Source organism: Nelumbo nucifera, chromosome 3 (genome assembly GCF_055504915.1).
Source record: "Nelumbo nucifera cultivar China Antique chromosome 3, China Antique-T2T, whole genome shotgun sequence".
NCBI lineage: Eukaryota > Viridiplantae > Streptophyta > Magnoliopsida > Proteales > Nelumbonaceae > Nelumbo > Nelumbo nucifera.
Window position 1 is genome coordinate 31,818,896 of NC_142651.1, and position 66,806 is coordinate 31,885,701.

The following is a 66,806-nucleotide window of genomic DNA, read 5'->3' on the forward strand; positions in this document are numbered from 1 at the left end:
TAGGGCTTCTCTTTCTCATAGTATCTTTATATATCCTGTTTAAAACGTGTAACTTAGATACATTAAAATGTAAATCATTAAAAACATAGGTAGACTAGTTTCACATTTTTACTAAAACCTATCCTATAGTTTGCATTTTATTAAAACACCTCTATTGTTTGCAATCGCTTGAAAATTTCAAATTTTCCTTACCCCATTACAATCACAGGGACTCAAGATGTAGACCTAGACCCTCTATAATTAGTGTTGGATCAACTTGGTTTTTTCAAGTTAAGTCGAGTCTAGTGCATGGTCGAATGTTAGAATTTCGGGCTTACAAGTGTGACAATGCGAGGGTTCGAGTGTGAAGTTACCACTTTAATGGGATTTGGGTTCCCACTCACTAAGATACCCATGCTATCTTTTCAGATTTGTGTGGGGTTCAGTATCACTTACCTAGGAAAGTGATGCCCATCTCCCAGGTGGATAAATAACTTTTTCACTTGGGAGAAAAGTTGAAGATACTTGGATGGAACAAAATTGTCCTTTTTAATGATTTTTTATGACTAAAATGGTAATTGTCTTATTTACATGGGAAACAAAAGAATATGGATAAATGTAGTTAACTAGGTACAGTGGTGGAGCTAGGAGCAAGAACTCACTTTATTACATTTTTTACCCTGCCTTCACTTAATAACTATATAAATGGTGGTTTTAACAAAAAGTTTGGGGGGGAAGACCCCACCAATATACTTTGTTTTCAGATAAATGCATTTACCCAGATAAGTAACTTCATAAAAAGCGAATAGGGCCTAAAAAAGAAACATTGTATAAAATCTCCATTGACTTTATTTACAATGATTCTTTCTCTTACCCCTCGTCCCCTTTTTAGCTTCATGAGGCTACACAACAGGGGTAACCCATCCCCTTTCCCTTAACCCCCCAACCCCCGGTGGCAGCGGGATCTCTAAAAAGAAACAAATACTATTATACTAGTACAGAAAATATTTATGTTTTGATGCCTTGAAGCAAATCATTAATGAAATAAATGAAGTAAAAGGTCTCGCTGGTCCATAGAGAGAAGCGTGTCTAGCCAACTTGTGGGCCACCGTATTGTTTTTTCTGTTAATGTGTGTCACTCAGCATGTCTATGTGAAAGGATCATTAACTAATACCACTTGATTTATTATTGTTGATTAGTTTATTCAAAGTCATACTCATACATATGTTATGAGAATAAGAAATTAATGAAAGAGATTGACTTGGATGCCCTTTCAAAAAACAAAAAAAAAAAGAGATTGAATTTTGGAGCCAAAAATCAAATATTAAACAGGGTTGTTTGAAAGTTGTTGTTTGGTTCGTGGGAATAGGGGTCTAGAATCAGTTTAACTATTTGGTTAAAGAATTTTAGCACCCCACAGAGTTTGCCCCACAACCCATTGCAGCCGTGTGATGGGTTCTGCTCCTCACAAATGGGTGCCTTACATGCACATTCACTGTGCACTAGTAATATCTCCCGTGGATAATAACTAATAAGTACGGGAGATGTTTCCAATGCATGATAGGATGTGCGTATGAGGCGCCTATGGGGCACCAGGTGTGAGGAGCAGATCCGGTCTCTGGAGCCATGTATTGGAAACATTTTTCATGACAAGGGAGATGCTTTCAATGCACGTTGAGATGTGCATGTGGGGTGCCTGTATGGCGTGCTCTGTGGGACACCAATATGATCCCTTGGTTGGATCCTTCCTTCTTCATTGGGAAGGAAAATCTATTCCAATTGATTCTATTCAGATTCCCATTTGAACCAAATAGGCAGGAGGAATAGATCATTCGGATTCTGATTTTAATAGCATATGTTTAGAACCGTTGCTGTTGCTCCAGAAACGGTGCCACATCAGCGTCATGTAGGAAAAAATGGTGCTCCAGGAAACAGTCTTCTGTTTGGAATCGTTTTTTTATAGAAAACGGTGCTCCAAGCCACGCCTTAGAAATCGGGAAGGCATGGCTTGGAGCAATGCCAAATTTGGCGTTTATGGAGTTGCAGCTCGTTGCTGCCAAAAGGGCAATGATGTGGTAGTGGATAATGGGTAGAAGTGCAGAAAACATTTCCTGGAACATTGGTACCAAACAGAAAAAGTTGTTGTTGCTCTAGGAAACGTCCTACCTGACAACAACGATTCCAAACAAAAAAGTGCTCCAAACCACACATCAGCAGCACCGTTTTATGAGAAAACGGTGCTATAACTGCAGCATCAATGCCAAAACATATACATAGAGTTTGATTTTGATTCCAATTCAAAACTGTAAATCAAATGGACCTTAAATCTTAATCCTATAGGATTTTTAATTAGCTTAACTAAAATCAACCTGATTATTAGTTGGGTTAATTTGGTCTGATCTAATAAGACCCGATTATAATTAAGAGGTTTTTAGCTGAGTAATTCGGTGAAAAACCTACTAGTAATTCCCATTGTCATTAGATGAGACCATTTACATGTTAATGGGTTAATTCCCATTCTCTGCATGTTAAACAATTCAAAACACTCTAAAAGAAAACCAAAAGGAGAAACCAAATAAAATGGCTTAAAAAACAAATTAAGGATTCTTTTTCTCAAAGTATCTTATATATCCTGCATAAAGTGACAAGTTTGGACACGTTTAAATGTAAATCATTAGAAAATTAGACGGTATAGATTTATATAATTGCTTTGGGTGTTAATTAGTTTGGAATAGGCAAAGGTTTCTTAAACCCTATTGATGTACATTAATGGGACTCAAAATGCAGACTATGCAGACTTAGACCTTCTATAATTAGGACCTGTTTGTAAGGGATTTAGTTTTATTTGAATTGCTTTCACTGAGTCCTTCTGAAGAAATTACTAAAGCATGCTAATTTTTTTGGGTGAACCAAAATATATTTAGGACTTGTTCCCTTTTGTGGTTGAAAAATGTGTGATTCATCTCAGACACACCAGGCAAGAAAATAACACACTATGCCTTTTGTAAGCTGTAGTGTAGTATGTTCTACACTGTGGTAGGAAGCAGGGAATCAGAGATAAATATAGAAGTGGAGTGTGGCGTTTGACAGCACTAGAAATTACCATGGTTGGACTGGCATGAGATTTTGTATTTTAGAACATGCCACACCTCTAAAAGAATCATGGTTTTAAAGAATGACCTGGAAATGGAATTGTTCTAGCCATCAGTTTCTTGGTTGAGGGTTTGACTTTTCGGTTTGAACAGATGGCCCATTTTGACAATAAAAATAATAAAATATAAAAAATGGCCACAACCATTGAATGGGTCAATGGGTCGATGGTTCGACCGTCCAGGTCAATGGGTCATTGACCAATTAAACGATTTTTGGTCAAGGACTGGATTTGGAATAAAACCGAACCAGTTGTTTGGATGATTCCCCGATTGAATGGTCCGATTGTCCGAATCAATAACAATTCGAAAACCATGAAAAGAACATGTTTTTCCATGGCTTATTTCATCTAGGAGTATTCCAAACACCACCTTAGGCTCTCTAGGTTTTTCATCTAGGAGTGCAAATCGGGCTGATTGGGCTGGGTTGAACCTCAACTCAGGCCCTAACCCTAAGAATTGAGCATAAAGCTCAAGCCTAAGGTCAAGCTCGAACTGTCCAACCCAGGCCCGACCTGAATTGAAATTTAATGTATTCGGATTGGGGTTGAGCCCGGGCTAGGATCAAATTGGTCAATTAAAATTAATCTACATTAAAATTTAATATACCTATATATATATATATATAAAGCATATATGTATGTGGATAGGTGCATCTGGCTTAGGTTAGGATAAAGTAGGGCCGGACTGGGGCTGGGCTTGAATTATCTAAGAATTAGGCTTGGGTCCCAACTCGAAAAATAAAAAAGCCCTAACCTAACTTTTGGACTCACCTGAGGCCCTAAAATTCAAGTTCAACCATGCAAAATAGCAGGCTGGGTTGGTTTGGATTCGGGTTGGGCCCGCCCAAGTTGCACCCAACCCATGCAAAGTAATGCTTGATCCAATGGTAAAATTTCGGGCTTATGAGTAAATGCCAGAGTTCAAGCGGCCAACTTATAAAGAAGAAAGGGAAATTATCTGAAATTTCCCATGACTTCAATGACAATGACTCTATCTCTTCTCCACCTTACAAAAAAAGGAAAAGAAAAACAGATGGAGAGAGAGAAGGATGAACAAACAAATATTATAAGACACTCTTTCTCAAGGGTTATTAGCTAATACTATTTGATTTATTTTTGTTTTTAGTTTATTCAAAGTCATATATTATAAGAAAAGCAATCGAAGCAGATTGATTTGGATGTTCGTTAGTATGCCAAAACTGGGTTGTCTGATAGTTGCAAAGATCCAAAACTGGGTTGTTTGAAGAAAATGCTCTGTAACTTATAATGTATAGGATAAAAATTTTGCATTCTAATGAAATATCTCTTACACGGGGTCTTTGGAATTGGAGGAATGTATGCATGTGGGGAAGTTGATGATTGAAAGAAAAGAAAATTAAAAAAAAAAAGGCGAAGGTTGAACTATTCCTCCCAGGACCCCGGATTGCAGGGAGCATTATAGAGTAGTAGAATTTAAAATAAAAATTAAAAAGCATATTTTGTCAACTGTCACTGAGATGGGTCGAGTGGCGACACTCGAGTTTCGGTATCACTTCTCTAACAACAGCTAACCGTCACCGAGAGGGAAGGTGAGTGACGTTTTAGCTGAGCGCCTGAGCCTTAGATCGTTAGGAGAATAATATATTACGACTGACAGATGTAGAGAGGATTTGGTAAGCATATACCCTTTAATGGTGGGTCCCGTTGATCCTCTGAAAGTCTAAATATCGCCAAAATTATTATTTTTTGTTTTTATAATTAATGGCGCAAATCATCTTCTTCTAAGTTTTCTATCTATCCTCTACTCCTCCTTCACAACAGTTTTTCAGAGCAGATAAGGGTACTACGCTGCAACTCTTCTTGGAGTTTCTCTTTCCTTGCAGAGTAAGTGGTTGTTAATTGTTCTCTGAATTTGAGATCTCATGATTTAAGCTCTCAGTTATCTGGGTTCTCTGCCATAATTCTCCCTCACTTATTCTTTGTGAGATTTTCCTTTATTGTGTGTAGCTAGTGTTCTTCATGTAAAAGTTTCTTTTGGGGGGATTTGTAAGATTTGGAACACTCTGATGTTTGCAAGCTTTCTAGTATTCTTGTTTTTATTGATATTCAGTAGGCTCAGGGTCAAAAGTTGATAACTTTGTCAAATCTGTAAAATTCGGTGTTTTTCTGCGTAATTTATTCGTAGAAGATTTGATGCTGTTCTTTTATTTTCTGTAATTTGAAATTTCATATTTGATTGTACCTGAATCTTCTGTGAAAAGCCATCAGTTTGACACGGTTGTCTTTGCTTCAACTCGATTTCTGAATTTCCATACAAGATCTTGCGTTCTCTAACTTTCAATCTTACAGATTTTCTTAGCTTCGAGCAATGGCGAATATCGATTTCGAGGGGATCCTGAAGGACATCCCAGACGATGGCCGGGTCCCCAAGACAAAGATCGTGTGCACTCTGGGTCCAGCATCACGATCTGTGCCTATGGTTGAGAAGCTGCTGAGAGCGGGAATGAATGTTGCTAGGTTCAATTTCTCGCACGGAACCCATGAATATCATCAGGAGACCTTGAACAATCTCAGGGAAGCTATGCAGAATACTCAGATCTTGTGTGCTGTCATGCTTGACACTAAGGTTAATTTACTTTCTATGATAAAAACGGGGTTCTAATGAATCTCATTGTGTAAACTCTCTAGTGAGGATTATTTAAAGAAAAGGTTATAGGGGAAGAAATGCCATGATTGGGTGACTGATGAAGAAAAAATGCTATAACTGAAACTTAACTCAGGATTTTAGTTTATTCATTAGACATTGTATGCTTTTAGTTAAGTTTTCACAGAGTAATCTACTTGCCTTGTTAGGGAATGAATTGTTAGTTGGATGTTATACATGGTATTTTTCCTGTTGTTTGTTGTTGCATTTTTTTTTCCATTTAAGAACATCACACTTTTCAAGACCAAAATACAGTGTCATTCCAAAACTATAAGTCAGACCATAATGTAGTGTCATTCCAAAACTTTAAATCAGACCAAAATGAAATGCTATTCCAATTGCCAAGAACATACTGAATAGAAGGAATAAAGGATGTCCCATCCATTATGCTAATTTCTATACTTTCTGCAGATTCCTGTGGCTCATAATGAAAGTGGTTATTGTTGAAATTTAAAACCTCCATAATTATTTTCCAAAGCCAAATTTCTCTAGGACATTTGTCCCAACCCCAGGATTTCTTCATTTTTTGGTTTGCACACCTTTTGGCAATTAACCAATTAACCCCTCCTCTTAGTCCCTCCCTCCTTGTTGGCTAAGAATACTTTGGACTTAAATGTTTCTCTTAAATAGGCAAAACGTATAATTTAAGCCGAGTTCCATTTAAAGATCTGTTCATCTAAGCCCAGTTCCATTTCAGCTCATGTACCATCATGCATGCACCTTCCCCAATATATGGTGCTTCTTACTTTCTTTAGTTCACTATAAACTAGGGGTATGAGTGGCATCTTTTTATTGAATAAAAGGAGCCTACCTGTCTACTTGTTACTATTGGACTGAAACTTGTTGCATGTCAAAATTGTATAGAAACTATGGACAGTGCATATAAGATATTTTGCCTAGTTTTTCTTTAGCCAAATTAAAAGACAACATAGCAAACTGGAACTAAAAATCTTTAACACGTGAGGTTACACTTTGGGACAATTGATGAAAGTATGTTCCATTCTAAGCTTTCTTTTTAACTGTAACTTTAATAGAAGAAATGATATTTTATTTTTTTATTAAAAAAATATATTCCTTTTGAATAGTGAAAATACAATTAATATTCAATGTCATGTTTTATGTGCATCAGTTAATACTTTGTTTATTCAACTAGTTCCTATTTTTCCAATGGATGTTTATAGAGAATTATGGATTACAAGTGTAAAACACCTACTTTGTTTGTCATTTACTAAAATATAAATTCATATATATGTTTCACAATATTACCATGACTTCATTTGGTTTCTGAATTTCTTATTCCAAACCAAAATGTCTCCATAGGCCCATAGATTTCCACTGTAGATTTACTTCTCCCTGGCTATTAGTTCTGACTGTGGCTGACTCAGCAATAAATTGAATCTGAATTATGTATTTTCCTGTGTGTAGTATGAGTTTCATTGAAGAACTGCTTATCCTTTTGCTTTGCACCTCATCTACTTATTTCACTTTGCAGGGACCTGAAATCCGAACTGGCTTCCTAAAGGATGGGAAACCTATTCAACTCAAGGAGGGTCAAGAAATTACTGTAAGTACTGACTACACTGTCAAGGGAGACACAGAGATGATCTCTATGAGTTACAAGAAGCTTGCTGTGGACTTGAAGCCTGGCAACACCATCCTCTGTGCAGATGGGACTATCACCCTTAGTGTCCTGTCTTGTGATCCTGAAGCTGGAACTGTGAGATGCCGCTGTGAAAACACTGCTATGTTAGGCGAGAGAAAGAATGTCAATCTCCCTGGTGTTGTGGTGGATCTTCCTACACTTACTGAGAAGGATAAGGAAGACATACTGGGATGGGGTGTTCCCAACAACATAGATATGATTGCTCTATCATTTGTGCGCAAGGGATCAGATCTTGTCAATGTCCGGGAGGTTCTTGGACCCCATGCCAAGCGCATAAAGTTAATGTCAAAGGTCAGCACAGTTATTTAAATGAAAAATTGTCCTGGGTGGATTTACATGAAGAAAGTTTTGGTACTCTTACATTTGATATAACAAAAGGAAATGGACATATAATTGATGTGTGATTGGTCTTGGATGTAGAAGTGAAAACTCAATCTATTTAGATGATTCTAGATCTCCAATGAGTCTAATTCTTTTGGACAGAAGGAAATTTCTGTCAATAACTCAAAGAAAGGGCCATGTCCATAGTAGTTGTGATCATTTCTTTGGTTTACCTTTGACCTCGCAGTTCTCATAGGTGAGAGCTATGGACCCATTCAACATTGGGTTGTTCGTTTGAAGTTTAATTTCATTTTTTACCTAATGGCCCTGAAGGGCACCTCAGGTTTTCTCCATGAAGTATTATTTGTTAATAGTTCAGTTTCTCTTCTTTGTTATCCAATAACTGGTTTATTTTTGGAATTTGAAGGTTGAGAATCAGGAGGGAGTTGTCAACTTTGATGAGATATTGCGTGAAACAGATTCATTCATGGTTGCTCGTGGTGATCTTGGAATGGAAATCCCAGTTGAGAAGATTTTCCTTGCTCAGAAGATGATGATCTATAAGTGCAACCTTGTAGGCAAGCCTGTTGTCACTGCGACCCAAATGCTTGAATCCATGATCAAGTCTCCCCGTCCTACCCGTGCTGAGGCCACTGATGTTGCCAATGCTGTCCTCGATGGCACTGATTGTGTCATGCTTAGTGGTGAGAGTGCAGCTGGAGCCTACCCAGAGCTTGCTGTGAAGATCATGGCCCGTATCTGCATTGAGGCAGAGTCTTCCCTCGACTATGCTGCGATATTCAAGCAAATGATTAGGTCAGCCCCTCTCCCAATGAGCCCATTGGAGAGTCTTGCCTCATCAGCGGTCCGAGTAGCCAATAAAGCCAGAGCCACCCTTATTGTTGTGATGACCCGTGGTGGGACTACTGCCCGGTTGATAGCAAAATATAGGCCAGCAGTTCCAATTCTCTCTGTGGTGGTCCCAGTTCTGACAACAGATTCATTTGACTGGACCTGCAGTGATGAGGCCCCAGCAAGGCACAGCCTGGTCTACAGGGGTCTGATCCCATTACTGGGTGAAGGATCTGCCAAGGCTACAGATGCAGAGTCAACAGAGGTGATTCTGGAAGCTGCTCTCAAGTCAGCAACACAGAAGGGGCTTTGCAATCCGGGTGATGCAGTTGTAGCACTTCATCGTATAGGGGGAGCAGCAGTCATAAAGATCTGCATTGTTAAAGGAAGTGGAAATTAAAGATCATGTTACCTAGTTGTGGGGGTAAATGCATGCACTTCTTTTTTTTCATGCAAAGTTATTTTGAAGACTGCTATTATAGTCTATTCTGGGCCTAGTGAGCTGGAGGAGCTTGGTTCTATAGTTTCCTCAGTTTTCCCTTTATAGTAATATTATTGCTTCCTTTGGACCCAGGACGATAATAGATTTGTAATTCCTTCTATTGAAATGCACTTCCACTGAAATTCAATTGTGCCAGGTTGAAGAAAAGAAAAGGAAAGAAAAGAAATCATGCCTAGGTGATATTTAATTAGTAACATTTACAGGCACATCCCCGTAAATAAAAGGTAATAAAATAATAATGAAAAATTACCAAAGGCTGCATCAACTAAAAGTAATTTCCCTATTACGTTCTTAAAAGTTTATAAAGGGACCATAACTGCCTTGTTTTTGAATTCCTAATGTTAATTTAAGCACTGGTATATGCCTAAACAAATAGTGGTTAACACTTGAAACAAACACTCAAAAGCTTGCATAGCTGAAAATATTCCTGATTTAAATTACACCTGTAACCTAATACAGGAAACTCTAAATAACATTCATCAAATCACAGATAATACAAATATCTGTATTAAATCTCCAAAAGTCTCTAAATTTTCAATACACTTGAAGTAAAGCATATTTTTACAAATTGGCAGATTGTTGTGCGCTTGCTTGCATGAAAGTCTCTAAAATGTTTGAATGGATGAAGTAGAGAAGGTTGGATTTGACATTCCAAATATAGAACTATAGACACTGGAAGAAAAAAAAAATCCTATTATTTTTTTGGAAGTAGGAATGCTATTTGTGCTAATCAGTGATGTCTCCAAGGATGTTGGTAATGGTTTTGAACAGCATTTTGCTCCATAAATAAACATTGAGAAATTGATCTTCAAAAAAAAAGACAAAATGATGAAACTCATCCTAAAAGAAAAAAAGTTGAATGCAGCTTCTAAAATAACTTCTGATCAGTGAATTATATGTCAAATCCAGGGGCCATTGCTAAGTTATCTTTTTTTAGTTTCTAGGTAATTGATACTGTTATAGTTCTTTCTGAGTGTCAATATTATCATTTCATCCATAACAATAAATGTAATTTTCCTTTGATGGCAATATTTTTCTTGGTTCCAATTATGGTTGCATTGTTGAGACTCTGGATTTGCTAGAAACAAGATGTGTACAGCAGGCTACACGCCCCAATCACAAACAAAATCCACTAACCTCCTTGCAGAATGAAAGAGAAAGCTGTGCTTGATGGGAGTTATGGGACTTGGTTCCATGTGTTGACTGGGCTTCTTCATATATGAACCAGGCCTAGGCTTGGCCAAACCCTGGCCTGTTGGGCTGATATAGTTAAAAAGTTAACCCTAACAAAGAGTACTTCTTTGACAGTGCTGCAACATATAATATGAGATGTTTCAGATTACTCGAGATGATGTTGAGTGTTGACCTAGTTCAAAGAAGATTCTTCTAGGAGGCTAAGTAACGAGAAGTAAGTCGGCCTTAGTGGATGGGGCCAAGATTTGCAAACCTGCTGCTGCTGAAGGAGGTTTGGGCTTAAGATCAATTGAAGATGCAAATTCTGTCTATGTAGCAAAATAGGGATGGAAAATAGCATAACTACCCAATATATGTGGATTTAGGAAGAAGTATCTTAGGACTCAAACTTTTTTTCATGTCAGTGTGAGCGAGAATTTCTGAATGGTTCAACAATTCATTAACTGTGCTTTTGAGTATGTAAAGTTTTTTAACTGTTGTACACTGAGATTATAGTAGAATTTGGATTGAAAGGATAAGAATATTTAGTTGTGTAATGTATGAGGATTGAAGAGGTCTAATAATCATTCTGGGTTGAGGGTTTTGCAGGTTTTCTATGTGCTTGGTTTGGGAAGAGTCCTCAAAATCCCCTCATGAAGTTAGGTCAATGGATGTATTGCCATGATTGATTGCAAAGGCCACATGTGGCCTAAGCTTAAGTTATTAAAATTTACCTGCCACATGTAGCCTAACTAAGACTCTGTTTGTATAAGCTTTTGCTTTTATGCTTTGGTTTACAAGATCTAGTCAAAAAAGTGTTTTGAGCATTTGCTAAGAGTTGTTTTCAAAAACATTATATAATCTGAAGCCAAAACACTTTTAAACCCCCAAGTACAAAATCCTAAAATATGGCTTATCCCAACTATATGGGATCGGCTGCATGAAAACTGTTTTGCCATTCTGTTCTGTTGAATGCCATATATATTGTAAAATTATTATTGCTTAAATCATTTTTCTTATTTTAATATATTATTTATTAAGTTTATCAAAACAGGATTCACATAACTGATTCCATATAGTTGGGATAAGGCTTGGATGATGATGGTAATGATGACGATGATTAAGAGGGTCGATAAAAACTAGGCCAAGTTGCAATATAGTGCAAAAAAAAATTGTTTTGATAGATAAAAAAAAAACTATTAAATTATAATACTGGGAATGATACAAATTGTTCTACCCGCACAGGTGGAAAGTCCAAAAAAGGTGGAGAGTCCCACCCACACAAAAATCTATTTCTAATTTTATCTTCCCTAGCTAAAGCATTTTTTTGAAGTGAATAACTGCACAAATTCCTTCAATTCAAAGGGTGTTCTATAGCATGGCTGTGGCTCATTTCACTTGGGGGGTGTTCTTTTTTTGGATTTTGAGAGGGGGGAATGTTGGTCAATGGGATTTTGGTTTCCATTGACCAAGAATCCCATGTTCATTTTTCAGATTTATGTGGGGACCAGGGAAAATTTACTTTCCTGGGTATCACTTACCGGTATCACTTACCCGGGTAAGTGATATCCATTTCTTAGGTGGGTAAATAACTTTCCCACCTAGGGGGAAAGTTGCTAACACTTGAATGGAACAAAAATGCCCCTTTTAATAATGGATTTTATGGCTAAAATGGTCATTACCTTATTTACCTAGGAAATAAAAGAACATGGGTAAATGCACTTACCTGGTAAGTGTTTCCGAGGAAAAACTTACCCAGTCAATTGCATTTACCTAAATAAGTAACTTACCTAAAAAAGAAATGGGGATTTGATTCTACAGCACACCATAGAGAATGGTGTTCTTTTACGTTTTGGACCGACCTATGATGTGTTTTGGAATTAAATATAGTGCAATATTTTCACCACACCAAAATATCGTGTTCCAAAACCCATCACACCTTGAAACACTCATCAAACAATGATTTGTAAGATTTTAATAATAATTTGTGCATTCCAAATCTCAAGGCTTTGGAACACACCACATAGCCACAATATAGAACACTGACCACAATGCCCAGTGGCCTGGAACGTACTACAATTTTTTTGGGCCCTAGTACCAAACACCCCCTCAATTAATTGAACCGGAAGATACAAGGCTGTAGAGAATCTCTCAACAGATAGACTATTTACATGGTCTAATACAAGAAAGAGCATAATTAGCTATAGGAAATCCACAGCTTTCATCGCTGTTCTCTACTTCTCTTGACATTGACATTGTGTATCCGAGTAGAAAGGAAGGCAAGAAAGATAACTAGTGCAATCAGCAACGATGGCCTGGATGCTCCAGTCTTCACGGTTGCTTTAGTTATTTTTTTAGCAAAGAAAAGGAAGCAGTTTCAGTCATCGATAAACTGAACGTGATAGTTGAGTACAGAATTGTAGCTTATAGCCACTTTAAATTTAGAAGGTAAGGCTGCATTTGGATGTGTTGTAAATCAAGAACCGATGTAACTATTATAAACGTTTGGTTTTATAGCCATTTTACATTTACATCGGTTCGGTTTTATAAACGTTTGGAAAGAGAGTATAATTATTATCGACGTAAAATTCTACTCTGATTCAGTTTTGCGTGCATGTGGATGAAGTAGAGTTTTACGTCGATAATCGATGTAAAACCTCATTAGCTCTAAAATTTTACATCAATAATTAATGTAAAAACTATATTGATTTTATCGATGTAAAACTTTACACTCTTCTATCCATCGCTATTTTCAAAAAGCAACAGTCACTTTCATGGTTCAGTGTAATACGTCAGTTGAACAACTTGGTTTTACACCGATTCCAAATGCAGTTTAAATAAGCAAAAATTTGAACAACTTGGTTCTGCGTTAGTTGAACAAAAAATATAAATTGGAAATGCTTGATTAGATTGTTGATGTGAGACCAATGAAGTTGCTCCATGTCATAGGATTTTTCATACTAATCAAAAGGTTTATGAGTTTTTGAGAGTCAGAGTGAATAATCAAATTGGTAAGGTTAGTATTTAAAGTTGCTTCCAGGGCGCTTACTAAAGCTCTGGGTTCAGCATTCATAGCTGTCTCTACTGCCCAACATAGCTTTCCTTTAACAATGGTTAAATTGGTGGATGAAGGCGAGTCTTGCAAAACCTTTAAGAGGGTTTCACATATAAAGTCCACCACCTTCAATGATTACCCGATGAGAAGAGACATCTAAAGCAAAACAGATGCCATGACAAAAAGCAAGAATTTCAGCCTCCAAACTCGAAAATTTTGATAATGGAATCAATCTTGAAAAAAAAGATGATTTCCCATAAAATCCCCACTCCAACGGACAAGCCTCCATTTGAGCTAAGGGCCCATTTGCTTCGTAGGTATAGAATTGGAATCATAATGACCTATTCTGATTCCAACTGTTTGGTTGGGCAGAATTAGAATTCCATTCTTATTCTTGGTGGAATGGCATTCCCCCATTTGAGGGAATAGCCATTCCTTGCCCCTCACTTGGGAATGACATTCCATTCATCTGATTCGAAGGGTTCGTTTGGTTCATAGTCGAAATCGGAATCAGAGTGGTATATTCCCATAGTCTATTTGGTTCAGACAGGAATAAGAATGAGAATTAGAATCATCAAGAATGAGATTTCATTCCCAAGTGAGGGGCAGGTTGGGGTGGATTCGAGCCGAACTGAGCCAAATATTTGGCTATTTGAGCTTGGCTCGCTAAAACTATGTTAGGCTCGAGCTCGAGCTCGGCTCAATTCAAAGCTTGCAAGTTTGAGCTCGACTGCAAGCCAAGTTTTTTTCTAAAAAATAAGAAGTATACATATAAAAATAATTTTTTTTTTATTTTACATACAAAAAAATAAGAATTACAAAAATTATTTACTATTATACATAAAAATAAAAATATTATATATAAATTATTATTATATAATAAAAAGTATTTATTATATATATTTATATGTATGTATGTATATAATAAAAAAAATATTTATTTATTATACTAGGTTTGCGAGCCTCACGAGCCGAGCTTCACTAGGCTCAAGCTTAGCTTGATTAGCAAACGAGCCTATATATCAGGCTTGAACTCGACTTGAAGCTTAGTTTAAATCGAGCCGAGCTGACCTCGAATAGCTCATGAGAAGATCGGCTCGTGGCCACCCCTAGGGGCAAGGAATGGCCATTCCCTCAAATGAGGAAAATGCCATTCCAGAAAGAATGAAAACAGGATTCCTATTCCACCCAACCAAATAGTTCGAACTAGAATAGCCCATTTTAATTTTGATTCCAGACTCTTATTCCTACAAACCAAATGGGGCCTAACTTCCATTCCCATTACTGTCTGAACCAAACAAACCAAATGGGGCCTAATTTCCATTCCCATTCTAGACTTATTTCTGGTTCCAATTACAAACCGAAGAGACCCTAAGGTTGCGTTTGGAAATGATGCAAATAAAGGCGAATGCAAATATGTAGAGTGTAAAACGGTCCATATAAATTGCAAAGTTGGGTTAGTTTTACACTAACAAATTACCAAATAGATTTTTAGTTGTAATAAATGCAAATACAAATTCCAATAAAGCATATGCGTTTTTTATTTTTATCAAAAGCTCACTTGAATGCACATATGCACATTAAAATGTATTTTCTGTTATTTGTCAATGCATAAATGTAATGTTGCCAAACACAAGCAAAAGTGAACCAGAGTATGAATTTACCTTGGTCAGGGTTTTTTCGGTTCGACTGTCCAGTCCGGTCCAGTTTTAAAAACCATGCTTTGGGGTCCATGGTTTTAACTAAAAATGGGTTTTAGGTAGTGTTCGATTGTGCGGTAAACCCACGATATAGTGGGTTTCAAACCATGCCATATTTAATTCAGATGTTCGGTTGTGGTGTGACAAAGCAAAATATCGGCAATAGGTCAATATTGTGGTTGTCACCATTAGACTTGTTCATGGGCCGGCCCGGCGGCGGTGAGTTCTCTCTCTCTCTCTCTCTCTTTCTTGCTCAGACGTGAACTGATCACTGTTAAAATCGCAGGTCGTAGCTCACAGTCATCGCGAACTCAGCTCCGGCGAACACAATCACCAGCGGTGAGTCCTCGGGCTTCGGGCTTTTTATCAGGGCCCGGCTCGAGCCCAAGTTGTAGGCCTGTTGGTCGGGTCGGGGTCGGGCTCGGCCCTAACAAATTTTCATTAATGAAGAGTAAAAGCCCGACCCTGCCCATGAACAGGTCTAGTCACCACGCCACAGGGGATTATTATTATTATTTGACACGATATCTTTTTAAATTATGTCTTGTATGTAATTAGTAATATTCATCTTTTTAAATTTCACTTTTTTCATTTTACATATTTCTAGATTAATTTTTAGTAATTATTTATCATCTGTATTAGTTATTTTATGTATGTGTTTTATATTTTTATATTACTTTTAATTTTTTATTCAATATTAACTTTTCAACTTATATTCTAATGTTTTATTAATTTGTATTGGTGATGGTTAATAATTGATCACATGCTAATTTAATTTATATGATTAATTTACATTTTGCTTAAAAGCCCAAAAAAATATTACTCTTGATTAATAATATAAATTATTTTACATTGTATATATGAGATACATAGAATCAAAACACAAAGTATGGCCTAAACCATACCAAACTATACCACACGAATTAGGATCTGTTTCTCAAAAAGCATATCTCACGTAGACCTCACAGTCCCATCCCATTGTGAACATCTCACCATGAGGATGGTAGATGTTCCCGATAGATAATGGGATGGGGTTGTGAGGTCCGTGTGAGATGCGCTCTTTGAGGAATACATCCAAAAATTCACATCAGACCTTGCAAAACGCTTATGTGGATGTGATATATTCTTGATACATAATGGGATGGGGTTGTGAGGTGCTTTCTTTGAGGAGCACATCTAAACTCACATAAAACCTTGCAAAACGCTTATGTGGGTGTGATGTGAAATAGGATTATAGGATTCAGTCAGAGCAAAGTTTATTCCAACAACTATCATAGCCTTGCATGGGAAATATTTCCCTATAAAATAAAGCATAAAAGTACGGAGATATTCTTGATGCAAGGCTATAAAGACTGTTCGAACAGTGTTCGAACCGACTATGCTCTCTGCCTGAATCCGATATCTATTCTGCTATGACTGCTATGACAATTTGATGTGGTAGAGAACACACTGTCCAATTTCTCAACCAAATTATAGAATCAACGTTTATTTCTTACATTAGTCAACATTTGTCCCAATTCACGGCTGCGATGAGCTGTGACTTGGTGTGAGGAGCGAATCTGGATTAGACTTGTACCTGCACAAATGTTAATCGGATGTGCCCAATGCACGGCTGCCATGAGCTGTGAGGAGGAAATCCGGAAAAGCTTACAGCCAATCAACTGGAGGTGATCAATCAGTTACTATTCATCAAAATTTACGGGGTACTTTTGATTGGTCAAAGCTCTTCCATTACCTGTATTTCCGATATCACTGCCCTCCTCATTTCTCTTGAGTTTCTTTTCCTTGTATCATATGATTCAAGTTTGAGGCTTAGCTTCAAGTTCGAACGACTTTCACTTCACAGTCCATCTCATCCAAAAAAAGGTAATTTTTACGGTTCTCTCTTTGTTGATTAGGAAGTAAAGCCTTGTCTTTTCTTGGTTGTAGCTGGAGTGATGCAGTCGTTTCATCATGTTATTCTTTTTTTTCCACGAATTTCTTCCCAAGTTTGCTAAATTTCAGCTTTAAAATTTTCATGTTCTTAGTTTTCTCTTCTGAAATTTTCTCTACTTAATAGATATATTCTTTCTGTTTGTTTTTCTTTTCTAATTGTAATTTTCATGTGCTGTCTGCAAATTACTGCTTCACTAACTTTGAGTTGTAAATTTCCGTGAGTTTTCTAGCGTCTTCACCTTCAAAGTTTTCTTATATTTTCTTCAAAATCCTCGTCTCTAGGTTTCCTGGTTTCTGGGAATTACATTCATCTCTTTGCTAAAAAGCCCATTTCTTATCTCTGGGTTTTCTGGTAGTCCTGAAAATTTCAGATTTTGTTGTTTGGTGGATCTCCTGAGATTTTCTTTTCTTGCTCATCACGGTTTCAGCATTTAAGGTCATGGGTTTTCTGAAAATCTTATATAAATTGTAACAAGTTCTTCTTCCCGTCTTCTTACGCCCCCACCCCCTACCCCCCAAAAAAGAAGAAGAAAAAAGAGAGAGTTTTGGAGTAAAATTTCATGTTGTTGACGAAATTTCAATTTATTTTTAAATGTGTTGGGTTTCGACTGTGGGTTTCTTTTATTTTTCCTTGGCTATCAATAATATTCATCGTCAACCAGAGATTATTCCAGTCTCCTGATTGAGCTTCTTTTTTTCCGTTTTTTCTTATTATTCTCCCCTTTCCGTGTCTGGTATTTGCTGATTTTATTCCCTGTTTTCTGGTTGTTTTAATTCAGTGTGCTAAATAGTAAACACTTCTAAAATGTTTATGCTCTAATTATGTAATTAGATGATTTATTTTTTGAAACGGTGGACTTACATCATAATTGTTATAGGAAAGAAGCCGTTGACAGTTCCTGTTGTGTCCTCATGGTGGTGGGGTTGTCCCCATCTTATCTGAGTTTACATCAACAATCCAGATTACCCAAATGCATTTCTGATCATTTCATCCACAAAAGAAACAGAAGAGACATAAAGAGGTTGTGCGTTCAGAGGACTCAGATATTGCCTCCTGATCACAGAGATGCAGCCAGTTTGCGAGTTTTTGTACTCTCTGACTTGCACACAGATTACTCAGAAAACATGGCTTGGGTGAAATGCTTATCGACCGTAAGATATAAGAAAGATGTTCTCATTGTTGCGGGTGATGTAGCAGAGACATACAAGAATTTTGTTTTGACAATGTCTCTATTAAAGGATCGATTCCACCATGTGTTCTTTGTACCTGGAAACCATGATCTTTGGTGCCGAAGGGAGGGAAACAAGTTTGTAAGGAACTTATGGTCTGCTAACTTTCTCCATGGCTAATTTTCCTTTCTATTTTATCGAATAACATATCAGCTTAATGATAATATCTTATGGTGTTCACAAAGAAGAGAATGCTCTTTATCTAGGTCATTTGAATGCAATATTTTGTAAATATGCCATTTTTCTCATTAATAATAGTTACAAATCTTGGCATTCTCTTGTATATTTATCATTTACCCAGATTTTAGAGCTTATGTTGACCATAATAAGTTCGAATTCTTTATATGTATGTATCTGATTTGCTTTATATCAGATGGTGCCTAACGGTTCTAGTTCTGGACTTCCAGTGCCAGTGGTATGCATTGATGTCAAAATGTTTTGTTCCTTAGTAGTTTTCTAACAATATGTGGTTTGCAACAAGGTACCTGCCAAAGCTCATATTTTCAGTTTTCTCTGCAAGTGATGCTTATATGACTACTTAAAGAGAAATGCCATTCTGAAGATTGAATTTGATTTTATACTTGTCAGCTTGGTTCACTTGAAAAGTTGAATGCATTGCTTGATGCGTGTAGAGGCCTTGGAGTAGAAACCAGTCCGAGGATTGTGGATGACATTGGGATCATTCCTTTGTTCTCTTGGTATCATGAGGTGACAGATGATGACAATAAATTGTAAATTTTTTATGTCTCATTTTGTGGAATACAAGTAGTTTGGTCAAAGTGAGGCATAATTTTGATGTCCATCTACTGAGTGGAGCCATTGATTTTGTAGAGTTTTGATAGAGAGAAGGACATTGAAGGCATCCGTGTTCCTCTTCTGGAGATGGTGATTCACTTTCCTTTCTCCTATTAAGAGAATTTTAAAGTCTTTGATCAGCATGACTGCTGATGGTATTGAATATTCTACCATTTGGTGTTGTTTGAACTTTGATGTAGGCAAGGTTGTAATGATCTCTTTCTGTTTCCATTATCTACTGAGAGAATTGCAATGAAAAGTATTCTTATACTCTTTCTTGCTTTTTTGACTGTTTAATAAAGTCTTTCTGTTACTTGTAAAAATGTTGTAATGCAAAGTATGAAAGTATCTACAAACTCCAGTCCCTGGTGAACATACAATATGCTATATAATGTTAATTACTGAGAGCTTGCTACTGGTAAATCCAATAGTTTTAAAGCTGCAGTTGTCAACTCCTATCTGATGATACTGAGCAGTGAGCACTTACTGTTGTCAAAGATGTTGGTATGGCTTCATTTGGTTTTGACTTGTGCTTCATGTAGGGCATTATAATTGATGATGTATAGGAATTTCGTATATGTCGTAAAGTCTCTGATTGAGAACTTGTTTTTGTTAAGGTGGTTCTCAACTACTTTTTTCTTGAATTCTCATTTCTTTTGTTAATTACTTCGCTATAATAAGCGTTTTTTGTTCCTCATAAACACTCCAGTAAAATGTGGTAGAAATGCAAGACATCTTCACTACATTGTGTCATTTTTTTATTCCATTCCTCCAATGTATCTGAATACTTTTGATTTAACAGAAGATATGTCTTTTGATAGAGCGAGATGTTGAAAGATGCTTCATTCCAACTTATCAAAAAAAAAAAAAAAAAAGATGCCTCATTCCACCAGCCATGAATAGTTAGGAAAAGTTTATCTGGGGTTGGGTTAGAGTGGAAATGGGACCAGAAGAAATCCGGTAAAGTTTTTAGTGAAGCTTCTGAAGTTGTTTGGGTGTGTCTAATAATGATCATACCCCAAAAAGAAGGATTTATATATTAGTAATTTAAAAGTATGAGAAAGGACCATTATGTCCCTCTCTTACAAATAATAGACAAATGCTGTCAATAGTGATATAGTATATACAAGCTATATTGCAACAATACTACCAAGCACAAATATAGATCAATACAACAGAAATTAAGGATCAACCTACAGACTCTCTACATCATGTACCTCTCTTAAAAATAATGGACAAATGTTATATATAATGATGCAGTGTATACAAGCTACAGTACAACAATGTTCCCAAGCACAAATATAGATCAGTAGAACGGAAAATAAGGCCCACAGACTTACAAATGGGTCTTGAATGCCTGATGAAACTTGATATAAGAAGTCAGTTTTTTAACCATTTTAACAGAATGGAATGGTCAAACAGGATTAATGTAGCTGACCCCGTTTAGTTGGGATAAGGCTTGGATGATGATGATGATGATGTGTTATTCAAAACCATTTTCTTATTTAGTTATTAGGAATTGTTGGTTATCTATATCTGTTTTGAAATATTTATCTCTATTACCCAGAGAAACTGGTGGATTATATTTTAGAATTAGAAGCTTTGGTTTTAGGGAACCTAGATATCAGATTTTGTGGCCTTTTCTAATGCCAAAATCTTTATCTGATGGTGTGTGCAGGCATGTAAAGACTTTCGTGCATGCAAATGGCCTGGGAGACTTTCGAGCAAAGATCTTTCCCTTGCATTATACTTTGATGCTATGAATGATAAGAATAGTGAACCAATCAAAGAAATACAGAGGACTTGTAGTCAAACAATTACATTTTCTCACTTTCTTCCAAGGTTAGTTTTTTAGTTGTTGGATATTATCATTTATATGTTCAAACTTCATAAAGCTCATAGATATCTTATTGAAGCTTCTATGGAGGTTGGTAACCCTAGTATTAAATCAATCTTTCATACTTGACATGCATACATATAGGCAGTGGGTGTTATATTCAGGTCATTTAGTAAAGACGGATGAATTACATAGGAATTTTCTATGTGGAAAATTGATTTTCGGCCCAACATGGCCCTACATGTTCCTCTAGCCATGCTCCATTGATGGGAGAAATTTGAGCCCCAAACAACCATGTTATATTTCTAGTATAATATTATTTGTTGAAAAACACTAACAAAAGGTAGGACATAGGGCTGATGTGGACTGGAGGATTGAACAGGTAGTCAATCCAGAGAATTCCTCCTACTTGGTGGATGGCCAGTCAAAACACAAAGATCAAGTTGTTTTCTTATGTGGAAAGGGGTTTAGGGTGTGGGTCTTGCTTCTTCCAGAATTTGAGGAATTACAAATGAAGTTTTTTTTTTTATTGAAATTTTTAGTCTGTTTTAGTTCTTGACCTTGAGAGATGAAAATAATCTACTTTTTTATTTTTCATGTCTTGAGTGATCATCACCGACTTCAGATATATTCTTTTATTTGATTAATAAAATTTTATTTTTTATTTATTGCCAAAAAACATATAATATGTTGTTTGTGTTATTAGAGAATCTATGCATGAATCAAGGAGGTTCATCTTGCAGCTATTTGTCACGCACCTCCTTTCGTTTCCAAGAACAGCGGTTGGTGTTTCCCCGAGCTATGGTGATCTGACCGCTCATAGGGGATTTCTTCCTGAATGCAGAAGAGAAGGTTGTTTGATTTCCAAAGACACCATTCTTTATTCATTCAGGTCTATTTAAAGGCCGTAGGCCGTTACAAATGATTACATATCATAACTGAATGATCGAGCTGGATGAAAATAGAAGTTTACTCTAATGCAGATTGAGCTAGATGTATTGATAACAGGTGGTCTACGTTAGGTAATTGGGCCTTTGTTGGTGGTATTTTGGTGTCTTGGAAGAGTAAAAAAACAAAAATTTACTCGTTTCATGAGAAGATGAACACAGCTATTGATGGGCTATTGGCCTATTGGAAGAGGAATCTTGGCAAAGGAGTTTTATACAGAACATCTGGTTATATGAAAATAGAAGCTTCTCTAATGCAGATTAAGCTAGATGTATCGATAACAGGTGGTCTACGTTAGGTTATTAGGCCTTAATTGGTGGTACTAGCCGTCCCCCCTGACTTTGCTAGGCTATCAGAAACAGTGTTTAGTTCCCTAGGAATCCAACCCAGCTTCACATTCATTGAGTCCAAGATATCTCTGGCTTCAGCTAGCAAGTGTGCCAGCCTCCAAGGCCCTCCTTCCTTCTCCTTTAACCAAGCTTTAGTATTTGCTGAATAACCTTCAATGGTTAAAGAGGATAAGCCTAGCCTTTTGGCAACACAAATTCCTGTAAGTTCAGCCAAGACCTCTGCCTTGGTAGCATCTGCCCTCCCAATCGGACCACTAAAAGCCCAGTAGGTATTCCCCCCTTCCCCTTGGATTACACCCCCAATTTCTGCTTGACCTGTAGATCCTTGGGCACTACCATCAAAGTTTAGTGTCATCACTCCCTCTCTAGAATAATGTCTAGTGATCATTCATTCTTTGGGGAAGTGTAGGATCTCTAAAATGTTTCTTTGAAGGTCATTTAAGAAAAAGCCTTTGAACACTCCAGAATTAACCACCCTAAGATTACATAAGAAAATAATGTAGGAAATTAGGTCTTCGGAATTTCTAGCTTTGTTTTCAAATATTCTGTTGTTTCTTTTTCCCATATGCCCCAGAACACTGCATGAATCACCGTATTCCAGTACAATCTTCATCTTTTTCCTAATCCTCTGCCTTGCCATTGCCACAGGAGGTCCTCCACCTTCTCCGGGAACACCCAACTGTATCCAACTAGGTTTAGGAAATAATACCACACCTTCCTCGTGACAGGACAGTGGAGAATGTGTTCAACTGTCTCTCCATTACTGAGGCAAAGAGGACAGACATGGGGGGAGATACATAATCTGCCTTTGAACTTTTTCTGAATCAAATCATAAATGTTTATTCTATTTAGGCAAGCCTCCCAAAAAGAAATACTCAGTTTCAATGCTCAAGAAGAATATTGGTCTATGGTCATGGCGTCTGAAACTTTATGGTTGAGATCAGCAAGCTTCCCAAAAAGAAATACTCAGTTTCAATGCTAAAGCAGAATATTGGTCTATGGGTCATGGTGTCTGAAACTTTATGGTTGAAATCATTACTTGGAGAGTTGGGAGTTGATTTTGAAGAGCGACTGATGCTATGGTGTGATAACTAAACTGAGATTGATTGGCATTTTATTCGGAAAAGTGCTGCATCTGGTTAAATCTGCTTACTTTTTTCTTTTAACCTGCAGTTGGCCAATATCTTGAACTAGTATTATCAAATCTAAGATAGAAGCAAATTTATGCCAATAGGGAATGATCAATATCTATTCCTAATTTAGAGAGAGTGTTGATATGCGATTTGTTTATTTACATGGGGTTAAACGTTTTTTCCCCTCTTTATTCATTTATGTTGGTCATTGTAAATGTCCTATTTTATTGATATAAATACAAGTGAATCCCCAACAATTTTTTTGCTCCTCGCACGTTCTTCTTCTTTCTTCTCTTTCTCCCTAGTCTCTTCTCTCTTCCTCCTTCCTTTACATCAATCCTATTGATTCAGATTTGTTTTTTTACTCTTTTTTGTCATTCGACAAGTTTTTAGTTTATGTTCTTGCTTGGTGCCTGGTTGTTATATGTAAAGAAATTAAAAACTTCCTTCTTCTTCCTTTGCATCAATCCTATTGATTCAGATTTGTTTTTTACTCCTTTTTTTGTTAGTCGACAAAGTTTTTAGTCTATGTTCTTGGTGCCTGGTTGCCATATGTAAAGAAATTTAAAACTTTTGCCATGTTGAAGATGATTAGGAAGCGACCAGGAGATATTAACGACATCATCTATTCACGCCAATGTTCACGTTTCCACCATTTCATTTGCGCTGGCATGTAAACTGACTTGTCTATTTGTTGGCACAGGCAAGAGCTATGTCCAGAGAAGAGAATGCTATTCTACCCCAACCTTCCCAAGATCATAGGATCTGATTGTTTGGAAGCTCGCTTAAGGTCTATACATGGGAGAAACGGGAACCCTTCTGCTTGCCATGTGTTCGGTCATACCCATTTCTGCTGGGATGCTGTGGTTGATGGCATCAGGTATTTGCACCCTCCTCAATGTTGCTTCTGCTTTCTATTCGGTAATGGCAGTATGGCACAAAGCATCACCCATCAAATGATAGGATACCTATTGCTTGTATTATGTCGTTGCTAGACTGCACTTGTAGAAAATTCATCAGCTCCTCTCCTCACAGTATGGTGTTTGCAGGCACACTCCTCTCAACAGGACTAACAACTTGCTTTAATTGTTGTTTCTCTATTGACCCACTGTAGTGTGTGTTAAGCTAGCTTATTTCTGCTTTAGCTTCCTAATTTCATTCAGGTCTCTCCTGCAGATACATACAAGCACCCTTAGCTTATCCAAGGGAAAGGAAGAGGAGAATGAATGGCGGTGAAGGTTGGCTGCCATTTTGCATCTATAGTGACAGAAGCCTGGTTGATAGACTCTCACCTTGTTTTTGGTCTGATTACTATTCCACCAACAGAAGAGATCCCGAAAATACAGAGCTTGCGCCTTGGGTTGCCAGGTTTTATACGCGATAGGGGGAACCCGTGTCCTTTGTTTTGTTCTTTTTGTTATTATCTTTTATTTTCATTAATTAATTCATACTTATAATTCTCTTTAGCAAATTGGAATAAGTCCGAAACTGGTTTATTTGATTCATAGATGCTAAAATCTTCTAATAAAAGATATTACCTCAATGTTTCCTAGTAATTTTTCATGGAATTCTCTCTCTTTCTCTCTCTCTCTATACCTGAGACCAAGTAGACACACAAAACACCCGACCATAAAAGAAGACAAGGAGGCTGGCATTTATTACAGTTTACAACTCACCAGTCTCAGAGACGTAAATACATACTCTAGAAGACAAACAGAGGGAACTGAAAAGTAAACAGAATGCATCATTCATTCACTAGTAATCTTCCGAGGCCAAGGGCTGGTGAGCATGTGGATGTGGGTTGGCTTGTGGGATCATTACGAACTCATACACGAGACCTGCTAATGCTGCACCGACGAGGGGTCCTATCCAATAGATCCAGTGGTTTTTCCAATGCCACCCAACAAGCGCAGGGCCGAAGGCGCGGGCTGGATTCATGGACGCACCATCAAAGGGTCCTCCAGCAAGTATGTTAGCACCCACGATGAGACCAATGGCCAGCGGCGCGATGGTGCCCAGAGGACCTCTCTTGGGATCTAAGGCAGTTGCATAAACAGTGTAAACCAACCCAAAAGTCATCACAACCTCAAGAACAAGCGCATGCAATTGCCCAATGCCAGGTCCCACCGCAAACCCGACTGGTCTCATGTCATCCGTTGTGAACCTTAGCAAGAGAGCTGCCACAATCGCTCCTAGAAGCTGAGCCACCCAGAAGAGCAAGGCGCGCAGGAGCGTGATCCGTCCGCCCACGAGCGCACCCAAAGTGACAGCCGGGTTGACATGACCTCCGGATATGTTACTCGCAATCGACACGGCCACGAAGAGGGCGAACGCATGCGCCAGCGCCACTGCCACCAGTCCAGACCCAGAGCTTACTCCAGGGATTCCGTATAACTTACCTGCACAAGAAGAACTCATCCATCCATCCATGTATCACGTACATTCACGGACATGCACAGTTTGCAAAATATAAGTAACAAGCGCATCAAACTCAAACATGCATACCTAGAGCGAGGACAGAGCCTTCTCCAGCAAAGACGAACATTGTGGTGGAGACGAACTCGGCCAAGGCGGCTCGTAAGGAATCAGGGTGTGTGGCCTCTTCAGACCCTCCAACAGCAAATTTACGTTGTCCCGGCATCACTGCAACCCTAGAACTACTGCCGGGTATCAACCGTTTTGACAGCAGTTGTTCTTCTAATTCTTTTTTTTCTTCTTCTTAGAGACAGTACCGCAACATGGGAAGGTTGGAGAGGAAGGTGGGGGGTGTCTTGTAGAGTAGGGGAGACGGGGAGAAGGAGAAGAAGAGCAGAGATGTGGAATGCGAAAAAGGATTGTTTTTGGAGTTTTTATTGACGCGTAAGAGATTGGTACGTAACAAAAGTGACACGTAGGGAAATGTGTTAGCTGCTCATGTACTCCAAGTTTCCAACTATTATTATTTCGTTTGAATGCGTTCTTATCTAATCTTCTTGCATGCCCACAAAATGATAATTACAGGGGTTCACCTCATCGTGAATGAAATAGGCATATTTGGTTGCAGGCCACCTGTCATTCGGATCCAATTTATTCTGTATTTTTTGCTTTATATTTGAATTTGTGAGAAGAAAATTTAAGTGATCGTAGAATCAGGATTTTTTGTCGTTGGGTGCAATACAAATTAAAAAAAAAAGAGAAAGTATCAATTTATAAATATTTATTATTAATCATTATTTTTCTTGATCTTTCTTTCATTTCATGTTTTGCTTTTCTTTTCTCTTTCATTCAATTTTTTTTTTTTTTATTTGAACGGGTTCAATTTTTAAACCTAATATAAATTATGAATAACCTCTTATACTGTATTTGGTGACTACTGTTCTACATTTGACGCAGAACAACATAAACACTAAAATGGCTCTACACGATAATGACCATAATGAGGATATATGCTTATCAGGAGGATGGTGATTGGTGATCCCAAAGCAAGCCCATTTCCGAGTGTTTTTTCTATTCCATCCTTGATGAATGCCTCGTTTGGTTTGCGAGAATAGGGGTCTGGAGAATCAGAATGGGCTATTTTAAATCAAATATATTATGAGAATGGACTATTTCGATTCTGATTCTGAAGGATTTTGATTCCCATTCCAATTACGAATTAAACAGATTCTTACATCTCCTTGGCTCTACACCAGCACCGTCATGTCCAAGATCACTTGATGCAATTTCTTTAGTTTCTTCTCTACCTCCATTGCGTTGTGCCTCTCCTATATCTCCACTACTATGTCCATCACCATTGCCCTCCTTTGCTTCAGTACGTATCACCTTCTGAAACAGATTCGCTTGTTGGGCTTCTCCCCTATAGCCCTCCATCACCCTTAGATCTCCGTTGATGTCAAGACATCTACCATTCGCTTGTTAACCATGAAGTATCTATTCTCCACGATCTTTTTGTATTTCTTAACAACCTTCTCCCTAAAGCTGTATTTGGTTTGAAGGCAAAGGTAGAAAAACCTTTACAAACCTTGTATAAATTTTCCTGCCTTTTCTTTCCTTTCCCTACGTTTTAATGTATTGAAGCTATCAATTTGGTCCTTTAGCTACTTCCTTAGGCTGCTAACAAGTAACAACGGATATTCAATTCACATTCGAAGATGTAGAAAGGGGAGTGCCATCAAATTTTTATGAAAAAAAGAGGAAAACTTCACATCATAAACTTTCCATTGATTTTCAATGTAAAAGTTGACATGTTTATAGTTTTGCATTGATTGATATTTACATCTCTATCAAGCGTCTACAACATCGAATTGAAGTGCAATATAACACCGATCTGGAATTTACATCACTAGCAAATGCATCTTTAAGGATTTTAGAAGATGAATAGATTAAATTAATCATCCTCATAACAGTGTAGCTCCACCTATATCCTCTTTAAATTAAAAGAGAACGGTGATACTAGGAGAGTTATTTATTTGTTGGCTTTTTAGTAAATTGTGGAACCAACGATAATATCTCGCTCTAGTCATAAAATGCATGGAACCCACTAGGGGTGGATTCAAGCCGAGTCGAATTGAATAGTACGAGGCTTGAGCTCAGTTCAAGAGCTCGGTTTGAGTCAAAAACTCGTAAGCTCAAGCTTGATTTGAGAAAAAATGTTTTATAAAAATAAAAATTATATATAAAAATATGTTTTATTTGATATTGAAAAAAGTAAGAATTATAATATTTTTATTATATATATTATTTTTTATAATTTTATTATATATATTCGAACTTGGCTCACGAGCCTCACGAGTCGAGTCCTATTAGCTCGAGCTCAACTCGTTTATTAATCAAGCTTGTAAATTGGACTCGACTCGAGCTCAAATAGCTCCTGAAGAACTTGACTCGTGGCAACCCTAGAGCCCACCATTCTCTTTTGTTCAGCTCGTCCAACATATTTCTAGGTTTGGGCCAGGCCTAGGCTATTGCTTTTTATCATTAGGTTCTAAACCTGATCCATGAGTCATTAACATGATCAACCCTATTTGAAAATGATTTTTATTAGAATCAGACAACATTCAAACCAAGTTTTTGTTGGAAAGTGGGGTCACTGTAACTTTGGAGGAGAAGCTCTGAGGTGCGTCTGAAAACATTGTCTTTAGAACGTTATTTGCCCCCACTCAGTTTCAATGAGTTTGCTGTTGGGTTACAGGAAAATCCGTTCCCAAGATACAACAGAGCCTTGGACGAGAATTTGCAACCAGCAAAGTTGAAGAATCTCCGGAAAAACCTTTTGTAAGACTGTAGTAGACCGGACTGAGAAAGAGAGAGAGAGAGAGAGAGAGAGTGGATTTCGAAAATGTGTGTTTTTGAAGTTTGATTCATGCTCCTTAAATAGCTTATGAAGAGGTATGAAGAAAAGGTAGGTGCTGGTTCAGAGAAGGCACTTTGAACAGTTACAGTTTCAAACATTGTGACTGTTTAAAAAGTAGTTAACAGTTATAGTTAATGACTGTTAACTTTGAATTGTGCCTTTTGATCATACCTGACCGAATCGTGACTATTGATCTCATCAACGGTGATCAACGGTCAGCATCGCACCAAAACCAAAACCACCCTTCGTGAGCCACGCGGGTGTGAGCAAAGTGCCCCGCACACATGCACACACATGCATTACGTGGTATCAAACCCCTATATTCTCTTCTACTATTTCTAATGAGTGTAAATCAGCTCCTATTAAAATACTAAAAACAAAGCTTATAATAACAAGTTCAAAACTGGATTTTGTAAGAGAAAAGCTAATTTTTCAATCAAGTGTACAGGTACAATTTCTCATGTAATTGACCAATCAAACCCATTAAATTTAATCTATTATGAGATTAAAATCCAACAGTTTTTTTCCTCACCCACATTCTTCCCTCTTCTTTCTTCTCTTTCTCTATATTTTCTTCTTTCTTCCTTCCTTTGATTAATCCTATTGATTACAAAGTTTTTATTATGTTCTCGATGCCTGGCTGCTATAAGTAAAGAAATTAAGAACTTTTGGTATGTTCACTCCAATAAGCCTGAGAAGATGATTAGGAAGCGACTAGCTAGGAGATATTAACTATATCATCTATTATTGCCAAATGTTTCACGTTCCCACCATTGGCGCTGGCATTCTATTCTGAATTCTTCCAAGCCCTACTAACTTGTCTTTTTGTTGGCACAAGCAAAAGCTATGTTCAAGAAGAGAATGCTATTCTATACCCCAATTAACCTCCTCAAGATCATAGGATCATAGGATCTGATTGTTTGGAAGCCCGCATAAGGTCTAAATATACACGGGAGAAACGAGAAACCCTTCTGCTTGCCATGCATTTGGTCATACCCATTTATCTGTTGGGATGCTGTGGTTCTTTTATTTCCCTCAATGTTGCTTCTTCTGCTCTCTCTCTCTCTCTCTCTCCCTATTTAATTGATTGAGTTTGTTGATTGCATGCAAATTTGTTTCTAAAATACAACGCGAGAAATTGCAATTAACAAAGTTAATTTTTGTGAGACAATAAAAGATAAGAGTATTACTGTCATGAATTTGAGCGAACACTTAATATGAAAAACGGCCAAAATCACCATGAAAAGGAGTGTTTATTTTGAAGAGACTAATGTCTCTTGATTACACCTTATTAAATTAAAGCATCAAGGGTCATGGTTTTTGATCATATTCCCTGAGACCCAATCCCGACAAGGGGTTCCTCGTGGGAACACAAATGTCTGAAATTTTTAAATTTGCCTAAAGCACCACACACATGCACACTACTGCGATACCAAATGCCTTTTGACAAAGAAATAAGAAAGAAAAAACAGAACAAAGATTTTAGTAAAAAAAATAAATTTAAAACTATTTTCCAAAATGCATATATGTATAAATGTGATCTACTATGTATAATCAAACTCATGGGTTTAATCTTCAATGACTGAAATGTATTTTTACACCTCTCCCAACACCAACATTTAGGTGTTTGCAGGCCAGAACAGGGGTAACAACTTGCTTTTAATTGTTATTTTTCCATTGATCCACACTCAGGTCTCTACTCTTGGATTTGTCTAAAAAAAAGTTCTCTACCCTCGGCTTATCCAAGAGAGAGGAAAGTGGAGAATGAATGGCGGTGAAGCTAAGCCTGGCTGCCATTTTGCATATATCTGTCGTGATGGCTAGAGGCTAGACTTTCACCTTGTTTTTGTTCTGATTACTATTCCACCAACAGAAGACATCCCGAAAATACAGAGCTTGCATTCTTTTAAAAACGGGAACGATATTCATGAAACTGGTTTATTTGATATGCTAATTAAAATCTTCTAATAAATTAAAAGAAATTAATTCTTCACTCTTCTAACATGCATGAAACTCTCTCTCTCTCTTTCTGAGAAACAGTAAAATAAGACAACTGGACGGTGGCATTTTATTACAATTAAATTACTAGTCACCAATCCCAGAGACCCAAATACATACTCCAGAAGACAAACGGAGATAACTGAAAAGTGAACAGCATGCATCATTCACTAGTAATCTTCCGACGGCAAAGGCTGGTGAGGGTTGGGTTGTGGGATCATGACAAACTCATACACGAGACCTGCTAATGCTGCACCGACGAGGGGTCCTATCCAATAGATCCAGTGGTTTTTCCAGCGCCACCCAACAAGCGCAGGGCCAAAGGCGCGGGCTGGATTCATGGACGCACCATCAAAGGGTCCGCCGGCAAGTATGTTTGCACCCACAATGAGCCCAATGGCCAGCGGCGCGATGGTGCCCAGACTACCTCTCTTGGGATCAATGGCCGTTGCATATACAGTGTAAACCAGCCCAAAAGTCATCACAATCTCAAGAACAAGCGCATGCCATTCCCCAATGCCGTGTCCCACCGCAAACCCAACCGGTCTCATGTCATCCGTCGTGAACCTTAGCAACAGAGCTGCCACAATCGCCCCTAGAAGCTGAGCCACCCAGAAGAGCAAGGCGCGCAGCAGCGTGATCCGTCCGCCCACGAGCGCACCCAAAGTGACAGCCGGGTTGACATGACCTCCCGATATGTTGCTCGCAATCGACACGGCCACGAAGAGGGCGAACGCATGCGCCACCGCCACTGCCACCAGCCCAGACGCAGAGCTTACTCCAGGGCTTCCGTATAACTTACCTGCACAAGAAGAACTCATCCATCCATACATCACACACATCGATCCACAGTTTGCAAATACGTACTAAACAAATACATACCTAGAGCGAGGACAGAGCCTTCTCCTGCAAAGACGAACATTGTGGTGGAGACGAACTCAGCCAAGGTGGCTCGCAGGGATTCTGGGTGAGTAGCCTCTTCAGACCCTCCAACAGCAAATCTACGTTGTCCTGGCATCACTACTTCTGCCTGGTATCAGATCAGCCGTTTTTGACTCTACTAATTTCTGTTCTGCTTAGAGATACTACTGCTGCAGCATGGAAAGGTTGGAGGAGAGAAGTAATGGAGCGGAAGGTGGGTGTCTTGTATTAATGTAGAGTGGGGGCCGGAGACGAGGAGAGGTTGGTGAAGAAGAGAAGAAGAGAAGAAGAGATGTGGAATGCGAAAATGGGTTGTTTTTGGAGTTTTTATTGACGCGTAGGGGATTGGAACGTAACAGAGGTGACACGTAGGGAAATGTGTTGGCTGCTCAAGTGGTACAAGTTCCCAACTATTATTACTTCGTTTGAATTCGTTCTTATCTAATTTTAATTCTTGCATACTCGTACCTCATAAATAGAGAATGAAAATTAGAAGGGTTCACTGGCCTCATCGTGGAATACACATATTTGCCACCTGTCATTCCGATGTAATTTTGCTTCATATTTGAATTTGTAATTTGTCTTATTTGTTTGTGATGTAGAGTCGGGAATTTTTGTCGTTGCCTGTAATCAAAATTAAAAAGAAAAGAAAAAGTATCAATATATAAACGCTTATTAATTATTAATCAATTTTTTTTTTTTTTAACTTTTCTTAGTCCTCGTCTGTTTTTTGGTATTTTGATAATATGTTTACTCGGGCAAATTACCCCCTGCGAGATATGATATACGAACAGGGCCTTGATTATTTTTTTTCTTGTTTTCTTGTTTTCTTCTCTTTCATTCAATTTTTTATTTGGGTGGGGCCATTTTTGAGAACATTTAAACCTAACATAAATTATGAATCACCCCAAGATTGAATGGGTTCAATTAATCATCATCATAACAATGTAGCTCCACCTTTGTCAATGGTGACACGAGGAGGGTTATCTATTTATTCCGATCAGTTGAATGCAGATGAAGTGGCTGTTCATTACTCCAGTAGTCATAAAATGCATGGGCTCACAACCATTAATTCTCTTTCTTTCAGCCCATCCAGCAAATTTCTAGGTTTGAGGCTTGATTTTGGGCCGAGCCTGGGCTATTGCCCTTTATCATAGGTTCTAAACCCGACCCATGAACCATGATCACCCCTCCTTTGAAAACAATATTTTTTTTACCGTAGGTTCTAAACCCGACCCATGAGCCCTGATCACCCCTACTTGAAAAGAATTTTTCATTGGAACCACACAACATTCAAACCAACCTTTACCAATGGGAACTTCTATAGAAAAATGTAAATCTTTAAATATTATTGGATCAGATTAGAACATACTGGACCAGATTGGATAAATCCATATTCGATCCGATTATAAATCAGCCAAATTTGGATTTAATTTAATTGGACAAGAGTTGTGGGCAGGAAATCTGGTGTCAGGGTGTGCGGTTTGAAGCCCTAACTAGGTCATGGCTAAAAGTTTCTTTGTGGGCTTGTGTCAAGCCTGATTTTAAGCCCATTTGGTAAATTGGGAAAAACTAGAGAGCTTACTTGGCAGGTACTTCATTAATTATTACAACTTTTTCCATTAATGACTCATAAAAATTAGTTTTATATAAACCAAGTATTAGGGACCTTTTGATAATGGCTGATGTGACTGAACTAAATGGATTATTGTGTTGTCTTTTAGTGGACAAAATAGCTATATACTAAGACACTTAACCCTCTGTTTCTCTCTTATTTTTCTATTAAACTGAAAACAGCCTTAGGGCTAAAGTAATCAACATTGCATACCATTAATCAGCCACTTGAGCTGATATCAAACAATTCCCTAGAAACTTGTAGAGGATGTGATAAGTATGAGAGTTCATACCACCTTATAAGCCTGATTTCAATTTATTATACTTATCCACTTTCAACCCAAACAACAATGATACCAAGTAATAACAAGAACAAGATAAATGATGTGCAAAGAACGTAAAATCTTGATTATTTAACAGAGAAGGAGGGTAGCCTAAAATTGAAATGAAGGAAAATTGTAGACCACTGTGGGTATGTAAATACTCATTCAATTTATCTCACTGTTACACTGCCAGCGCACAAAACAGGCCTTGCAGAGAATTTCACAGAAGCATAAAGAAAACCAAGTAGTGAAGTCAACCATGATTCTTGGCTCTTTACATAGATACAAGGCAAACAAACTGAATCAACTGTTTTGTCTTTCATAGGCAATCAAGCAAGGTTCTTCCCAGAAAGGTTGAACTAATATGATTTCACATCTTCTGCTTTATGTATCTCTCCCTTTGTGAATCTTTTCAATCCTTCTCAACACTTCAGTCATATTCGGTCGGTCCTCTGGTTCCATTGCTGTACACTCAAGAGCTATCTCTATAAGATGCAGCATCTCATCATGACCATCTTTTGCAGATAGCAGCTCCATGTCCAGTATATCTGTGGACCATTCATGGCTAACTGCTGCCCGCACCTGGTCTGAAAGATCACCTGTTGTATCATCATTTCCCTTTGAGAACTCACCTGGACTTAGTCCTGTTATGATCTCCAGTAACACAATGCCAAAGCAGTATACGTCAATCTTGTGGGTCAGTTTTTTGTTCTGTGAGAATTCTGGTGACATTCTGATGGAGAGTTTTTCAGAGTATCTCCGAGGGAGGAATGGAAGGAAGCCGAAGTCTGTTAGCTTAGGTTGATAATTCTGGTTGTTGTAAATGATGAGAATGTTGGAGGACTTAAGGTTTGCATGGGGCACACTGTGAGAAGGCAAGCATTCATGAAGGTAAGTCAGACCCTTGGCTATTCCTTCCACTATTGAAAGCCTTCTCCTCCAATTCAAAGCTACTACCCTTCTTTCTCCTCTGTTGTCTAGAACCCAAAAATATGAAAATCATTGAACTGAAACTAATGTGTGAATGGAAATTCATTCTGTTTCATATTAATTTGCTAAGCAATAAAAACAACAATAGATGTACAAATTAATACTATTCAAAACCAAATAGCCTATCTACTCCTGGATCCTTTACTGATCCTATGTTCACATCTTGGTAGATCCAAGAAGTTGCCATTCATTCCAAATGAATTATACTGGTTGCCCTTAAGACCCATTTCCTTACAACTTACTAAGCTTTTGAGCAAGAAAACAGATGAACACTCACAATTTTGCAGAGCCTATGGTCTTTTTACATCTTAGACACCATTACAGCTGCTGAGCTGCAGATTTGAGCTTCTTGTAAGAGACTCGTTGTCTGTTTTTTATATTTTATTGTTTAATTATGACATCCCAGGCTGACCCATTTGACCCAGATGGTTGAACTGCTGTCTCAACACACATGGAAAACCGGTTTCATTTCCAGGCCAGTTTTTAAAGCACTGCTTTATATATGCAAGCCTAACTCTTAACCAATGTTTTGGGAGAAAACCTCAAATGATTCATGGACATTGGTTTTACCAGTTGTGGTGTGTCACTGTGTCAGACAGTAGCCTCTCACCTCATGAATGAGTCTCATTCTAGTTATTATTATACAGAAAAATCTATATAAATAAAAATGAGATTTGGACCTTCTTTACCAAGAAAAGAAAATAAAGACGGCTTCTTGTGACTGTCTTGGAGAAAGGAAAACGGAAGAGACTATACCATGTAAAAGATGATACAAGCTCCCATGAGGGATGTATTCATAGATAACCAGCTTCTCATCCTTGGAGTAGTACAGAGAGATGAGCTCTACTAGGTTGTCATGTCTCATTTTTCCTAGCAACTGCATCCCTTGAAGAAATTCCTTCTTGCTTAACACATTCGTCTCCTTTAGTCTTTTCACAGTTACTGTGGACCGTGTGTCCAGTCTTGCTTTGTAAGTGATTCCTAAGTTTCCCTTGCCCAACAATTCCGCAGAAGACCTTAACAGATCATCTAGGTCAAATGTTGCTCTTTCTTTGTCAAAAAACTCCAGATCCAATGCTCTCTCAGTATCTTCTGTGCTTCCTGCACTCTGCTTTTTCTTTTCTACTGTTTCCACAAAATCCTCTCCTGTCACCAAGAAGAAAATAAAATCTGAATCTGAATTCTACATGTCATGGAACAGCAAGAATCCTTCTAGACAAATTCCTACTCTTCTTTCCTTTTCATTGGGATGTCACGAGTGTAGATCAACAACTAACGTCAGAATATGGAGGACTAGCGAAAATTTATCCTTTATGCTATGTTTGGTTTGATAGAAAACAAGAAAAATAGAAAGTTGAGGGAAAGTTCTTAACAAATTTTGTGAAATTCCTAAATAGAAGACCAACTTTGTATCAGCCAAAGGCTGTATGTCTGCAACATTGAACAACAAAAAGAAAGAACATGCAGAAAAAAAAAAAAAGAAATTCCATGGTTTTGTACTATATAGAGTCATGAATCTCAAGACAAACTGGACAACCATTCATTGCTGCTTTATTGGAAAACCACAACAAAGAAACTTCATTGAAAATTTTGGTAATGAAAGGACAAAAGCACTCATCTTTTACCATCAGGAGCTGCATACCCATATCCCCAACTTTCAAATCCTATCTGGTAAAACTAAGTGCAATCACATCGGTATACACCGTTCTTGGGTTATGTCCTAACATGCATTGAAATCTACAATAATTTCAAAAGAGTATCCAACCAATTTCAAAAGAGAAACTTGGGTTTAAGAGTTGTTCCCTGCTTTAACTAATAAGAAAGCGTGGAACAAGAAATGTACCTGAGTGCTCTCCTTTTGTTCCCTTTCCATGCCTCCTCTGGTAACACAAAAAAACAAGCATGACAAGCAAAGGAACTGACACCGCTGCTACTATAACCAAAGTAATAATCCATGCTTTCAGAGTCTTGTTTTTGCCCTTGGACGGAACCGGATGGCTTGGATTAGGAGGAGCTGAAGGTTCAACTGGTGGAGCAGGAGGAACAACAGGGCATGGTCCATCCAAAGGCTTCCCACACAATTCTAAGTTATGATCATAAGAACTCTTGGAGAACCTCTGAAGAGTGGGAGTTTCAGGAACTGAGCCTTCAAGAAGGTTGCCTGAGACATTGAAATTCCTTAGAGATGGCTGATCAAAAGGTGGGATATGGCCTGTGAGACGATTCTCTTGCAGCTCTAGCCCTGCTAAAGCTGGCAACTTAACAAGGCCGAGTGGGATTGAACCTGATAATCGGTTATGCGAGAGGAAGATGAATTGCAGGTTCACAAGGTTTGTGAGATTGGGAAGAGGACCAACAAGTGAATTGTTTGCCAAGTTAAGCTTCCTTAACAGAGTAATACTTTGTGGAAATGAAGGTGGAAGAGAACCAGTTAACTGAATTCCCTCCAGGACGATCTCAACTACATGCCAATCAGAACAGGCAATACCAACCCACTTGCTTTTATCACCATAGCAAGGAGGGCCTGTCCAATTTGAGTGTAGATTCAATGTAGAATTGAGGGAATCCCTCAGTGGAATGAGAGCATCTCTTTCATATGGGTAGTACTTGCCCACTTGAGAAGTATGAATACTTACTAATTGGGTCATGGAAACCATGAAGCAAATGAAGATACCTAGCAGAGAAAACCTCATGGTATGTAGACTCCCAAACAGGATTAAGCCTGAACTGGGTCTTCTGAACTGAATGATTTCTGACTGGTTCTGGTTGCAGGTCAGACTTCAGAACTCCAGAACTCCAATACTAAGAGGGAGTTAATTCATGTGATTATACAGGGAAACCATGAAGCAAAATGAAGATACCTGGCAGAGAAACTCTCATTGTATATAGACTCCCAAACAGGATTAAGCCTGAACTGGGTCTTTGAACTGAAGGATTTCTGACTAGTTCTGGTTGCAGGTCAGACTTCAGAACTCCAGAACTCCAATTCTAAGAGGGAGTTAATTCATGTGATTGTACGGGTCCGAAAAGAAAAGGATGGTATCGGTATCTTATTACAGGTTTGTCAAACTCTTAATTCTCTAAGTGCGCATGAGAAGCAAGGTGACATAAACTAAGAGACAAGTGAAGAAATTGGAAAAAGAGAAGAGAGAGGGTGGAGAGAAGGAAAGGAGAAATTGACTTTTGACAGCAAACGTTGTATTTGTTGGGGGCCGTTATCTCTTGTTTGTTGGGTCGTTGGGCAGATTATGGAATTTGATGATTTTATTAATTCCCTTTTCTGGTTATTTTCCAGGGAATATAAAGGAGGGGTTGTAAGGTTGATTGGCAGTTGTGCCAACTGCTTATTTCTATTTCAAACGTTTTGGGCTGATCAATACAAATTGCCACATAATTGTTATTAAAGGCTATTTATGATTGCAATAAGCATACCTTAAAAATGCACCTGTCAGATGCTGTTCCTAAAAATAATACCTATTTCTCACCGATTTATATTGATCAATCCAAAACGATTCAAGTAGAAACAAAAAGTGATGCCAAACACACCCTAAAAAGAGGTTAAAATGTCAGATGTGGGGCACGGAAAAACTTTGGCTGTTCCAAGTCAGCCAAAGCTATTTGCCCCTTCCATGACTCGTCACCTAACTCAGGTCCTTGTATAAAGAATATTGACGCAAGCATTCCATGGGGCAATGGAGTCTTGTATAAAGGAAAAATCTCAATCTCTCAAACGGTAAAATTAGCTTCACCTGTAATAGGCCGTTAAGGGCAACTTTTTGCCTTTAATATAAAAAAATAATATATTTTGTATAATAACCGATATGAAATATATTTTTTTGAAAAATATCAAATAAGGGCATTCGTCTTCCTCCTCTGTATTTGGCCGGCGAATGCCCTTATTTTTAATGGAAATGAGAAACCCCATTAAGCCCAATCATCTTAACGGCATTCTTCGGTAGAAAATAAGGGTTTAACGAAAAATTTAAGATGAACACGGTCAAATAAAGGCATTCTCATCTTGCCAGCGAAATGAGATATCTTAACGGAAACTTTTTAAACTAGGAATCGCCACCATGTTCATTCGTCTTCATCCCGTCCACGAGGACATAAGGGCATTCGCCTTAATCTTCTGTAACTTTTAAAAATGGAAAAATTACCCTATTCTAAGAAGGAAAGGCGATGGGTATATTTTGTGCTATCAATGGAAAATTCGGGATGGGGCCTTTGCAGATTGTTGTCGGAGAGGTCAAGCCGAAAGAGATGCTTGAGGGAACCAATCTTAGTTGAGACCACGTCGCAGTGTTGGGAAGAAACTAAGTTTATCCACAAACTATTTCTCTCCCAAAAATAAAAACTTGTAGATATTCAACTATCACAATTCCAAGCAAGATATCAACAAAAACAATCATAAGCCAAGCAAAGAGAGACACACACGATATTTAACATGGAAAACCCCTCCAATGTGAAGGGTAAAAAACCACGGGGCCAAGGAGACCCAACCAAAAATCTCCACTAATAACTTGAGGTAACAATTACAGCAACTCAAATACCACAATATGCTCACAAACTTAGAGCAAATACAGATTCTCAAACATACAAACGAGAATATTAAAAACGGTGAAAATAACAGTCAGAAAAACTCACAAACGCGGCTACTGTTCAGGCCACAACATGGAGACCTTCACTACTCCAAATCAGATCTCCACCGTTCAGATCGTAGGTCTGTGAGTTTCGAACAATCTCACCAAATTTCAGCCAAATCGAACCACAAATGACCCTTGATCAGAGTAATTGATGAAGACTGCCATGAGATGTTTTCTTTTCCCGAACAACTACGAGTTGCTTCTGTTAGACCTCAAATAACCAGCGATTCAGAGCTCCGATCAAAGATCCGATCGTTCAGAATAACGAAAAATGAGTCATCCACTTACTGTCCAAATTTCTGCTCGATCGGACGGTGGATCGGAAAGTTTCGGCCATTTGATGAACTCTGCGCACTGAGAAATCTGCACAGTATTTCGATTTTTCTCTTTTCCTCTCTCTCTTCAATACGCCGCGCGCAAAAAAAGATCTAACCCTAGTTTTTGTTTTTCTTTTTTGAAAAACAAAAAAAAAAAAAACAGTTGGCTAAAGGAGAGTGGGCTATAATATGGGCAATATCCCATAATGGGTTGGGCCCAACAATTCTCCCCCTCTAGCCCATGAGAGAAGAGAGACACTTCAAAAAAAGGCAACTATGCAAATTTAAGGCCGGCTGCTCCGGCACAGTTCAAGCTTCTCTCGAGGCACCACTTTTGTCATCATGTCAGCAGCATTTTTGTCAGTGTGAATCTTTTCAAGTTCAATAAACTTGGAGTTCAAAACATTTCGAATCCAATGATATCTTACATCAATATGCTTCGATCTATTATGAAATGTTGGATTCTTATCAAGATGAATAGCACTCTGACTATCACAATGACATACCTCTGTTGAGTGAAACCAAGTTCATGCACAAACTTTTTCATCCACAACAACTCCTTACATGCTTCAGTAATAGTGATGAACTCAGCCTCAGTCGTAGACAATGCAACACACATCTGCAACCTAGACTGCCAGGCCACAGCTCCCCCTGCAAAGGTAATCAAATAACCAGAAGTAGACTTTCTAGAATCAACATCCCCAGCCATGTCTGAATCTGTAAAACTACAAAGAATAGGTTTCCCAATTCCAAAATAGAGTTTTAAACTAGAAGTACTCTGGAGATATCTCAATATCCACTTCACGGCAGTCCAATGTTCTCTACCTGGATTGGATAGAAAACGACTAACAACACCAACTGCATGAGCTATATCAGGCATTGTGCAAACAATTGCATACATTAAACTTCCTACTGCAGATGCATAAGGAATACGTTGCATTTCTCCTTTTTCTTTATCACTAGAAGGAGCTTGTCTAGTACTAAGCTTAAAGTGTAAAGCAAGAGGTGTACTTACCACTTTAGCCTTATCCATATGAAACCGCTGAAGTATTTTCTCAATATACTTCTCTTGAGATAACCACAACTTCTTGGCCTCTCTGTCACGAGTAATCTGCATGCCAAGTATATATCTTGCTGGTCCTAAGTCTTTCATTGCAAAAGATTTACTAAGCTCATTTTTCAACCTGTCAATTTTAGAACAGTTATAACCAACAATCAACATGTCATCAACATAGAGCAATAAAATGATGAAGTCATTATCAGAAAACTTCTGCACAAAAACACAATGGTCTGAGGTTGTCTTCTTGAATCCCTACTGAATCATAACAGACTCAAACTTCTTGTACCATTGTCTCGGGGCTTGTTTCAACCCATATAGACTTTTCTTCAATCTGCAGACATAGTTTTCTTTACCCTTCACCACAAAACCTTCTGGTTGCTCCATGTAAATTTCCTCTTCCAAATCACTGTGAAGGAAAACAGTTTTTACATCCATCTGCTCAACCTCTAAGTCAAGACTGGCTGCCAAACCAAGAACAACTTGGATAGAAGATATTTTGACAATAGGCGAGAAAATCTCCTCAAAGTCAATTCCCTTTTTATGACGATAGCCTTTGACAACTAATCTAGCTTTGTATCGTGGATTAGAAGTATTCTCCTCAGTCTTTAACCCGTAAACCCACCGATTTTGCAAAGCTTTCCTGTCCTTAGGCAACTTGACCAGTTCAAAAGTATGGTTGTCAACCAAAGATTTTATCTCATCATTCATAGCGACAACCCATTCTTTCTTGTGCTCAGACTCCATAGCTTCTTTGTAGCAATCAGGTTCTCCCCCATCAGTGAGAAGCACATATTCATTAGAAGAATAACGAGTAGAGGGAATATGCTGTTTAGAAGACATTCTAAGTGGGGCAACAGGTTCACCAATAGCACTACTGGCAGAAGCATCAATATCATCAGCAACATCATCATCATTATCCTCAATCAAATCATCATGAATATGATTCTAGACATCATCATGATTACCAAACTCAGCTACACTGGGCGTATGTGTCTCAGGAACTGGATTAAGATCAACCAATCCATCAGTACTTGAAGACTTTGATTTCTTCGCCTTATCAATATCCTCAATGGTCTGATCCTCCATAAAAATAATAGCACGACTTCTTACAAGCTTCTTTTCAACTGGATCGTACAATCTATATCCAAATTCATCATGACCATAGCCAATGAAGATACATTGTCTTGTCTTGACATCTAACTTGGACCTTTCATCTTTTGGCACATGCACAAATGCTTTACAGCCAAAGACACGTAAGTGGTCATAGGATACATCTTTTCCGTACCACACCCTGTCAGGAATATCAGCTTGCAAAGCAACAACAGGAGATAAATTAATAACATGTGCAGCAGTATATAAAGCCTCACCCCAAAAAGATCCAGGCAACTTTGCTTCTGAAAGCAAACATCTAACTCTCTCCATCAACGTCCCGTTCATCCTCTTTGCTAGGCGATTAAGCTGAGGAGTCTTAGGGGGCGTCTTCTGGTGTCTAATGCCCTGCTGCCTGTAGTACTCATCAAATGGCCCACAATATTCACCACCATTATCAATGCGAATACATTTTAGTTTCTTCCCTGTTTCCCTCTCAACAGAAGCCTGAAACTACTTAAAGACACCAAGTACCTAGTCTTTACTCTTCAAGACATAAACCCAAAGTTTCATTGAATGATCATCAATAAAAGTAATAAAATAAAGTGCACCACCAAATGTTTTGTCTTCATCGGACCACAGAGGTCTGAATGCACCAACTCAAGCAACTCTAATTTCCTAGAGGGAGGATGGCTCTTGAAAGAGACTATTTTGTTTTGTAGCCAAGCAATGAGCACAGTTTTCTAACTTTGCACTTTTCAAACCTGAAAGTAGATTCTTCCTGGCCAAACAATCAAGTCCCTTCTCACTGATGTGGCTTAGTCTTTTGTGCCATAACACTGATGAGTTATCACACTCAACTGCATTCACACCATCAATGGAAACTGGAGTTTTGGTCTAGTACAGACCAGAATACTTCTTTCCATGTGCCACAACCAAAGAACCTTTCGAGAGTTTCCATTGTCCATTACCAAAGGTACTAACATAACCATCATCATCAAGAACACTGGTAGAAATCAGATGCAAACGAATGTCTGGTGCATGTTTGCCATTTTTCAAAATCAATTCATTCCCATTTCTTGTTTTTAGACAAATAGTGCCAATGCCAATCACCTTTGACAAATTACCCATCTTTAAAACCCCATAATCACCTGGAGTATAAGATGTGAAAAAATCCTTTCTCGATGTAACATGAAAACAGGCACCACTGTCAACAACCCAACTTGTCTCATCACAAGCAACATTAATCAAATTCTCATCACAAACAATCACAAGATCACCTGCAGTGGTGGTGGCAACACGATCATCATTGTCATTATCTTTATTTTGTTGCTTACCTTTGTTACCTTTATTGTCCTTCTTCAGCTGAAAACAAAATCTTTTGATATGTCACTTTTTACCACAATAGTTGCATTCAAGGTTTTTGTACTTAGACCTTGATTTGCTTATAGCCCTACTTTTACCTCTGTTACCTTGTCCTCGGTCTCTATCATTGCTTCTCCCCCTATTTTCAGTAATCAAAACCTCTGATTGAGAAGATGATGCTTGTTGAGTTCGTCGTCTGACTTCTTCATTCAAAACAACAGCTTTTACATATTCCAAGGTCACTACACCACCAGGAGCAGAACTGGACAAAGTCACGCGCAAATTTTCCCAAGACTCAGGTAGAGTATTAAACAACCAAAGTCCCAAAATTTCACCTTCAAATTTAATACCCATGTCGGACAATTGATCAAAGCACCCCTGAAATTCACTTATGTGATCAGAAATAGGAGTACCTTCCTTGTACCTCAAATTCATAGCTTATTTCAACAAAAATAATTTATTGTTCCCAGATTTAGAGGCATACAAAGTCTCAAGCTTATCCCACAAGGTTCTGGCATGTGAATCATTAGCAATATGATTCAAAACATTATCATCTACCCATTGTCGAATAAAGCCACAAACCATCTCATGCTCAAAAGCCCATTTTTCATCAGATTTATTTTCAGGTTTTTGAGTAGAAAAAACTGGTAAATATAACTTATTCACAAATAGTAGATCCTTCATTTTTCCTCCCCACTTGTGGTAATTGGTGCCATTCAAACTAATCATTTTACCATAATTAGGCTCCATCATGCAATCAAACAAATCCACAAACAAATAACCTGGCTCTGATACCACTTTGTTGGGAAGAAACTAAGTTTAACCACAAACTATTTCTCTCTCAAAAATAAAAACTTGTAGATATTCAGCTATCACAATTCCAAGCAAGATATCAACAAAAACAATCATAAGCCAAGCAAAGAGAGACACACACGATATTTAACATGGAAAACCCCTCCAATGTGAAGGGTAAAAAACCACGGGGCCAAGGAGACCCAACCAAAAATCTCCACTAATAACTTGAGGTAACAATTACAACAACTCAAATACCACAATATGCTCACAAACTTAGAGCAAATACAGATTCTCAAACATACAAACGAGAATATTAAAAGCGGTGAAAATAACAGTCAGAAAAACTCACAAACGCGGCTACTGTTCAGGCCACAACATGGAGACCTTCACTACTCCAAATCAGATCTCCACCGTTTAGATCGTAGGTCTGTGAGTTTAGAAAAATCTCACCAAATATCGGCCAAATCGAACCACAAATGACCCTTGATCAGAGTAATTGATGAAGACTGCCATGAGATGTTTTCTTTTCCCGAACAACTACGAGTTGCTTCTGTTCGACCTCAAATAACCGGCGATTCAGATCTCCGATTAAAGATCCGACCGTTCAGAATAACGAAAAATGAGTCATCCACTTACTGTCCAAATTTCTGCTCGATCGGATGGTGGATCGGAAAGTTCCGGCCGTTTGATGAACTCTGCGCACTGAGAAATCTGCACAGTATTTCGATTTCTCTCTTTTCCTCTCTCTCTTCAACACGCCGCGCACAAAAAGGATCTAACCCTAGTTTTTGTTTTTCTTTTTTGAAAAACAAAAAAAAAAAATAGTTGGCTGAAGGAGAGTGGGCTATAATATGGGTCAATATCCCATAATGGGCTGGGCCCAACACGGAGAAGTCATTTCTGGCAAGATATAGCAGCTTGAGATTGGTGCAATTGGTGACGATGAGAATGCTACCGTTGAGTCTGTTCCTATGGATTTGAGGTCGAGGAGGCGGAGCTGGTCGAGGTGAGCAAGTGAATTATGTTCCTATGGATTTGAGGTTGAGGAGGTGGAGCTGGTCAGGTGAGCAAGTGAATCAATTGGCCCATGTAGGTCTAAAGAAGGGAAAGAAGAGAGAGAGAGAGTAGTGACCCTAATGTCGGTGCAACGGATGCCAAGCCATGAGGCGGAGTAGGTGTTGCTAGAGGTTGTTGTACGCATCGGTCTGGGAGAGGAACTCTCAAGTAAATCGATGCACTGTCTCTCTTCGCTCAGGTCTCCAAAAGGTAGATGCCGCACCGAAGCTTTGCGACAAGTTCGCCGGAATCAATCCCCTGCGTCCTCGAAAGCTCCGCCTCGTGGTCGAGCTGTATGCAAAGCCATGGATCAAGTCCTAGCTGTCGCGGCCAAAGGGCGAACTCGATGGAGCAGGGCCATTATCACCGGTAGGCTGAATTTAAAATTCAATAAGAAGGTGACAGTCATCGAAAACTGTTGGTCGAAGAAGCTGGAACAAGCATTCTCCGCTTGAAAGAGAAGTTGTTATCGGCATTAAGATATCTCATTTTTCCGACGAGATGAGGATGCCCTTATTTGACCGCGTTCGTTTTAAATTTTCCGTTAAGCCCTTATTTGCTACCGAAGAATGCCGTTAAAATGATTGGGCTTAACCGAGTATCTCATTTCCGTTAAAAATAAGGACATTCATCGATATTTTTCGAAAAAAAAGATATCTTATTTCTGTTATTATATAAAATATATTATTTTATTGATATTAAGGGCAAAAGTGCCCTTAATGGCTAAAAACCCTAAAATTTATCCAATTCTTAGGTAGACAAATAACTTTCCCACAGAGAAAATTTATAAAACATAATAGAACAAGTTTACCCATTTTAGTATTGGTTTTTTATGGGTAAAAAAGTCATTCTAGTACTTGAGAATTAAAAGAGCATGGGTAAGTATTACCGAAGAAGCATTTAATTGGATAAGTGCACATACTCGGGCAAGTTACAAAAATTCTAAACGAACAAGGCCTAAAGGGAAAATCTTTCGCATCACCCAAACCCTGGTAAAGGCGGAATTTGACATTCATGAAAATCTACGCTATAACTAGCCAGAAACTCTACCAATTGAGGCAATTAGAACCTTCTTTTTTTTTTTCGAAAAGAATTGGCACCTTTTTCGGATATATTACATAGGGGAATTAAGGAGTGGAGAGCCAATTGGCATCACTGGGGTAGGGGTGATCATGGGCTGGGATATGCCTGGTATTGGGCCTATGTCATTAATATAAGTATAATATATTTTAAATGAAAGTTTCTTAATGTATTCTTATAGTTTAGGAAATTGACTAATTCTACCTTTACTGTTTACATATTGTCTTACAGTACTCTTAAATTTTCTGACAATTGACATCGTCAATAAACAATAGCCAAACAAAATGAAATATCAAGTTTATCCTCCTCAAAATTTCAAGATGAAACCCAACTGATAAAAAATTTCAAGAACTATAAGATAGTCTAGGTCCATTGAAAGGATGAAGAGGAACTACTTTCCTCTTTCAATCATTGTCCAAGCCATCACTGCAAGACAGAGAGAAGTCTCCGTTGTTCATTGTGAATTCAGGTCTTTGCAACTAGATTCAAACATAAAGGCTGGGGGATGGATGAATCTGTTGCAAGCAACAAAGACCGGTTGGCTAAAGAACGATAAGGGTGGATGATAATGACTCTCTTTTGTCATGTACATCTTAGCCTTTGCATCCATGATAACACCATTTGTCCCCTCCCCCAGTTCGGTTTCGCTCTAACCCTGGTGGTTGGCTCATCCTCTGTCCCAGGGGTTGTCTTAATCCAGAGTAGGCAAGGAGAAGTTGTCATGAACCGAACCTTTAAATCGATGGGAGAGGGGCCAATTGTAAGATTGGTTTGTTGCCCTCGAATTTCCCCCACCGAGAGGTAAATTTTTCATTGTTGTCAATTTGTTATGATTTATTGAAATTTATTTTAATTAATATTAATTTTTTGTTGTTATTAAAAATGAGAAATCATGGAGGAAACCCATATCATGGAATTGGAGGCGGACATTTGGGTATACACCACATTATCATAGAGCTGTAGTGTACGTCTTCTATTATTAATAATACTATAAGACATGGTCATTCTCTGTTATTAATGGGCGTTTTAATTGGCATTTGCATTTGATGGGTGTTTTACTAAAACGGAGACGAGAAGATGAAATTGGAGACGGAACCAGAGATGGAGTAGAATCATAAAAGGGTATTTTAGGGATTTAAAAATATATCAGTTATATGTGAACGAGAATTAATAGTATGGGAGGTTTTAGATAATTATCAAAAAATTTAACGATACTTTTAAGATAATATATAAATAGTAAAGACAGAATTAATCAACTTTCTAAACTACAAGGGTACTTTAAGAAACTTGTCCTATTTTAAAAATAATATATAATATATGTATGAAATATTTATTATAATTTAAATAAACATAATATGTAAATTGAGCTGGACCAAGCAACTTGGGGGCCTTGATAAATTGAGCATGTATCCATTGCAATATAAAGCACTAAGGGCCCATTTGGGAGGGCTGAAAACCTGAAACTTTACTGTTTGGTAGAAGCCACTAAAAGTTCTATGGGAATATTTCTTTTTTTTTCTTTTAATTTTTTGGTTGAAATATAATTAATTTGGGATTCATGTATTTTTCACCAAACGTTGCTTATAAGCTGTTCAGACGGGAGTGCCTCTGAATCTTCTTTCAATGGCTTCGCCAAAGCATCTCGATGAAAGTTTCAAACCACCCAAACGGGCCCTAAATTCTCATTTCTGAACGATATAATCAAAGACTGGCTAGGTGCATGAAGCCCAAAAAAATATCGGAGGTTAAACTCAGATCCAGTAAGCCCCTCCAAGGATTCTGCATATAGCATGGCCCAACTGAGCTGGGTAATGCCGTTTCTTTCTTTTTTATGTGAAGAAAGAACCAGAAGATGGAATCTGTACATTGCTACAGTGGGATGCATGTCAAGTTCGTTTCTTCTTCTCCTTTGTTGTTGCCAAGGCCTACCAACAAGGTTTGAGTAAGGGCTCCAACTTGGGCCGGGTTAGGCCAAATCCAACTTGAACCCAGTCCAAAAAGTTGGGTTGAGTTGGATTGGGTTAAAGTTTGAAAAATATGAATTCAATTTAACTTCGGGTTGGATTAGGTTTGAGGTCTTAGCCAATTGAGCCGGATTTAATTTTATATTTGGATGTATAAATATTATAGAAACATATATTTATGTATGCAAGTTCTTATGTTTATATATTTATGCATGCATATTGTGTAAAAAATTTTAAATTTTAAATTTAAAGGCAGAATGGCAAATTTCTTAAAATACTTCTATGGTTTAGGAAATTGATTTATACACCCTTACTGTTTAGAAATTGACTTAAAGTACCTCCAAATTTTCTAACAATTGATTAAACCCTCATTGTCGTTAACATTCATAACGAAAAAATGGAAAAGACTAATTTACTCATTATTCTTCTTTAAATTTTCAAAATGAAACATTTCAATAAATCTACTGCAATAGCACCCGACCACTAAAAACTCCAACTCAACCAGGAATCCCTATTACATCAATTGTTCCTCCTGAATTGACCAACAAAACCACTGTAGCGGGCACTTTGAAACCAGATTCCAAGGGAACAGTCCCTAAGTCAGCACCCAATGGTCGTGCATGGAGGCTTGATGATGTCTTTCGTCGATAGAGTCCGCCTAATCTCTCAAAGCAATATTAGTTTTCTAACAAACGTGGAGCGATGTGGTCATGGAACCAAAGTTCAAAATATCGATATATCTAATACGTTGGTAAAGGTGTAGCCATATCGAAACTTTAAACCTTGCATATAACCATTAATTGATCTCACGGACTCCAATTTACTACCATGCTCATGTGGATTTCGTCTTTGTTTATTTTGCTACGAGGATTCTCAAGGATGATGTAGACTAGCAGTATGATGTAGACTAGGAGATGGGTGTGAATGGAGGTGCTCAACCATTACACTTGCCTCATTGTTGTAGCATGAATACAAGGTCCTTAGGGAGTCTTTGTATTCTCAGAATATAATGTTTGCGGGATTTTCTTTCTTTTTTAGCATGTCTTTACATGGTCTGTTCACCACTAGAGCTCTGATTTTCCTTCATAAAGATGTGAAATATAAGATAGGGATATGAAGCACTTTGGGAGCTGAACTAAACCTCTTTTGAGTTTGATTCTTACATGTATTAAGTTTCATTTTGAAAATTTGAAAAACAATAGAAGGCAAAGTGACCACAAAAGGGTAAAATTGAGTTTTAAAAATATTTTATACATCATGTGGTGTCACATGCACATGGATTGTAATGGACCCTAAAAGCAAGGTATAGCTAGTCAATTGTCAGAAAACTTAAGGGCACTTTAAGACAATATGTAAAAGGCAGGGATAGATCTAGTCAATTTTGTAAACCATAGGGGGTACTTTAAGAAATTTTCCCTATTTCTAAAGGGCTCGACTATGATGCTAGAAAGACATGATTGTGGAAAAACTTACAACCAATCAACCGACACCATAAAAGTACTAATCAATCAGGTGGGTTTTCATCAAAGTTCACGAGGGACTTGTGATTGGTCAAAGCCTTTCCGATATCATACCTTTCTGGAATCATAGATTTTCCCTTTTCTAAAACATCACAATTAGGTCATTTTACACAAAATAATATTAAAATTGAATTAACTTGAACTCTTGAGTTTAAAAAATAACATCATTTGACAAAGGTAGAGAAGTTGGACCGACCCAAACCTAACCTGATCCCATCCCAACCGGGTTAGGGTTAGAGTTGGGGGTTCAACAGCTCGGGTTGGGTTTGGATTGACCTTAACCCGACCTAACCCCCTCCAACTTGCACCCTTAGCTTTTGAGTTTTTAACCCATTATAGTATGTATGGCAAGCTAGAACGTTTTCAAGATAATTACCAAAACACCGAGTGGGAGGAAAAACTTGGTTTTATTGGACTAAATTGCTCTTCTTAAATACCCCTCCCAAATTAAAGATTTCAAATGATCTTGGGACGAAGAAATCCAATTACTGAGAGCTGCTTGAAGGAGATCATGTTAATAATGGGTTCACTTCTCTGAGCTGTTTCACAAAGAACATTTTTTTTTTCTGAAAAATTCTTCTAGCATTCAAGATTTTATATGTTATTTGTTGTTTTCACTTATTTTTAGTTTGATGGGTTGATAGTTAATCTCAAAATCCTTTTCTCTTATTTTATCTTGGTTTTATAATAATTTTGACACCTCTTAGCATTTTTATTTTTTTTCCAATAAGAAACCAATTTTGCATTGCGTGAATATATTGGACCGGTGTATCTAGATTTCATACACTTTCATGATTCATTGGGAATGACCCCCGCACTAAGTATGGCCATTAATCTGAATTATTTCAAAAAAAATTAAATAGAAAACAGGGCGGCGGTTCAATCAATAAAGCCGGCGGTTTTAAAACATTGAACCGGCCGGTCATGAATTTTTCTTGGACCGGCTGAATAACAAAATTTCCCTCCCAAAAACATTGGTGTGTTCGTGCGCCACTCTCTGCTGCTTCGTTTTTGAGAGAGGAACATCTCCTCTTCTCCACTTCGTCTCCCACCCAAAAACGGAAAGCTACCAATTGAGAGAGATTCACTCAATCTCACCTTATATTAAATCACCATTGAGAGATATTGAACAAAGAAGTCGAGAAGTCAAGGAGGCATTCCAAGTCGTTCCAAGAAGCTGATCAGAAGTGATTTGAAGAGTCGATAAAGGCAAGTTCGATCATCGACTATGCTATTCCCATATTTCCCATTAAATTCTAAAACCCTAATCATCCCTTTTTTCCTCTTAGGGCGAGAACCATCTGCTACTCTACTTTCCTGGTACGCAGACGAACAAGGAAGAAAGGGCAGATTCAGAAGCTTGATAGGAGAAGGGTTCCGTTTTACTGGTTGGTTAAAAATTTTGGTTTTGAATCTCTCCGGTTCTTGCACACTTATATATGATGACATGCCCTTCTTATTCTCTGCTGTTTTAAGGGGGCTCGTGTTGACTTTCATTGAGATCATTGTATTAATGCTGAGTTTTGGGCAGTTGTCTTGAGGCTGGGAATTCTCCTTTTCTTTCCATTGCATAGTGCTGGTCGATGGGACTGTTTGGCTTTCTTTTGTTGGCTATTCTGTCTATTGTAATGCAGATGCTTGGGATTTTCTGTTTTTTTTTTTTTTTAAATACTTATGTGAATAAAAGTAAAACACTATTAAATAAAGGAACAATACCAACCTCTTGATAGAACAAGAAATTGGATATTGTTCCTTCAACTTCAACGACTCGTATACACTAAGACCAAAGTCTTATCCATTTGTAGATGGAGCTTCAACAGCAGCTAGGTCTAGAGGGAAGTTGTGAGCATTACGTTCTTCTGTTTTTTTTTTTTTTTGGAGGAACCACTGGTTTTTTTCCGTAGATAATTTCTATACATTTTCTTCTTTTTGGCTTTCTTTTGTTGACTGAATGCACATTGCCTGTAAACAAGGTAATAATTATGAAAACATCCCCCCCCTCCCCCCCCAAACCACCACCAAATACAACTCTGCCCTCCTTACTCTAGCTAGAAAATCACCATTGCATTAGCTGATCTTTTAATTCATTTGAAAAAGATCTCCAAACTGGAACTAGATCCTTGGCTTCTCTAGCATGATGATGATATGCCCACGGGCCGTCAGTGTTGTCAAGTGAGGATTTCTTTTCTGAAGTCAGCTCTAACTGAATACCCCAATCCCAGTATGATATCTCCTGCATTCCCATCATCCCCCCCTCCCCTTTCCTGAGAATTCCAGGTTCCCCAAAGAGCATCCATCTCCTTGTGGAGAGAAATAATCCAATCCTGAACCATCATCTATGCTGGAGGGAGGAGACACAGCAGATCATCTTTGAACAATATCATCGAGAGTGTAACCTCTGAACTTCTCCCATCTCTGTACCCCAATATGAAATTCTGGTACAGATAATACAGATTGGGATTTACTCTGATGGTGTCTAGTTTGAGAAGAACCTGCTAAGAAATTTATTGAGTTTTGTGGTGGAACTCCATTGAATAGTGGACTCTATTGGGTAGTTTTGTTTCAGATTTTGTACCATCAGCCCATATAATCTGCAAGGACCTAGAATGCATATTTTCTTGGGTAAGAGCCAGAAAGCATAATGAGTAATCCTTCCCAGCTCAAAATAGTATGCTGAAATCATTGTCTCAGAATCATCAATTAGGACAACCATAATATTAGTAAAACCTTCACATGTTGCATTCAGTACAGAGAGTGGTACAGTTGTGAGTTGGTAGCCTTTTCTTCAAGATTTTCTCAAGATTGAGCCCCAGTCTGGTTTTACTGTCCTGATCTCTTCCTGATGGCATATTTAATCTTGAGCATCCTACGTTTTACTGATAATTGGACCTACAGCATCTATACTATATAAAGCAGATACTTGCCTTGGGTACCATGTCCATCATAAAAGTTAAATTTAAATAACATATTATCATATATGGTTAATACTTGAACACATGCGTAGCATGTGCTCTTACACTAATGTTAAATAACTTTGTCAGCAAGAGGTATTGCATCAAATTCATCTTATCTAGACTTCCTCATGAATGGCTCGTAGACTGTAGGTTAAAATCAATGGGCAACCTCTGAGAAATAGGCTTTTCTTTTGGTGCCCATCATTTTATGATTCAGCTTGTTTTAAACATAAATGATGCAGAACACTTAGTTTTACCTGCCGTATGATTCAGGGAAAGGTATCTGAGGTGATTATTGGTTCTTGTCACGTCTTCCTGTAACAAAGTTGAGCATACATGTGCTTCTATCTCATCCTTTTCCAATTTTGTTTTTGCTCTTTTTTTTGGATGGATAAGTTTATTTTTGCTCTTAGTAAGGAAAACAAGTAAAACTTTTAAAGAGAATACACTACAGATGTTCTCCTGAAGGGTATACCCAGAATAGTAGTCATCTGTTGCATTATCTTCCTTGGGAGCCCAACAGAGAGCAGAGTGAACAAAGCAGAGAATACAAGGAATAGCAGTCTCCATTGCATTATTTTTGTTGGAGCATGTAGGTGTTTGCAAAATATCCGAAGTATTACTCAAGCCAGAGGCATATTGAAGCCATCAAGTAACAGTTGTTGATGTTAACAATCAATACTGGTAGAGGATTCCAAAGTATGATGCAATTCTGGGATACACTGAAGCTATGAATGATGACAACATTCACAATCCAAATGTTTCATATGATGTTTGTTTCATGGAACAAGGACTACAGAAGTTGCTTTTAGTTAGAAAAAAGAATTGGTTTGAAATAGTGAGTGAATGACACACTTATTGGTGCCAAATATATCTACAATAACACCTAAAGAATTTTGAGATTTCATTTTGGTTTTCAAGAAACTTGAAAACCTAGGTGTGTCTATTGATTTCAACCAAGGTCTATTTTCATCATTTCTAATATGTCTGAAAAAAATGGAATTCTGTGATTTTTCTTTTGATCTCAAATGAGATCTAAATGGTGTCACATGATTAAAAGCATCGAGCATGCTAGCAAGAGGCCTCAAATGCTGAGACATTTAAACCGTTTATTTCAGTATTATACTTAAAACAACTGAGTCATATAGAGCATGCAACATAGAAAAAAAATATGCTGTTAGAAGTTAATTAGACATGTGAAACTATTTACAAGGGGTTTGAGGGAGTTAGAGGTATCCTTGGTTTTAAATTTGTTCAATTATTTAGGTGGGATCTTTCTTGATCTGTAAAAATCTGATGGTATGATTTAGATCCCCACCCCTTCAGTCTCCTTCTCTTGTTCCTATTTATTTGCTGTGTGGATTCTCCCTCCCTCCACTCTCTCTCTCTCTCCACCCCCCTAAGACTTTCTCAGTGAAAAAGATTTGGTATAGAGTAGTGTTACCTAAGGTGAGGGCCTTCTGTTGAGAGGCTTTTCATTTGAAAATTATTACTTATTTGCATCTTCAGAGTAAAAGACTGAGTTGGTGTTTATCTCCTCACTTCTGTATCCTTTGTAATGCAAGTGGGGAAGCTACCTATCACTTGCTGATATCATGTTCTTTTGTTTTTGGAATTTGGGAATGGTTTTTTGCTCTTTATGGGTGCAGGTTGACTTTTCCATTGGATGTGGAAAGGCAAGGTCCAAAAATGCTATTACCAAAAGCATCATAGCAAGGGTAGTTTAATGGGTCAAACAATTAGGCACTTTGACTCTTTCTCCATTGAGGATATAATAAGTGGGGGCAGTCTGGGTTCATTAGGTATTGGTGGAACCTTTAGGGATTGTACTCATACTGACCATATATTCAGTACTGATAGGGAAGGGAAGCTCAATAAAAGAAGAACTATCAGCAGCATTGCAAGGACTAAGGAACATAATTATAGAAATATAGGAGATTCAAGCAACTAAATGACTCAAAATAAGGAGCTGAACCCATGGCTGTACAAGAATATCATGAACGAGATTAAAATGCTGAAAAGGAAAACAGTTATAAGTGTAAAATGGGTACAAATGTCAGCCAAAGGGATGGCTGATACTCTTACCAAACCAAGGGGTAAACCGAGGGCAATTATTTGGGTGTCAGGTGGAAAAGGGTTGTAACACTGGACCATACTTTATTGATTCTATAGCCATTGGCTCCTTCCATGTCACCTCAGCAGCAGCTGGAAACTTTGGACCTTCTGCTGGTACTGTAAGTAATTATGCTCCATGGATTCTCACTGTAGCCGCAAGAACTACTGATCGAGAGTTCAGGAACAAAGTTGTTCTGGGGAATGGCAAATCTGTATATGTAAGTCGTTCCATCCATCTCCCTTTCTTCAATATCGATCACTTGTAACCTGTAACTATTCATCAGCTAGCTTTGATTAATTTCATTTGTTTTCTCTACAAGGCAACTGACTCTTACCCCGTGCATTAATTAATTATATTACTCCTTTCTTTTGTTAATTACAAAAAATGTTCAGTACCTCTGATTTCATGAACAAATCTTTTTTGGTTTCTTCATTCGAACCTAACAACTTCAATGGCATTCACAACAATGCTGCAATATGTCTTGACTACAGTAACTGTTACAAAGATTCATTGGACCCCAAGAATCGAATTTTGGACCTTTTGATTATGCCTCTGTTTTGATCTCACCATCGACCACGGTAAACATACTCGAGGGCAAATAATAATGGACTACATTAATTCCACAAGGTAATTCATGAAAGAAAGCTCTATATATATATATACATTGATACTGTACTTCTGTTTTCCCTTTGTTGCTCTTTTCAAGTAAGTTTATCAATACAACACTCAATTGACAGAGGAACAACTGTGCTGACTTGAGCCATTTCAATCTGTAATTTTTTTTTTGGTTGCAATTTATCTAGTTCCCCCAAAGCCGTGATATTCAAAACCCAGGCCATGAAAGTTGCTGCTCCATCTGTGACTATATACGTTTTCATCTAGAGGACCTAATCCTGTATCAAACAAGGCTCTAAAGGTAAAAGAAATGGGCGTCAGATCTCTTTTATTGTAGAAAACTCGCCACATATATCTCTTGATCATCATTTACCATCATCAAAAAATTTATTTCTAGCTTGTGCCATTAACCATGACACCATTCTCTTGCTAGATATTGTGTGTGGCAATTAAATGGGTCACTTCACTTATTATTTAATTGAATGATATCGAATTCCTTCTGATCTGATATTTTTTCAATTCATGATGAACATTCAAAACAGCTTGATATTGCGGCTCCGGGTGCCAACATCTTGGCTGCGTACACAGGAATCATGTCAATTAATTTCCGGCTGGCCAGATGATGATCGGTTTTCCAAATTCGTAGTGATGTCTGCTACTTCCATGCATGGATAAAACTAAGCTCACTTTCTCTCTCGCTGATCATCTTCAAATGTATTCTTCAATGCACCCAAATGAATAAGTGGGGTGGCTGCCTATGTCAAATCAATGCACCCAACTTGGTCGCCGGCAGCCATCAAATCTGCCATCATGACAACCGGTAAAAAACTCTTACGCCTTCTTTCTTTATTTAACTTCCTAAAGAAAATGGATAAAACTAAGCTCACTTTCTCTCTTGCTGATCATCTCCAAATGTATTATTCTGATGTAAATATGTATGTTTTGTATTAATCAGCTACGCCAATGAGTTCTACTGTCAACCAAGAGGCCAAATTTGCGTATGGTGCTGGTCAGGTGAACCCACTGAAGGCTGTCTCACCTGGATTGGTCTATGACATGGATGAAATGCAACACATTGAGTTCTTATGCAAAGAAGGTTACAGCGGTACAACCCTAAGTATGATAATTGACTCAAATCCTATCGACTGCTCCTCACTTCCATGCAGCTAACTGTGAATGAAGCTATTGAGCCGGTAGCTGGCGTGTTCAGAAGGACAGTCACTAATGTGGGGTTAGCAGGGTCCATATACAATGCCACCATAAATGCAGCACCTGGTGTAGAGATTACTGTCGAGCCCATGAGTCTGTCATTTTCTAGCATCGTTGAGAAGCAGAGCTTCACCGTATCGGTCAAGGCAAAACCCAAGAATGATCAGAGCTTCACTGTATCGGTCAAGGAAAACCCAAGAAGCATAGCTTCACTTTATCGGTCAACATTTCCCCAGTAAGTGATCCCATGTTGGTTGGAGATAGTTTGAATTCTTTTCAAGTTTCGGATACTTCTTTAAAGAAATATGCAAAACCAATTATGATTATTCTTTTTTGGTGATTGGTTGAATAGTGTTCATTTCAGGTTTGCAGCAGCATTACATGATCTAGAGATTGATTGTTGGGTGATGAAAAGCTTTTTTTATTAAAGAATCAATATGCACCATGCATTTGCTTTATTAATTTTATGCTTTAGGTTTCAGCAGGTGTCAACTGAACCTTGTTTTGTACTGTACATATTTGCATGCATTTGCACTCTTCCTGGTGCGAATACAGCCAAAAAATTTGTGTTTCTAAACCTTGTTTTGTACTGTACATATTTGCATGCATTTGCACTCTTCCTGGTGCGAATACAGTCAAAAAATTTGTATATGATATTTCTAAACTTTATATATTTGCACTGTACATATTTGTATTTGCACATTTTCTATTGGAAAGAGTATAAATATAAACATGTAGGGTGCAAAACCTTGTAATTTGCATTATTTTTGTATGTATTCATACTATACATATTTGTATTTGTATTTATACTCCTTCCAAACTAAGCCTTAATGCCAAACATGTTTCGGAGTATCAATTAAAGAAAAAAAGATTCACACGATAAATAGTGTATTACTTAATTCAGGAACCTGATACTATTCTTTATGTTTTCAATCTGAGGTTTATAGGATAAGTATGTTATTAGGAGGGATTATTAGAACTTTTGAGAAATAAAAAAAAACCTCCTAAATCCCTGTAAAGCACGCTTTTATGAGAATGCATACAGTACAATACACATGGATACATTGTGATGATACTTTGAAATTTGACCTAATGCTATAGCAACGTTTTTAAAATTGGATCGGACAATGAACTGTTCTAGGTCCTGTTTTCAGGTTGAATGTTCTGATTGTCTGGTCCAAATTGGTGGTCTGCTCTGACAGAAAAAAATAAAAAATTTTAAAATTTTAAAAAAGAAAAAAAAGGCCAAAAACCATTATCCGGGTCAACAATTTGATGGTTCAATCACCCGAATCAATAGTTTGTTGATCAAATCAACGATTTTTGGCCAAAAAACAATTTTAAGATAAAACGGTACCAGTTAGGTCTCAGTTTTTCGGTCCAGTCCGATTTTAAAAACATGCTAGATTGCATAAGTTTTCATTCAACTGAAACTCGGTTCAAAGAATAATCATGTACAAATGGTTGTCAAGAAATAAAAAAACACGGACCAAGTAGAAACTAGAGTTCAAGTAAAAGCAGTATGTCCTAACTAGATGCCGGCAGCCTGTAGCCATGCATGTTTACTTGGCGTCTGTTTGGCATCGTTGTCGTTGCTCCAAAAAACAGTGAGATATCAGTGTCATGTCAGAAAAAACGGTGCTCTAGGAAACACCTGTTTAATTTGTTTGGAACAATTTTTCTACAAAAAATGGTGCTCCAAGCCACATCTTAGAAATTGAGAAGGTGTGGTTTGGAGCAATGCCGAATTTGGCGTTTCCTAGAGCTGCAGCTCATTGCTGCCAATAAGGACATGATGTGGCACTGAATAATAGGTACAAGTGCTGAAAACGTTTCTTGGAGCATTGGTACTAAACAGAAAACGTTGTTATTGTTCTAGGAAATGTCCTATCTGGTAACAACGTTTTCCAGTAAAAAAAAAGACACCATTTTCTAAAAAAACAGTACTTTCAACCCATACATCAAAAGTACCGTTTTCTCATATGCAGCATCGATACCAAACATATACTTACATTTCCCTTCCTTTCCCTACCTTTCCTTCAAAACAAACATAGCCTTAGTGTGTTAGGTGGGAAACCGAGTATGAATCAGGCGAGAGTTAATTATAAGCTTATGTAAACAGCTTACAACGATGTTAACACAAAGGTGGAGTATTAATAGTCTCCACCAACAACAGCCAGCAGCTCTACAATTTTACCATTAATCGCCTCTAAAAGCTACTTGACCACACCATGGAAATAATGGAGACCATTTGGGAAGAGGGACATCACGGGAATTAATAGATTAAATGTGATAGCCATGGTGATGTAACAATTATTCTAACTTTATTCCGATTAGGGCTGTTCATAAGAAGGCCCAACCCGACCAAACTGACCAATCCGGACCGACCCAACCTTAGTCGTTCAGGTTTTCATCAGTATGGGTCAGTTTTGGGTTGTGCAAATTTCTAAACCGATGATTCGGATCGATTTTGATTTTTTTGTGTGAAAATTGAAATCGAAATCGAAACCGACCCGAACCAAACCGAACCGACTTAGTTCCTAATTCAAACATGAAGTTCCAAAGCCCATTAGGCCACCTAGTTTTTGAATGGTTGCAATAAACTTTGGATTAGTGAATAGTGATTAATGAACAACTTTTGTGATTAACTTTTCATTTAAATTTTATCATAGGAGATGACTGAAATGATGTTCAATTTATGACTGTTTTTAAAATTAGCAAGATTTTATCACAGGGATGAACTTAGAACCGAAACCGACCCAACTCGACTCAAACAGACCAGGTCGGTTTTGCTTAACACTGAGTTGGTTTCGGTTTCTATATCAGGTAACCCAACCAGGTCGGATCGATTAGGAAAACCACAATAAACCGACCTAACCCGAACCATGAACAATCCTAATTCCAATTGTGCATCTCAAAAATTCCACATCTACATTTATTTAAATTTTGAGACAACTATATAATTCTAATTCTGGTCTTTTCCCAAATTGGGAATTATATTAATTGTCGCTCCACCCCATTAATTTGGACTTCAAATCAACCGCCCACAAAACTACCCCCACAACGTTCCACAGCACATCCCTGCCGTGTATTAAAAATATCATTATCGGAAATACACGGCAGGGATATGGCGTGGGACGTTGTCGGGGACAGTCTTGTGGGGGGAGGGGGCTGATTCGGTCTCATTAATTTGAAATCAACCCCAGGCCAGGAGATAAAGTCATAATTAATATGACTGAACCTTTTGTTTGATGATGGGCATCTGATGATCAAACCTTGTTTGTTTCAAATTGCTTCAATTACAAAAAATATATTGTTTCCATTCAAGTGGTTCTACGTTCAGCAATCCATTAATCCTCCATTCTCCTTGAACTTTGAGCACTAATTTGTCTTAGATTCGAAGTTGAGCCTAACCAAATTGGTTGAACATATATAGTTCTCTTGGGCAGCATTCCACTAATGCATTTCTATATTTATGGAAAATATGCTAGGGTATGGAAAACGGTTTTTCCTTTAGTGTTTGGTTTTAAAGAAAAGGTATAGAAACTTATACAAAGTTTATATAGATTTTTCTACCTTTTTCGGCCCCGTTTGTTTTTTTTTTTTTTTTATGAATTATCTATTTACTTGGGCAAATGCACTTATTTGAATAAGTACATTTGTCATTATTCTTTTGGGAATATCTCTCATATTTTAGTTATCTCTCAGATTTGAGATTTTTTTCAGTCCCTCTCCCATATCTCAATCTTGTTTTTAGTTTTCTTCCATGTTAATAATTAAACAAAAATAAATAATTTTTTATTAAACCACAAACCGCTGCCCGGGTCGAACGGTTTGGTTCCTTGACCAAATCAATAGTTTTTAGCCTAGAAACGGGTTAAGGGTAAAATGGAATCGGTTGCCTAGACGATTTTCTAGAACGGTCTAACCGTTTGGGTCAATGATGGTTTGAAAAACACTAATTAGAAGTGATAATGTTGTCCTATCATGTATTAGCAATTTTTTGCGGGCAGAAAAATTATTTATCTAAGTGGGCAAAGGTTAGTATTTGAGGATGGCAATTTCTACCCTACCTAGTGGGTACCCACTCCATCGGGTGTTTTTTTTCTTTGAAGGATGGGTTTTGGGATTCTACAACCCGTATGGGTATGGGTAGGGTATGGTATTAGGCTAACTTGACCCACATATTGTTGGAAAACATATAAACTCTATGTATTAGGCGTTGAACTTAATATTATTTTGAATTTTATGTGAAGGATAATTGAAAGTTTATTTTTTATATGTTTTAATCAAATAATTAGAAATTTTATTGTTTGTTTGTGTTATTTTACTTATTCATTTCTTATATATAACAAGAAATAATAGAAAATTAGATGCAAGTTCTAAGCCCTACCCGCCCTACCCTTGAATGCGGAGAGGGTCGGGTTAGGGAGGGTTTTGCATTTCCATGCATGGGTCCAACTACAGGTTTTGGGGTGGATATGGGTTGGGAGGTTTAAGGAGGCAAATAGGGTCCAAAATTTACAAAACCCTCTCTAACCTACCCCGTTGCCAACCCTAGTACTAGTAAGACTACACATGTAATTATACACTTGAAAATGATTGTTTTGTATGAAACCCACTCCCCTAGTATTAGAAAACAAACATGGGTTAATTCATCAACTCTCAGCTGACCAATTTACCTGTCCCTTTTCACCATAAAACACTTGGGGCATTATTTCAAACCACTCACCCCTTGAATTGAGTGGCTGAGGTTTTTCCTTTACCATTAAATTCCTACAATGTTGTAGAACTCACATTATTTCATATGTATAGTGTTGGGTTTAAGTCACATCATCATCAATTTAATGCATTTTTATTAGAACAAAAGAATATAAATGTATAGCTGGTATTCATCAAAATTCACCTGAGGGATTTGATTGGTTAATGTTCTTTCAGTGTCATGCCTCTCACGGTAAGCAAAAACTCTACGAAAAAGTATGGACATATTCAATGCAGATTTCTAAATTCCACTAACATTAATTTTGAGTCGACACCTACCTCAACTATACTTTGGGCCTAAAAATTTTAACCCTGGGCTAAACCGTTATTCTCCCAAAACTCTATATCCATAACATCCAATCGCACAGAATATCTTTTTATAGATACATATATATTAAATTTATGAGGAAATATTCCCAATATACGACTACATTATATTCTCATGATTTCAGAGTGTGCACAGAACTTTTACTTGCAGGAATCCTATCACCTTTGGCATCATAATATCGCCGGCCAATATAATTTGTCCAAATGAACATATGGGCAATTTTATTACATCAATTGTTTCTCTTTTAATTTACATAGAAAACGCTTGCCTCAAGTCTTCGTGGTAGAAGTTATAGAACTAGTCTTAATTAAATATTGATTGGGAACTAACCGGTATTCTAAAAACTATTTGGGTCAATATTAGATCAAGTAATTTTCTGAATAAAACCCGAAATTATTATTGTCATGGTACGTGCAAACAATTCAATCATCTAATCCGGTCCAAATCTGACAACATTCACAACTGTAGAATGGGGACCATCATAATCTAACACCTTATTTTATTTTATTTTCTTGGTTTTTTCGCTTCTAATTACCAAAAAAAAAACTTTATTTTCATGGTTGGAAATGTCGGCCATGAACATTTGTCTCTGTAAAACAAATGACTTTGTGATGAGAGGATTTTGCTGCCAATACAAACTAGGTCAACAATTTTTTATTGGAGTCAGGTGGGCTTGGAGCCCTTCTGGGCCGACCCCCAAAGTATATTACGGGAGGGAAGAATGTTTTGGCTCGGCCTGTTAAAAGCACGGGCCACTCATGAGCCATGCCTTTCCGTTCTAGTTAGGCCCAATTTATACCGTTATTTGAGGTTCTCTAAACGTTTTGAAAAGTTATGATGAATTTAAGAGAAAATCATGGTTCAAGTGTCAAAGATGAAACCTTCTTGTTGTTTCATCAATTCTTTTCAATTTTAGTCATGTTTAGTGGATGCATCTAGAGTTCCGATTATTGTCTTATCAAACGGAAAATAGAAGGAACAAAACGAAAATATCTATGAGAAGTCCCAGATCCATGGTTTTCCTTGCTGCAATATTGAACTAATAGAAAGACATCTAATATATATATATTAAAGGAAGGTATTCAGGCTATGGCCCTCCCCCCCACTAATTCAGACACATTTCCTTTTCATTTTTCTGGAAATCTAGACACGTGACATTTTCTGAGAAGTTGCTATTAAAGCCGACAACCCATTACCACCATTCAGACAAGTGGCCTTCTCATTTTTTAGAAAGCTAGACATGTGGCAATTTCTAAAAAATTCCTACTAAAGCCCACAACCCACTACTAGGCTACACTACAGCCCCTCACCATTTAGACATGTGGCTTTCTCATTTTTCTAAAATGCTAGACACGTAGCATTTTCTAAAAAATTATTATTAAAGCCCACAAACCGCTACCACCATTTAGACACATGGCATCCTATTAATTCAAGAGATAGGATTCAAAAAATGGGTAGTTTAACTCCTAAACATTCTCAACAAATAGTTATTTATTAGCTTAACATAAGAGTCCAGATCTACTGCCCACAAAAATTCTACCCACGTTTACCCACATAACATCATAGCCACATATGGAGAATATCTCATCCTCCTGCATAGTATTATGCAGGGGGAGATGTTCCCAATTCATGGGGGTAGCGTGTTGTGAGTAAACATGGACAAAGTTCTCGTGGGCAAGAGATCCTGCATCTATCCGAGTCTAGATCTCTTGTCCACAAGAACTCTGCCCATGTTTGCCCACATAACATCGCAACCACATATCCGAATCCAAATCATGCGTCTATCCATAGTCTATTAAATACAAATGGTGGGACCCATTAAAAGATTACCATACACCCACTTTTGTTTTTAAATGATTTTTTTTTTAAAAAGAAAATACATTATTAATTACAAACTTGATTTAACTTTTAGGAAGCAACCTAATTTAACTTTTAAAAGTAAATAACTCAAAATAAATTTATTAGATAAATAGTAAATACCAAATAAAGTGAGTTATTGTTTACCAATAAGATCACATTTAATATCTTAAATCAAATTAGAAATAACATAAATTAATAGTGGGTTTCAAATAAAATAGGTCAAAATAGATTGTCAATTACAAAGATATAAGACCTATATCAGTTTTTATTTAATTTAATTTTTAATAACTAAATAGTAAACTCTATAGGGGTCATTATAAAAAGACAAGTTGCAGTTGAAACTCAACCAAATTTTATCTTGCTCGACGATAATTGACTGCGAGATATGATTTGAACGGATCAAAGTTGCATAACTGTTCTTTAATGAACTGAAACAATTTCAAAAAGAAAGGGAAACGAGAAATCGCCTATTGGACGGAATCAATAACAAGAAATACGGCCCTGCTTCATGATTACCTGTAGAATCAAAGAGATAACCTCTTAGCAAATGGGAACATCGAAATCTATGGTTTTCATTTTGTCGAAGTAGTTTTGGAAAGGCTGGCATGTGATCTGATTCGGCGGCAAACTCTCCATGGCTATCTTCCTTAAGAGTTCTCTGATTTCAGAAACTGTAGCCAGTGCTTAAAGTTAGAAGGTGTTTTCTTTTAATACAGTAAACCAAGATGACTGTATGGTTTCCTACCAAACTATCAATACAATTTTACAATTTCAATTATGAAATAAAGACTTGTGTTTTCTGCAATGACCGGATATAGTAGCTAGTGTCGGACAGTGGTTGCAGCGGCTTTGAAGAGAAGAAGAAGAGAGATAGAGAGAGAAGAAAACATAGAAAAACCAAGGAGATTTTGCAGTTGTGAGGCCAATGAGGGTGGAAGAGGGTGAGGTTGAAAATTTGGGAAAGTGTCTAAAACTCAGTATGACTTTTTAGTATTTCTCTTAAATTCACCATATACAACTTTTCAAAACGTCTGGAAAACCCTAAGTTAGTGACCTTTTGTTTTTCAAAACTCACCATCTATTACAGCAGCATTAATGTTTATTGATAAAAGTTGTCTGCATCAGCATAAATGCAATTTTTATGACCAAAATGCCCCTGAATAGCATGTTGACCTTATTCAACATATTTTTATGTTAGCCTAATTTTTATTCAATACACCTCTGTTCTAAATGACATCTGAGAGAAGTGGACATTGGGTCCTACAGCACAAGGCGTCCTTTTCTGGATTTGGGTTCTTGTGCATTTGAAATTAAAAGGGATAAAGTGACAAGTGTGTTATGCAAGTAGATACGGAGCGAAAGATGAGTTTGATTTGAATCAAGGAGATTTTGCAGTTGTGAGGCCGATGAGGGTGGAAGAGGGTGAGGTTGAAGATTTGGGAAAGCGTCTAAAACTCACCATGACTTTTCAGTATCTCTTAAATTCACCATATATAACTTTTCGAAACGTCTGGAAAACCCCAAGTCAGTGACTTTCTGTTTTTCAAAACTCACCATCTATTACAGCAGCGTTAATGTTCATTGATAAAAGTTGTCTGCATCAGCATAAATGCAAATTTTATGACCAAAATGCTCCTGAATGGCATGTTGACCTTATTCAACATATTTTTATGTTAGCCTAATTTTTATTCAATACACCTCTGTTCTAAATGACATCTGATAGAAGTGGACATTGGGTCCTACGGCACAAGGCATCCTTTTCTGGATTTGGGTTCTTGTTGCATTTGAAATTAAATGGGATAAAGTGACAATTGTGCTATGCAAGTAGATATGGAGCGTCAGATGAGTTTGATTTGAATCAATGATGCATTTTAAGTATAAACCTCATTAACTATACATTTAAGATCCAAATGACGTGTCCTCTAAAAATTTGTGGATGTAGAAAGCTTTTCTACATCCCCCATGCAGATGATGTTTATTGGGAAAATTCTCAATTAGTACCTTGTACTTTGAGCATAGTGCCACTTTGGCCCCCGAACACAATTCAATCTCCAGACTTTCAAAATGTGCCAATCTGGTACTTGTTCAAAATGACATTTGATCAAAGAGGCAAGGATTTGGGACTATTGATTTTTTGTCAATGTTTGGATGATTGTTAAAGAAAATTAGAAAACACTTGAAGGGCATTTATATCTTTCCAAATTCCACTTAACGGCTGATTAATGACAGGTACTGAGTTGGCACATTTTGAAAAATCGGAAATTGAATTGTCATATTTTAAAGCTTAGAGGCCAACTATTTATTTGACATGGTTATTAGCATGTTCATGTGTTAGACATTAATATTCTTTATTATTGTCTTCTTAATTTTTATCCCATTTTCATCATTAATGAAAATGATTCTCATTTATCATACCTATTTTTTATATAATGAATATATAATATTACAGAATGTGCCCAAATTTCTCTACAAATTTTTACATTTTTTAGAACTTTATTTATATTTTATTATTAAATTATAACATCATGTGTTTACTCATTTAACATGGACAGTTGAACTACTAACCAAACACCTGGATTGGAAAAACCATTTCGCTTTTTCACTTGATTTTAAATCATGTATTCCGTTTCCATCATCAATAAAAGTAGTTCTTATTTTTACATTTATTTTTTTAATATGATGGATATGTAATATTAAAAATGTATCAAAATGATTGATACAAAGTTTGTATTTTTCTTTGAGTTTATATATATATATATATTTATTTATTTATTTATTACATGATTATAACATCTTAGACAAACCCATTTGACCTAGAAGGTTAGACCATTGACTTGCTATCTAGATATGAAAATGGTTTTATTTGTACATTGGTTTTAAATTTTGTATTTCATTTATAATTCATGTTTATCACACTTATCTTTGTTTTATATTTGGCATTACATAATTATAACACTTATTTTTACATTGGTTTTAAATTTTGGATTTAGTCGTCTTAAACTCACAATGACTTTTTAACATTTCTCTTAAAATCATCATGACCTTTCAACACCTCCAAAGAGCTCTGTTTAGGGATGGCAACTTTCCCCATAATACCAGGGCCCCATCTTGCCCTAAATTGGATGGGTTTTTCTTGATCTTAAACAGGGATGGAGTTTGCATATAATTCCCCATAATTAACCTAAAATAAGCTTAGGTTTAATATTAATTTTTAAAATATCCTTAAAATTCCCCCAAATTCTTAAAACCTAAAGTATCCCAGAATCAATATTTAAAATATCCCTAAATTCCCATAATCCAATTTCTAAAATACCCCCAAATATTGTATTTTTGGGTAGGGTTTGTTGATGCCTAGTTTGACTAAATTGTATATCGAAAGCTCTTTGGTTGTTTTTGAGCTTTAATAAACAATAAAAATTATAATTATAAAAACTGAAATAAATAATTTAAGATTCAATTTTCTCCAAAAATTTAATAAGAACTAAATGCTATAAAAATAATTTATTTTATCTACCTCAAATGATTTACATGTTTTATTTTACATATAAATTATATGTTTTAAATGAAAACATATTTATAAAAATTGGA

At 37.4% G+C, this 66,806-nt stretch overlaps 5 protein-coding genes and 1 long non-coding RNA gene across 10 annotated transcripts; 3 read left to right on the plus strand and 3 right to left on the minus strand.

The window, feature by feature from the left end:
* The first annotated feature begins 4,736 nt into the window (after nt 1–4,736).
* Nucleotides 4,737–11,186, plus strand: LOC104591309 (pyruvate kinase, cytosolic isozyme-like). Its single transcript, XM_010250124.3, has 5 exons — nt 4,737–4,994; nt 5,460–5,736; nt 7,307–7,768; nt 8,226–9,074; nt 10,935–11,186. Exons 2-4 carry the CDS (start codon nt 5,479–5,481, stop codon nt 9,048–9,050), a joined length of 1,545 nt encoding a protein of 514 aa, XP_010248426.1. The 5' UTR covers nt 4,737–4,994; nt 5,460–5,478; the 3' UTR covers nt 9,051–9,074; nt 10,935–11,186.
* Nucleotides 11,187–16,727: 5,541 nt separating this feature from the next.
* LOC104591334 (uncharacterized) lies at nt 16,728–24,864 on the plus strand. 2 transcript variants are annotated; one of them, XR_016083430.1, is made up of 8 exons: nt 16,728–16,946; nt 17,894–18,326; nt 18,834–18,953; nt 19,077–19,130; nt 20,719–20,882; nt 21,584–21,729; nt 24,012–24,188; nt 24,485–24,864. XR_016083430.1 is itself a non-coding variant. In XM_010250134.3 (7 exons), the coding sequence occupies exons 2-7, from the start codon at nt 17,928–17,930 to the stop codon at nt 24,690–24,692; spliced, it is 1,122 nt and encodes a 373-aa protein (XP_010248436.1). In that variant the 5' UTR covers nt 16,752–16,946; nt 17,894–17,927; the 3' UTR covers nt 24,693–24,864. The 2 variants fall into 2 exon arrangements, 1 of the variants encoding a protein (XP_010248436.1); XM_010250134.3 differs by lacking the exon at nt 21,584–21,729 and having other exon boundaries at nt 16,752–16,946.
* LOC104591324 (aquaporin TIP3-1-like) lies at nt 24,786–26,126 on the minus strand. Its single transcript, XM_010250129.3, has 2 exons — nt 25,814–26,126; nt 24,786–25,707 (listed from the first exon to the last, which is right to left on the minus strand). Exons 1-2 carry the CDS (start codon nt 25,947–25,949, stop codon nt 25,064–25,066), a joined length of 780 nt encoding a protein of 259 aa, XP_010248431.1. The 5' UTR covers nt 25,950–26,126; the 3' UTR covers nt 24,786–25,063.
* Nucleotides 26,127–30,685: 4,559 nt separating this feature from the next.
* On the minus strand, nt 30,686–31,860 carry LOC104591350 (aquaporin TIP3-1-like). Its single transcript, XM_010250148.3, has 2 exons — nt 31,521–31,860; nt 30,686–31,440 (listed from the first exon to the last, which is right to left on the minus strand). Exons 1-2 carry the CDS (start codon nt 31,654–31,656, stop codon nt 30,809–30,811), a joined length of 768 nt encoding a protein of 255 aa, XP_010248450.1. The 5' UTR covers nt 31,657–31,860; the 3' UTR covers nt 30,686–30,808.
* Nucleotides 31,861–33,646: 1,786 nt separating this feature from the next.
* Nucleotides 33,647–37,569, minus strand: LOC104591360 (putative leucine-rich repeat receptor-like protein kinase At1g68400). The gene is made up of 3 exons (XM_010250154.3): nt 36,330–37,569; nt 35,243–35,632; nt 33,647–34,473 (listed from the first exon to the last, which is right to left on the minus strand). Exons 1-3 carry the CDS (start codon nt 37,177–37,179, stop codon nt 33,881–33,883), a joined length of 1,833 nt encoding a protein of 610 aa, XP_010248456.1. The 5' UTR covers nt 37,180–37,569; the 3' UTR covers nt 33,647–33,880.
* Nucleotides 37,570–50,363: 12,794 nt separating this feature from the next.
* On the plus strand, nt 50,364–56,921 carry LOC148801095 (uncharacterized). 4 transcript variants are annotated; one of them, XR_016083561.1, is made up of 7 exons: nt 50,364–50,584; nt 50,665–50,763; nt 54,598–54,662; nt 54,937–55,072; nt 55,249–55,361; nt 55,603–55,880; nt 56,016–56,921. It is a non-coding gene; the product is annotated as an uncharacterized LOC148801095 (long non-coding RNA). The 4 variants fall into 4 exon arrangements; XR_016083560.1 differs by lacking the exon at nt 54,598–54,662 and having other exon boundaries at nt 56,016–56,504; nt 56,622–56,921; XR_016083559.1 differs by lacking the exon at nt 54,598–54,662 and having other exon boundaries at nt 56,016–56,504; nt 56,634–56,921.
* Nucleotides 56,922–66,806: the final 9,885 nt, after the last annotated feature.

What these genes read in the sequence shown, in the direction of transcription:
- LOC104591309 (XM_010250124.3), top strand. Translation starts at nt 5,479, where the DNA reads ATGGCGAATATCGATTTCGAGGGGATCCTGAAGGACATCCCAGACGAT. An exon ending in CTGTCATGCTTGACACTAAG is followed by an intron (nt 5,737 to 7,306) that starts GTTAATTTACTT and finishes TTCACTTTGCAG; the next exon opens with GGACCTGAAATCCGAACTGG. An exon ending in GCATAAAGTTAATGTCAAAG is followed by an intron (nt 7,769 to 8,225) that starts GTCAGCACAGTT and finishes TGGAATTTGAAG; the next exon opens with GTTGAGAATCAGGAGGGAGT.
- LOC104591334 (XM_010250134.3), top strand. Translation starts at nt 17,928, where the DNA reads ATGGTGGTGGGGTTGTCCCCATCTTATCTGAGTTTACATCAACAATCC. An exon ending in TGTTCTCTTGGTATCATGAG is followed by an intron (nt 18,954 to 19,076) that starts GTGACAGATGAT and finishes TTGATTTTGTAG; the next exon opens with AGTTTTGATAGAGAGAAGGA. An exon ending in TTTTCTCACTTTCTTCCAAG is followed by an intron (nt 20,883 to 24,011) that starts GTTAGTTTTTTA and finishes TTGTTGGCACAG; the next exon opens with GCAAGAGCTATGTCCAGAGA.
- LOC104591324 (XM_010250129.3), bottom strand. Translation starts at nt 25,949, where the DNA reads ATGCCGGGACAACGTAAATTTGCTGTTGGAGGGTCTGAAGAGGCCACA. An exon ending in AGGCTCTGTCCTCGCTCTAG is followed by an intron (nt 25,708 to 25,813) that starts GTATGCATGTTT and finishes CTTCTTGTGCAG; the next exon opens with GTAAGTTATACGGAATCCCT.
- LOC104591350 (XM_010250148.3), bottom strand. Translation starts at nt 31,656, where the DNA reads ATGCCAGGACAACGTAGATTTGCTGTTGGAGGGTCTGAAGAGGCTACT. An exon ending in AGGCTCTGTCCTCGCTCTAG is followed by an intron (nt 31,441 to 31,520) that starts GTATGTATTTGT and finishes CTTCTTGTGCAG; the next exon opens with GTAAGTTATACGGAAGCCCT.
- LOC104591360 (XM_010250154.3), bottom strand. Translation starts at nt 37,179, where the DNA reads ATGAGGTTTTCTCTGCTAGGTATCTTCATTTGCTTCATGGTTTCCATG. An exon ending in AACAAAAGGAGAGCACTCAG is followed by an intron (nt 35,633 to 36,329) that starts GTACATTTCTTG and finishes TCTTGGTGACAG; the next exon opens with GAGAGGATTTTGTGGAAACA. An exon ending in CTTGTATCATCTTTTACATG is followed by an intron (nt 34,474 to 35,242) that starts GTATAGTCTCTT and finishes TTTGGGTTCTAG; the next exon opens with ACAACAGAGGAGAAAGAAGG.